General features: G+C 46.7%; 1 protein-coding gene across 3 annotated transcripts; it reads left to right on the forward strand.

Annotated features, from left to right (window-relative positions):
• Positions 1 to 1,315: 1,315 nt before the first annotated feature.
• PFKFB3 (6-phosphofructo-2-kinase/fructose-2,6-biphosphatase 3) lies at positions 1,316 to 24,505 on the forward strand. 3 transcript variants are annotated; one of them, XM_080618455.1, is made up of 16 exons: positions 1,327 to 2,078; positions 3,037 to 3,399; positions 8,492 to 8,617; positions 8,950 to 9,046; positions 9,498 to 9,564; positions 9,689 to 9,763; positions 10,071 to 10,127; positions 12,165 to 12,289; positions 13,088 to 13,295; positions 13,848 to 13,994; positions 14,354 to 14,458; positions 15,402 to 15,531; positions 15,738 to 15,800; positions 15,960 to 16,024; positions 17,478 to 17,648; positions 21,616 to 24,505. In XM_080618455.1, the coding sequence occupies exons 2-16, from the start codon at positions 3,321 to 3,323 to the stop codon at positions 21,643 to 21,645; spliced, it is 1,545 nt and encodes a 514-aa protein (XP_080474581.1). In that variant the 5' UTR covers positions 1,327 to 2,078; positions 3,037 to 3,320; the 3' UTR covers positions 21,646 to 24,505. The 3 variants fall into 3 exon arrangements, with proteins under 3 accessions (XP_080474582.1, XP_080474581.1, XP_080474580.1); XM_080618454.1 differs by having other exon boundaries at positions 1,327 to 3,399; XM_080618456.1 differs by lacking the exon at positions 17,478 to 17,648 and having other exon boundaries at positions 1,316 to 3,399.
• The last annotated feature ends 46,569 nt before the right edge of the window (positions 24,506 to 71,074 follow it).

The raw sequence follows: 71,074 nt of genomic DNA on the forward strand, positions 1-71,074 counted from the left end.
GGATTGGAACTGGGTGAGCTTTAAGGTCCCTTCCAACACCAACTATTCTATGGTTCTATGATTACATTTCTACCTTCATCCCTTTGAATGTATTAAATCCCTGCATTTTCCTGTGATGGGGTAGGTAACCCTCACTCCATGTCTTACCTAGTGCTGCCGGGCTCACCACCCCTTTCGTCATTACTTATAAATAGTAAGGATGCTCCTTCCAGCTGACCTCACTTGGAGCAGCTGGGTGTTCATGCCTTTGAAAACCAGGCCATGTATTTTGGAGTCAAAGCTTTCCGCTCCAGTTATCTGGGAGTTTTTAAGCCAAGAATTACAAGGTGGATCTAATCTGAAGTGACGGTGATCTTCATTCAGGCAGGGTTTTGCTTTCGGGCTCCTTTCCATGTTGTGGGGGTTGTGGTTTCCACAGTGCAATCCTGCAGGAGGAAGGAGGATGCCCAACCTCTGCAGCGTCGCATCGGTTTTATTCCTTCTGCTCATGTTTTAGCTGGAACTGATTTTTTGTTGCCCTCCATGGAAAAATGTACGGGATTTTGGAATAACAAACCCTGTCCTTTCCCAAGCCAGGCTGGACAGGCCTTGACTATGGAAGTGTCCCTGCCCGTGGAAGCGGGTTGGAAATAGATGAGCTTTAAGGTCCCTTCCAACCCAAGCCAGTCTATGATTCCCAAGGATGGATTTTGTCCAGGCAGCACCATTTTGTGACCCCCCATCCCCACCTCTACCAGCGAGAGCATCGCTGCTGATCCCCATCTTCCTGCCTCCATCCCAAACCTCTGTCTCCCTCATAGCAGTTAATTCACTATTTTCTTTTTGCCTGTGAATACTCCTTCCCTGCGTATGAAAGGGAAGGATTGTGCATTTAGTTTTACTCCATCCATCTTGGCTCCATGTAAGGAGAAGGCCAAAAGTATGTTCTTTCTACATCAGGTATAAAAATATAAGCCCTACATAATGAAAAGAGGCAACAACGGGAGACTTTAAGTAGCTGAGATGTTACTCATCAAGATTTAAACTTACAGGCAGGCTTTGCTTTATTAACACTGCTGCTTTGGGTGGTGTTACTGCTGGGCTGAAAGAGGCAGCCTGATTTAAGGGGGGAACATGACTGGGGGCAACTTGGCCATGGGAACAATTAGGCTAATAAAGTAATGAAAATCATTAAAATAATGAAAAGAAGAATAAAAGTAATAAAGGAGTAAGGGAATAGTAAAAGGAATGAGTAACAAAATAATAAAATACGAGTAAGAACTTAATAAAAATTATAATTATTAATATATGCATAAGATTAAAATAATAAAATAAATAAGATTATATAAATAGTAAATAACAGAATAAGGTATTTTATTCTTATGTATAATTTTAGAGGTAATAAAGTGATAAAAGCAAGAAGTAATATAATAGGAAAATTAGTAAAAGAAAGAATAATAAATAATAAAAATAGCAAATAAGCTAATAATAAAAGTAATGAGATAAATTAATAATTTAATAAAATACAAGTGATTAAATAATAGAAATGGTAAATAGTAAAATAATAACACTATTAAAGGAGAAGTAATAAAGTAATAAAAGCATTAAACAGCAAAATAATTAATTGTAGTGAAATCCTATGGATAGTAGGTAATTAATAAAAATAAGCAACAAGTAATAAAATTATGAAAGTAATAAATATTGAAATAATAGCAGATAATGTAATAGAAATAAAAAAAATAACAAATGCCAGGATAACAAGATGTATTTAAACCTAATAATGATAATAATAAATATAATAATAGAATAACACAATGTAATTAATAAGGCAATAAACCCAATAACAACATGGTTAAGGAGACCCCCAGGCAGTCAATAACCAATAGACCCCGCTCGTTGACCCGCCTGGGGGGCGGGGCCAGGCGAGCAGGGGGCGTGGCCTGTGGAACGTTCCCGGCCCCCACGACGTGAGCGACGTGCGGAGACCAGGCCGCTGCGGGGAGGGTGGGGGAGCGCGGCATCCACCGAGGCAATGGTGCCGCTCGGGGTGGTTTCGTTTTGTGACCCCCTTCGTTGAGTTGATGTGATTTAACCCCTGGGTTTGCTTGCTTCTTATTTCTGTTTTAAGGATTTACTTCATTTTTTAAATTTATTGTTAATTTCACCTTTATTTTGCGTTTCATTATTATTTATTCAATTTTACCCTTTATTTTTTTCTTTTAATTTTTATTATATATTATTTGATTTTACCTTTTTAATTTTTATTTTATCCTTATTTAATTTTAATTATTTTTATTTATTTAACTTTTTTTGTTTTCATTCTATATTATTTAATTTTACTTTTTGCTTTATTTCATCATGTTTTTGTTTTACTTTTATTATTGATTTTATTTTACCTTTTGTTTTTATTGGATTTTTTCCTATACTTTTCCCTTTATCTTTTCCTTTTTCTTTTCCCTTTTCCTTATCTTTTTTTTTTAACTTCCATTTCTTTTCCTTTCCCATTCAGTTCCGCCCTTCCCATTTCATTTCACTCCCATCACTCCATCACACCGATTTTAACTTCCCCCCTTTATTTCCACCATCCTTCACCCATCTCCATCCCTTCCAGCACCGCTCCCCGTGTCCCTGTATCGTGCCCTCCCCATTATCACAAAGCCTCCCCGGGCCGCCGGGCGCCTCCTTTGTCCCCGCTGCAGTGCGGGGGGCCGGCGGCAGGCGGCAGCGCGGGACGGAACCAGCCCGGCCGAGGCCCCCCCTTTCCCTTCCTCCTCCTCCCTCCGCCCCGGAGGGCGGGAGCGGTGACCCGGCCTGCCGGGATACAAATAGGAGCCGCCGCCGCTGCCGCCGGTCCATCGTGAGTGGAGCCGGGAAGCGGGAGCAGCAGCAGGAGCCGGCAGGCCCAGCCCTCCTCCGTCTGCTCACGCTGAGATTTTTCTTTTTTTCCCCCCTTTTTAATTTATTTTGACTTTTTTTTTTTTTTTTTTTTTTTTTCAAAAATTAAAGGGGAATCAATTTATTTTTAGCATTTTTAATTATTCTTTTTTTCGCATCCAGACCACGAGCACCGGCCGGACTCGCCGTCGCTTCCCCCGCGGTGCGCGCACCGTTCCTGCCGGCTTTGTGCTCTGAAGCCCCGTCCCTCCTCTTTCTCCTCCTCTTTCTTCTCCTCCTCCTCCGCCGTGCAGCCTTAACGCGACTCCGAGGAGCATCCGAAAGCGCAGCAGCGGCTGGTCCAACCCTCCCCGCAACGAAAACCCTTTCGTTTTTGCTTTCACTGCGCGTTTTTGACCCTTCCCGCACTCGCACCACGCGGAGCGCCCGCTGCCTCCGTGTTAACCATGCCCATGGAGCTGACTCAAAGCCGCATCCAGAAGATTTGGCTCCCCAATGACAACCGCCCGGCGCTGCCCCGCCGCTGTGAGTACGGCACTGAGGGATGGAGGGATACGGGGCGGATGTTGGGAGCAGCGCCCCGGGAGGACTCGATGCAATTGCCCTCTTTTTCACTTTCCCAAAATATCCCCTCCATCTCCTCCAGCATCATCCCCGTGTCCGCATCCCACCCGCTGCCAGCCCGTGACTCACTTCCAGCACGAGGAGATGGAGGAGGGTGCAGGGATCGCGCCGCTGCTTCCCGGGAGCGGGAGGCGTTGAGACACGCGTGTCCCAGTTTCCTCCCCTCTCCATGTCCCACGTCCATCACCATCCCTCCCCTCCTTTCAATCCCTGGGAGGATGGACCACCAGGATACCCCCTCTGCTGGGATTCCCGGTGTCTGACGTCTTGCTATGTGATTTATTAATTTAAGGGGGAAAGCAGGATTAGGTCAATGAATTGAGGGGAAGAAAAAGCCCAGCAGCTGCTTTGCTTCACCACTTTACCCTGTGCTGTGTTTGGGATGAGATGGGGAGACTTGGAATCATAGAATCATGGAACGGGTTGAGTTTTAAGGGTCCTTAAACATCATTTAGTTCCACCCTCCCTGCCGTGGCAATGGGGGAATGCGGTAGGAGGCTTAGGATGAGATAGGCAGGTGGAGGGGAGGGCTAAAAATGCTGGAACCTGTGCAGTGATTTCCCATCTTTTCAAAGCTTCGGAAGCACCTGGAGTGATTCAAACCAACCTTTGCGCTTAAAATAATAGTAAATAGTAATCAATGCTTCGGCATCCCGGTGTTACTAGAAACCAACTCATGAATCATAATCCGGTGCTAAAGCTGAGGAGACAGCTCTTTTAACTCGCCCAGCAGCCAAACTGACAGCCTGCCAGTTGTGCAACTCCAAACAGGAACCCGCAGAGCTGCGGGAGCCAGGACGGAGAAGGTGGCACTTTGCAGCCTGGCGAAGCATGGAAGTGGCTCGGGCGGTTGGGTGAATCAGTCTTTCCGATGCTTTTTTTCCTGAGGGAGGCCTTTGAAACAAAGCCGCTTCAGCCGTTTATTTCCCTTGGCCCGAAAGTTCCCGGTTCCCTCTTTTTGAGGTGTAATAATAATTAAAACTAAATATCCCGGTGGCTGTAGGTCGGGCACGCAGCGATGTTCGCGCATGCTGAGGGAGCTGCGTTCAGCAACAGGCTGAACATCTGGGTTGCCACGGGGCTTTGGTTTTAGCGAGGGGAAATGTCTCCTGGCTTAATGCTTTGCAGATGGAAGAGGGTTGGTTTGATTTTTCACGAGGAGTGACACCTCTAAAAGGAATCCTTTCTATATGCAGAGCCCTATTGGGTTTTTTTGCCACTTTATTCACCTGGTTTCTCGGAGCTCCGAGAGAATTCCCTCATGGTGGAGAAGAAAACTAATGCTGTAATATATTAAGGCATCAAGGGGTTTATTAGTGCTATAATGTGCCTTATAATTATACTTCCTCGGGGTGGGAGCAAGCCATGCCGGGCACTGCTCAATGCGTTCAGTGGGAGCATTGTGGGCTTTTTTAGGGTGGTTATTTTTGGACTCGAAGTAGCTATTTTAAACTCGAGGTGCTGTTAATTCCTTACAAAGCCGGGTGGGAATGGGAGCTGTAACGGACATGCGAGGTCAGCGTGGTCGGCCGGGTGGGGTGGAGGAGGAAGGAGTGGGAGCATCCCTGTGAGCATCCTCAGCAAGCTCCCGCTTGGCTGCTCCCTGCGTGGGGAATAATTAGTCCGATTGTCCGCTTCCTCATCAACGGGAGGCTGGAATGGATGGGAAGCGATGCCTTCATGTGGCCTTTTGACGGCGATCCATTAAATTGCTGTCAAGCTGCACGTCTCTCACGTAGGGGCTGGGAAAGTCAAGTCGTCGCAAGCGGCTGGATGGGCAGGTCCAGAGGAGGGGAGGGGGCTCGGGATGGGGGATGCTGAGCAGGAAAGGGGCTCCCGGAGCCTTTTTCCTTCCCATCGCTCCAGCTCCATGAGGGTAGGAGAAAATACATCAGCAAAGCCACAGCTCGCAGGTCTGGTACCAATTAACACAACGCGTGTTTGTGATGGGAGCTCAGAAGCGGGTTCGCTGTGCGTCCGAGGTGGTGTCCGGGAATTGCAATGGGAAGAAGGTGGAAAAGGGGGGAATGTAAGAGGATGCGGTGTGGGCTTGTGGGAGCGGGAGGTGCGGGGAACTCTTCTTAGAAAGAGACAGTAAAAATATCTGGAGTAACGAGGTGGTTGTTTTATCCAGCCTTCTATAGAAGAGAATTTCCTTCCCTTTTTGTGTTTTGCATTCACCCCGGTGAAGTGCATCAGAGCTGATTTTCTAGCCGATAAAAGGCACAAGTGTCTCAGCTACTTCTGAATATCCTCATTGAGCCTTTCAAAAGCCATCCGTGACCTTGACTTACCTGGATAGATGTCGATAACGAGTAATGAATGTGCATTGAATTCGCTGATAGCTTTCCACCAGTGGTGAAAAGAAATGATGAATTAGGTCTTTGTGAAGTGCTGAGAGCAAAACACTGGTTTCTGTTTCATCCCTGATGCAGTTTCCTGGAGGCTTTTGTGATTTAACTGGGTTTAGGCTCAGATTCCCGATAAGAAGTGGTGTGCTCCATGCCCTTGTGTTTTGGGAAGTGCTTCCCGGGTCTGTAAACAGATGCTGTTGTAGGATCCTAGGGGAACCTGCATCTTTTGTCAGCAAACCGAATTGAGGGGGAGATTCCTCAAATACAGGTGTTAAACTCTCTGGAGTTGGGATGTGTGCCCAGGTGTCTGGAGTTAAAAGGACATGAACAGTACCTAGCAATATCCCTATTGTCCTGGAATGCTGTTATTTTAATGTCCCCATCCTCTTGGCTCTGTTCCTCGAGATCCTTTGTCTGTGGGCAGGTAGGGAAAGGAGGAGTGTCTGTATTCAGGTATTATTCCTTCCCCCTCCCTTTATCTACTAAGTGGGTGTTTTGTTGTGCAGACTCGTATCCATAGGTTGGTTGAGGATGTGAGGCTTTTAGAGAGGAAACCAGTATTTTTCTGGATACACTGCACATGTATCTGGATACATGTTACATAGTCCGTTGGGTGTGTGATCTAGATCTGTCCCTTTATACCCCAGTACCAAGAGAAATCGCTGCTTGCTGCTGGAAGCAGTAGGAGCTGGCTTGGGCTTTTGAAATGTGGCAATGGGGAGGCAGGTCACACAAAGGGAGTGGATGTGAGGGCAGCTGCAACCTGAGGAATGTGGAATATTTAGGGGGAAAATAAAGAAAATATCTTGTTAGATAGTTTTCTCATCTCTTACTTTCTGTATCTGCTTTGGTGACCTAATGATGGGTGGCTCTGCTCTGCCTTGCTGGGTACCAGTGCCAAACCTGTGACCCTGGTTTCTTTAGCTCTTGGATTATTTTTTTCTTGGAAGAGGAGGGAAATTCCACGTGTTTTGCATACTCTCTGGATACCTCTTAATTTGTTTGCCCTTCCCAGGTCTATACTGAGAATAAGATACCCCATCTCCACCCATGGGGAGCCCCTTGCATCCCCAAATCACTGTTGCTCTCTCCTGGTCTCACCTGCGGGAGCTGGGACAAGGCAAGCAGAGCGTTCTACCCAGACCGTAATTAAGCTGCATTTTATGGCTCTGCCACCAGTCACTCACTCCCTGCATTCCTTTCTCATGAGGTCTCCAGGCTCACCGGGTGGATTGGAGGGTGGCTGAGAAATCCCCTGAGGGTCCCATCTATCCCGCCTTTGCTGGGAGGGCTCTTGGCGTGTCACTCGGCATGAAAGGCGGCTGGCTAATCCAAATTCCATTAGGCATCGTTGAGATCTTCCTTTCCCCCTACTTAAAGTGCTTGGCTTTGTGCCTTGGCCTTTCCTGCGTGCAGCACCATGTGAGAAGCAATTCTGCAGGGCAAACCGTGGAGAGGAGCAGGGATGCTGCCACGTGTTTACGTGGTCCATGGGGTGTGTGGTCCAGGTACATTCCATGGCTCTGGGAGCTGGCTGCGGGGGGCTAAATAAATTCCCAAACTGCATTCCTAGACCTGTAACCTCAGCAAATATCTCTAAAGTGAACCAGGAATTTATTTCTTAAAGGATTTAGGGAGGGAGAAGCAGTTTGATCTGTCTGCATGTTGGTCATGCCATTCAGGTGAATTGGAGAGGAGCTTCTTCTCACTTGCCAAGTCATCACTAGGTGATGCTTCTGGATTTATTTCCAGCTGTTTGACGTGGACTGTCTTTACAATAAGAACAAAACCCCCACTAGCTTAAAATGGGCTTATGAGGAAAAGGGGGGAAAGGGAATGAAAAAAGGGGGATAAAAAAGGGGATAAAAGGAAAAGGGGATACTTTTAGGTGCAGGTGGTTTTGTAGTCCTCATGCCCTGCTCTTCTTCAGAAACAACAGTTGGTTGCATTTACATGTGTATCAGCTAAAGAGCCAGCAGAAGTTTCTGAAAGGTGCTTTCTGGGTGAAGACCTTGGTGCAGACCGGGCATTTCAGCATGGCAGCTGTGTTTGAAGTGTGCTGCTACAGAGACTGGACCAAAGTCCGTGGCCATCCTTTAGCGTTTTACAGAATTAGCCGAACCACGGGCATGGGAGGTTTGCTTTGTTTTTGCAAATGAGGAAACTGAGGCACAGGGGTTCTGCTGGGAGTTTAGGGCTGTTGCTGGTTCCTTTCCCACTTTGCAGCTATCAGGATTTTCTCCTTGCTGTGGTTGTCAGGATGTGACTCCTGTCGCTTTTGTTGCGTGCCACCATGGTGAATCTGGGTCAGCATGGCTTAGCTGGGGTAGTTGTCTCACTGGTGGGCAGCTGTGGAGCAGTCCACCATGCTCTGACATATGCTCATTCAGTAGATCCCATTGCAGAAATGACTCAATGGATTCACCTGCTCAAGGTTTTGATTGTCCAGATGTGTGAGAGGGATGCACAGGAGATACTGCAGGGATGATGTGTATGGGGAGTAGAGGCTTTGGATTTTCTATAGCTGCTGAAGGTCTGGGGGGAAGGCTGGGTCAAGAGCCAACTGCCTTGTAGGCTTGATATAAGATGAGCTGGAGGATTAATGGATGCTTATGTTGCTCTTTCTCTCTTCTTTGTAGCCTGTGGGCCACAGCTTGCCAATTCCCCCACCGTGATAGTGATGGTTGGCTTGCCGGCCCGCGGGAAGACCTACATCTCCAAGAAGCTGACTCGCTACCTCAACTGGATTGGTGTTCCAACAAAAGGTGAGGCTTTCACTGGCTGCCTGGGGAAAGCATGAGCTCTGGGCCTCAGGAGTTGCTGTAGGAGCTCAGTGCCTTGAAGAGTGTGAGGTAGTGGGAGCTCTTTCCAAGATCCCATGAGCCTGATATCCACGTCCTCCCATCCCAGTCAGGTTCTCCTTCAATTTGAAGACCAAGGGATGTCCCTCAGCTTTTTGCTGTAAGGATCCCACTTCTTAAGCGGAATCTAAGGATGCCCATTACTAGGAAGTGTTGTCTGCAGGAACTGCACAGCTGAGTGAAGCTGTGCTGATTGACTGCTCCTGGTATTGATGGTTTTTGCCTTTTCCACACAGTTTTCAATGTGGGGGAATATCGCCGTGAAGCAGTGAAGCATTACAGCTCCTATGACTTCTTCCGCCCTGACAATGAGGAGGCCATGAAAGTCAGGAGGTAAGTGTGGGCACTGCGTGCATGCTCGTACTTGGTTCCCAAATGGGTGGTGAAGAGGAAGGCTGGGCTTTAGCTTCAGTTTTCCCTGTCTGCCCAAGGAGGGGCCTGACTTGGGTGCCAAGAGCTGAAAACTGAAGCTGTATGGGCTTGGTAGCTTCAGGGTCACCAGTGCTTCCTCCATCAGTGGTACCTTAAATCTGCCTTCAGGCTCAGTGGTTTAGGATATGAGGTTTGGCCTTTGCTGCTTCATCTACCATTGCCTCTGCTATGAAGACCAGCACACAGCTCAGCACACGTCTCTTGTGGGGTTTTTTAGCAGAGTATGTCTTTCTTCAGTGTTCCTGGGGATGGGGAGGTGCTCCAAAGCCTGCTCTCCTTTGTGGAAGTCTATGCAACTGGCTGCCACAAGCAACTCTGGGAACACCAGGATCATGTGTGTCCTCCTTTGCAGGCAATGTGCCCTGGCTGCTTTGAGGGATGTCAAGCTGTACCTAACGGAGGAGGCTGGCCAGATCGCGGTAAGCTCAGATGTGCTCCATGGGGTTTGACAGCAGTCCTGGTCCTGAAGGCGCTGTGCCCTGAGGGAGGACTCGGTAGGAAATGAGGCACCCTTGGTGCTAATCAAAATCTTTGCTTTTAAAGGTTTTTGATGCCACCAATACCACGCGGGAGAGGAGAGGGATGATCCTAAACTTTGCCAAAGAAAATGGGTTCAAGGTTGGTACCACCGGGCTGCTGCTTGTGTTGCATAGTCCATGTTAGTGTATGGTTGGAGTATCTTCTTTCGCTAATGTATTGTACTCACAATGCTCCTGTGTAAGGGAGGTTTCATTGCTGGGTTTGATTGCAGATGTTAAACTCTAACTTCATTCCCATTACCGAGTTCTGCAGAATGAAAGGATGGGAATGGGGCAGAGGGAGAGCCCTTTGGTCAAACAGGGGGGAGTTTGGGTTGAGCAAGGAGCTAGTTGTATGTTACAAATGTTATTGCTGGCTTTCAGTTGAGCTTCGTTTTGCTTCGCAGGTGTTCTTCATTGAATCTGTCTGCAACGATCCCACTGTAGTTGCCAGCAATGTTAGGGTAAGTGTGGAAGTGTCTTCCTTTTGTTTTCCCTCTCTCTCTCTCTCTGTGTATATATATATATAATATAAGAGCAACCTCACATTTGCAATCCCTGTTCCTCATGGGGCACTTCATCCACCCAATATCTGTTGGAGGGACAACACAGCAGGGCACAAGCATTCCAGGAGGTTCCTGCAATGCGCTCAGGATAAATTCCTTCCTTGAGTGACAGAGGAGCCAGCAAGGATACGTGCTATGCTGGACTTTGTTCCCAACAAGGAGTAGCTGACTGGTGGAGAATGTGAAGCTCAAGCGCAGCCTTGGCTGCGGTGACCATGAAGTGGTGGAGTCCAAGATCCTTAGAGTGGTTAAAAGGGCACGCAGCAAACTTGTTACCCTGGAGCTGAGGAGGAGCAGACTTTCAAGGATCACCTCTTCAAAGCTCAGGAGCGATGCATCCCAACAAAGAGGATGTCAGGCAAAAATGTCAGGAGGCCTACATGGATAAACACGTTGGTCCTTGGGATTGAGTGCGCCCTTAGCAAGTTTGCTAACACCACCAAGCTGTGTGGTGTGGTTGACATGCTAAAGGGAAGGGATGGGATCCCAGGGGACCTGGACAAGCTGTGTAAGTGAGGCTGTGCAAACCTCATGAAGTTCAACAATGCCAAGTGCAAGGTCCTGCCCCTGGGTTGGGGCAATCCCAAGCACAAACACAGGCTGGACATAGACTGGATTGAGAGCAGCCCTGAGGAGAAGGACTTGGAGGTGTTGGTTGATGAGAAGCTCAGCATGACCCAGCAGTGTGCACTTGCAGCCTGGAAAGACAACCCTATGCTAGGACCTCCTTAATGTGGTTAGGGGTTTAAATCCCATTGAAGAGCTGTCAGATTTGGTGTCTTCACCCACGTGCAGCTTCCGAAAATCTACTGGAGTCTGCTTTGAGAAGAATATCAGATCATCTTACCTAAAATCTTGGAGACTACAGTGTAAGGCATTGCTTCCTGGCTCCTTTGGGAGCTGTTGGATCTTTGATTTCCCACCAGCAGAACTCCTTAGCCCGCTAGGCTTGGCTAGGGCAGGTAGACTTTAACTGATCTACCTAGGCATGATTAACTTGTATGAAAGCATCCTTTCCACCACTGGGCTGTGCTCCAGCCTTATCTCCAGTTGCACATCTGAACTTTGTGAGCCGTATTATAGTGTCTGGGAATGCATCGCAAGATACTGAAAGTATGTGAGAAGAGTTTTGTCCTGCCCCTGGGATGGGCTCCACGAAGGGTGCTGGGTTAGGGCTGGAGTATGGCTTTTGGTCTTGCTTGGAGCTGGTGTCCCATGATGCTCTTAGTGCTGAGATTGGTGTGGCAAATATGCTTATCGCCGCTGTGTGTCACTTGGTCGTGTTACCCTGCTAGCTTCAGATTTGCTTGTGAAGTTACTAACGTGTAATGCTGCTGCTCAAACACAAATCTTCAGGAAGAATAACCTGTTAAGAGTATTTCAGCCATAACTTAGCCCATGAGAGTTCTGAATATTCATTCACATTGCCAATTTCTTGCCTCTTTCTAGCAAATAATGCACAGGAAGGGGTTGAATGTTGTTATGTTGCTGCCTCAGGTGATGGACATCCAGGTTAACCTCTAACTCCTGGGAGCTTTATTCACTCAAAAGGCCCAGGATAAGCATCTTGTCTAAACACACACACTTTTAATTCTCAGCTTCAACTGTTTAAACCTGATGCTTTCCTTTAGCCATAAGAAAGCTTAGTTTTCCCACTGTGTTGGGTGGTGAGGTTCTACCCCAGTTCTTGGGGAGAACATGAGTGGACTGATATGCATCTATACCGGTAATACAATGGTTTATACCAGACGTTCTCAATGTGTGCTTAGAGTTTTGGGTCTAGTCTGCTTCTTTTCTCTCTTATGATAAGCAATGACTGTAAGGTGGCTCAGCTGATAGCTGGATGTTGGCAGGACTTTGAAACTGGAGATGAGCATGGCCTGACTTGGAAAGTTTCCTAACCTCTCCTTGTGGTGTGTTTTTCCCTTATTGCAGGAAGTAAAATTGTCCAGCCCTGATTATCGTGACTGTAATTCAACCGATGCTATGGAGGACTTCATGAAGAGGATCAACTGTTACCAGGCCAGCTACCAGCCACTTGACCCTGATGACTATGACCGGTAAGAGATTTTGAATTCTGAACTGGCTTAAATGCCTTTGTTCTCCCAGGAGAGGACTAATGAATTATGGAGCTGTATTTCACTTTGTATTCAATGTATTTCACTCTGTTTTCAAATACGTGGCTGCACTAGAATGATGTATGGCCAAGCCTCACTATGAATTCAGGATTCTTCATTGAAAATGCTGGGTTTTCCCAGCCCTGTGCTGGGGAGTTGGGTGCTGAAACTTTCTCAGGCTCTTCTGGGCTCAAACATGCTGTTTTCAACCTTGTTCTACCAGTTTAAATACAAAGGGTTTGGAAAAACATCTGGGTTTGAGTGTTTCTGAGGTGCTTTTGTCACTGTCCACCTTAAAGGAAGGACTGCTTGGGCAGGCTCAAACCACATGGTTGAGCAAGCCCTGCGGCTTCTGCCTAGCTGTGTGCCCTGGGAGGACCTTTGCTGTCCTGCATGACCGTGCAGGCACTTTTCCACTGCTCACAAATGCATCTGTGTGCCCTGAATGGATTACCCCAGTTCTGCTGAGCCCTGTTCTAGGGGAGGAACATGCTTCCTTCTGTTCGTGTTTAATCCGCTTTACTGCTGCAAGGGAAGATTGGTGATTATACCAGTGTTACTTAGCTCCCCATGAATGGCTGTTACTTGTTGGCTTCCAGTTGAAAATAGCCTGCAGGAAATCCTTTTAGCTGAGTGACTATGTTGACTGAGATACCTCAAAAGGCTGTTTGTCCAAGATGGTGTTTCTTTCTTCCTGTTTTCCTTGCTGGCATCTGCTCATCCTTGCTGTGCTTTCCCTAGGGAGCTTTCTCTCATCAAAGTCATCGACGTTGGCCGGCGGTTCCTGGTTAACAGAGTTCAGGATCACATCCAGAGCAGGATCGTTTACTACCTGATGAATATCCATGTCCAGCCCCGCACCATTTACCTCTGTCGGCATGGTGAAAGCGAGTTCAACCTCAAGGGGAAGATTGGAGGTGACTCAGGCCTCTCCAACAGGGGCAAGAAGGTGAGAGTGAAGGGGGAATATTGCTTTATGGCTTCTAGGAGTGATTTGGCTGTTGATGCTGTGCATTGGCTTAAGTCATCTATCTATAGAGCTGGTTAAATTCAGGTTCAGGAACAACCTCAAAACAAGACATTCCAACCACCAATGCTGCATGTAGTTAGGAGTTAACGGAGGCTACAGAAATCTCTAGGAGAAAAGGGTATGAGTATCTTCATTGAGCTTCTTCAGACCTTGCACTGTCAGGGCAGGATGCAGAAGGACTGCTGCCACCCTTCGGTAGGGATAGCCAGCTCCAAGGATGCTTTCAGATTGCTCACTACTTGATTCTTCAAAGGCATGGTCAAGTGCTTCTAGAATAGTTAATAGCTACCTTGGCTTGCCAGACCATTTTGAAGCCCAGATGGGGTCATTTGAGGTGTGAATATATAAGGAGATATCAATTTAGCTCTATGACAAATAAGCAGGGCTGTGGGTAAAGGGCAGCCAGGCATCTAAGGTGCCCCGTTGGGAAGCTGTGGATCAGGAATCAACCTCTTGTTTTATGTCCCACAGTTTGCACGGGCACTGAACAAGTTTGTTGAGGAGCAGAACCTGAAGGACCTCAAAGTCTGGACCAGCCAGCTAAAGAGGACAATCCAAACAGCAGAAGCTCTTCAGTTGCCTTATGAGCAGTGGAAGGCACTCAATGAAATTGATGCTGTAAGTATCTTTGCATTAGGATCATGCTGGTTGCTGCTTGACAGAGAGTGATAGCATCAGCCTTTTCACTTTTGCCTAAATCTTGCTTTTTGTGTAGAGATTTCTCCTTCTGTTGGAAAGAGTGATACTTCTGCTGCAGTACTTGCAACTTTTCTTCTTATCTTGGCTCTACCTTGTGTAGATGCTTCAAGATTAGCTTGAATGAGCAGATTAGAATGGTTTTTTGCTTGGAACTGCTCTGTAGCTGACCACTCAGAGGGCTGTAGATGTTGCTTTGGAGAAGGTTTTGCATGTTGGGTGTGCTGATGTTTTTTAGCTTGACCATGTCCTTTAACCTCATGGATGTCCTGTTCTGGCAGGGGGTGTGTGAAGAAATGACGTATGAAGAAATCAGGGAGCAGCATCCAGAGGAATTTGCTTTACGTGATCAGGACAAATACTACTACCGCTATCCTTCTGGGGAGGTAGGTCTGCAAGGAGGCCTTCAGAGATATGACTCTTTATCTTACTTTAAACCTGGCCTTCTTGTCCTCATGCTGTCTTCTACATTCAGAGCAGGGGAGTAGCAAGTGTTCCAAGAAACTAGAATCAAGAAAGGTCAGGGCACCTTTTGCATTGAGCTCTTGTGAAATCATGGTATGTGAACATCTCATTGAGACACTTATCACTTAACAAGTAGCCCCACTGAGTTGAGTAGTGGAAGGAGACTCTGGAGGTTTCTAAGTCCAGCTTCCTCCATTACATCCACTCAAAGTGTTGCACTGCCCCAGTTTCCTTTCTCACTTCCAAAGAAACGATTTCTACCTCTGCTCTCAGTATCATTCCCTAAGGGTTGATGCTGATGCGTTCGGGGTGTGACACAATGAGGTGGGAATTGGCAGGCTGGATGATACTTCAGGTTGTGAATGGGGCTTTTTATCCCCATATTAAAGGTCATGCCCACAGGCATTTGGGAAAGATCTTTGGAGATACCATGATGGCCTGTCTAAAAGGAGAATGTTTAGGTGTCTGTGGTTCCTTCTGGCTGCCTTTCAGGTTCTTCATGAAGTCCTTCAAAACCCTGGTTTTTTTTAATGTTGCTTCAGACTTTTAAGAACTTAAAAATCCTGTAGAAAATCAGATTTCAACACGATAGACACTGCTCAAAGCCCCTGTGCAGTTGCTGCTTACCTTAGTTACAGTCCTAGAGGGTTTAGTAAGATGTGAATGGCTTTCTTCTCTGACCCAAAGAAGTAGTCATGTTCCAGAGTAGCCTGAGGAAGAGGACTTGTGTAACTTTGCTTGTTTTTAGCAGTAATTATGTTGATTTGGTCAGAGGCATGAAATCAATAGATGTACCCAGACAAGGACCATTGGTTCTTCGTTCTTGATTCCATGCCGTATCTCCCTTCCTTTCTTCTGCCTCAGTCCTACCAAGATCTGGTGCAGCGCCTAGAGCCGGTCATCATGGAGCTGGAGAGACAAGAGAACGTCCTTGTGATCTGTCACCAGGCTGTCATGCGCTGTCTCCTGGCATACTTCCTTGATAAGAGTGCAGGTGAACTTCCTGTCCTTGGGAAGAGTATTGGTCCTTTTGGAGGAGGGATCATAGAGGGAGCTTTTAGGTGATAAGAGTTGTGTTCAGGTCTGTTAAGGGCCTGAAGCGTGCATCTTTTGGTTTTGGGTGGCCTTAGCTATTGATGAAGCCTAAGCCTGCTTTTGGAGAGGGGATGGGATAACACTCCTGCTTTGCTTTCTCTGCAGATGAAATGCCCTACCTGAAATGTCCCCTTCACACAGTGTTGAAGCTGACCCCGGTGGCCTATGGTAAGAGGGGCTTTATTAACATGCCAAGAGGGGTTCAACTTGTCCCTCTTCCTGAATCCAAGCTACCTCTGGGAGAAGAGATAGGGTCTGGGGTGGAGACATCCTGTGCCTGGTGGGTTTGCTGATGGCCTCTCTGTTTCCTTGTGCTCCCTTCTGCAGGCTGCCGGGTGGAATCCATCTCACTGAACATCGAAGCTGTCAACACCCACAGGGATCGGCCAGAGGTGAGTGTGGCTTTTCCTCAGAGCCATTCCTTGATGTCCCTCTTCTTTCCCCTACAGTGAGCAGCAAAGATGCCCAGGGTGGGTGTGGGGAGGTTGCTCAGCTGGGTACTCAGGAGTGCTGCTCTAGGACCAGAGCATCAGATGGGTTCTTGTTCTGCAAAGATATGGCCTGTTGAGGGTTTTCCAAGGGAAAATGACTATTGCATGTGCCTGCTTCCCGGTGTGTTTGCTCAGATTAAAGCTGGCCCAGGGAAAGCTCCTCCCTGGTCTTTGACTTTCACCTTGTGCGGTCATTCACTCACCTGAGCAGGGAATGGAACCATGGATGGAGAAGGTGACTTCTCCCAGGTCTCCCAGCTGGCTGGCAGAGCTTGGGCTCAACACCTTGCCCAGTATCTCCTGCCTTCATGGGTTTTTTAACTGGCATGCCCACAGCTCTATGAGATTCTGTAGAGTACAGGGTGGTGGTGCTGAGCTGGGGATGGTGTAAAGAGGGGAGACCCTTCATGTGTAGGAAAACTCCTGTAAGTTCAGGTCCATCTGCCATGAGCTCCACCAGGAGCTCAAAGGCCAGAGCAAGGGGATGCAAGCTCAGTGTTAGGGCTGGCCAATAATCCAAAAGGGACCCCATGGACAATGGTAATGCCTATGTCCCCTGGTAATGCCCATGTCCCAGCCACTGGGACATTTCCAACTTGCGCTTAGTGGTGGTGGAGCCCAACTGGATGTTGGGTGGTTGGAGCCGTCCTCTTTTGGCACACATCTCCTTTCCTTCACTTCCCAACCTTGGCAGGCACCATAGGTGGGGAAGCCAGTCCTTCCCCTGCCATGGGGGCCATTGAAGTCCTCCACCACCCTTGTTGGGGATGGCAGGAAGGATGTGGATAGGATGGAGTGAGACACACGTGAAGCGCTTGACTCCCCCTGCTCGGCTGCGCCTCCATTCCACCTCGCTTGAATTAGAGCTTGGCGTGGTGCTGACCATTGCTGGCTGCTCTGCCCTCACTTCCCAATCTTCCTTATCAGCCCAGGCTGGCTTGTCCTGCCTCTTTTTGCTTTCACACCTCTCCCTGCGTTGGAGGGATGAGCTTTGAGGAGGAGACAGACGGGCACCTCTCTGTTGTGCTAAGTCATGCTCTTTTTGGCAGTCTGTATTTACTTTTTTTGAGGAGAAAGCCTGTGTCATTTTTCAGTTCAGGGCCTCTCACTTATTTATTTTCCCCTCCTTTCCTGGGCAATCATGCTGCATTCTTGAACACCTTGTGTCCAGAGCCTTTCGCTGCATCCTGTTGTACATTGACAGTGATTTGTGGGGAAAAGCAGAGGCTGCTTTAAACAAACACAAAAACCAACCTGCTTTTATTTTTTTTTTCCTTTATAACTGTCGCCTTCTTACCTTTTATTTTATTTTATTTTTATTTACTTTCATTTTCTTTGTCTCACTTTAATTTAGGAAGGAAAGAAGGGACCTAACCCGCTCATGAGACGTAATAGCGTTACCCCTCTAGCAAGCCCAGAGCCCACCAAAAAACCTCGCATCAACAGCTTTGAGGAGCATGTGGCTGTTTCTTCCGCCCTGCCAGGCTGTGTTCCTCAGGAAGTGCCCTCGCAGCTGCCGGGACAAGTTAGTTGAACTCTTTTGGTTTGCTTTGTTTTGTTGCTATTCTCGTTGTTTTGTTGTTTGTTGTCCTCCTGTCGCTCCTGAAGCTGGGGACCGGCTTGCGCTTGTTGCAACCTGTGCTGATGCATCTTTCTCCCATGGCTGCTGTCCCTCCCTGCCTTGTGTTGGTGCAGGAACATCCAGTCACTGTTGATTCTCTTGGGTTTTGAGAGTGTCATAAACCACCCCTAAAGCTCCAGGCTGCGTTAATTTGGTGCCTTCGTTATCTGACATTTGTGATGTTGACCTCCTGAGGAACTGTATCTCCAGAGCGGGGCTCTTGCCTTCCCCCTGAATGCACTTGGCTTTGCTGTAGACCTGGGCATTGCAATAAAGCAGATGTTCTTGTGCTTCTCTCAAGAAGGAGCTGACAAAACTCATCTTTGCCTGAAGAGGTCTCTCCCTTTCTGGAATGATGGGCAAAATGTACCGAAAATGAATAGCAGCCTCTTGGCATAGTGAACCCGGTTGCCTTCTGCAGCCTTGGTGAACCCCATGGCTAGCTACTATGATGTTCATGTGTCCTTTCCTCTTTCACCCACCCATGAAGGGATGTAGGAAGAGATACCTCGCTTGCTTCACACTTCTTCAGGAACAACCACCCCCTCCCTGTGCTCTTTAAGGAGCTGCGTTGGTACCAGAGAAGCCCATATACATATATATATATATGTACACAGGACCCCCTTTGCCATGCTGCCCTTCCTGCCAGCTGCCTGTTGGATCTCACTGTCTCACCCAGCCCCTCTTTGCATTATCTGTGTTGTCTTGTGTCCTCTTGGCTAGATCCGGGGCAGGTTAGGAAGGTTGCTGAGTTCCTCCAACCTCTCTGCTTGGTGACTGCTTTGCATGAGCCTTCCCACCCCAAGCACGAAGAGGGGCAGCTTGGGGCTTTGCTTGGGCTGGTTGAGTCTTGCACCAAACCCTTTGCCAGCTTTGGGTTTGGAAGCTCTTGCTGTTGGTATGCTCCTTGCTCCGTCTGGTGTCATCTGCCTGGTCTCTTGCGCGGCGTTACTGACACCTCTCTCTCTGTTTTCTCTGTCTCTCTGCAGCCTTTACTAGGGAAGGCATGCCTGTAAGTACCTTCTTGCATCTTATTCCTCCTTTTACCCCTTTTTCCATGTTTCTTGCCATGCCACCACTTGTTTTGTTGTTGCTGTGAAACCTGGCCAAGGCATGGGCTTCTTGAAGTTAGTGTTTCTGTATGTGGGATTTGTATGCATCTTAAGGAAAGATAAAGAGGGAGATGATGGGTGCTGCTTTGTCCAACCCCTAGGTATTCTAGCTTGATTAAATGTCTTAATTTTGTTGAGAAATAAAGCAAATTATCATTTGCCCTTTATTGACAATGTCTAAATTCCCTACCTCCTCCTTGGATAGTCACAGGATGGGAGATGCTGTTGGGTTTTCCTGGAGTTCTCTATGTGATAGCATGGTGTACTGTAGGAGATAGAATCATTGGGAAGGACAGGCCTCCTGGGTCTAAGTTGTGTCCATGAATGGCCTGAGAAGGTTCTGACCTCAGCCCCCAACAGGGTTTTATCACTGGCATCAGAGTGTGTTTTCTGGAGCTGGACTGATCCTGGGTCCTGGCATCTGCAGTTCTGCAAGCCTGGGTTTTGGGAACAGTGAGTCTGGATGCCTTGGACAGAGTAGATGCAAGGATATTGTTGTCTTCTATCTCTTAAGAAAGCAAGGTGCCTTGAGCATTTAATGTGCTAATTATGAATGATGTAAGACTTTGACAGTTTGACTTCGTGCTGTTAGGTCTTTGTGTAATAGGGATAGATTTGAAGCTTTTAGACTTCATTAATTCTATGTGATCAGGCTTAGAGCAGAAGTTATTGAGCTGTGCTCAAATGTCTTCTCAAAGACCAGGGAGACTTTGGGGCTGAGCTGAGGCTGGGGCAGTGCCCGGGGATCTTTTTGCCCTCTATAGACCAGATCAAATCAGTCTATGGCCATCCCTGTCCTGGTTCATTTTGTGGGCTGAAGATAGAGGGATCTGCTACAACATGGCCAGCCCAGAACTCAGCCCTGCTTACACATAACCACTGGTGAACCTCATGTTTCTTCCTCTTTTGGAGTAAACAGCTTTGAGAAGCAGGATGTTAGGAAGCTCACCCTTGGTGGATGGATTGGAGAAGGCCATCATGCTCATAATCCTGGGCAAATGTAGAGGCTGAGTTGCTCAGCATGGCCTGCATTCCTATGCTCCTTCCCTTGCTGCTCATGGGCACAAAAGCCAGTGATGAAGTGTTTGGTTGTGGGTTGTTTTGAAAGCATTTTTGTTTCCTTATCCATCCCTCCACCCACCCTTTTCCCATCCATATTGTAGTGAATAGCAGTGCATGCCCCAGTGCTGGCTGGGACACTGAAAACACGCTCCAATGCTGAGTCTAGGAGATGGCCACATCAGGGTTTGCTACACCAGGAGCTCTGCTGGAGCAGGCAGAGATGGTTGCCTCCATCTGCTAGTGTGTGACTCACAGGCTGCCATTGAGGGACTCATGAAGACACCCTAAGCTAAGGGCTTGGTGGCATTGCCGCTGCTGATACTTCTTGGAGGCTGTTGTCTTGTACACATGACCCTCCCTCACTGTGTCCCACCACAACATGTATGGGGTCAGGGGAGGTGGAAGGTACCTCCTTCTCATTTTGTACCATGGGACTTGGTTGGCAGTGGGTGCTTTGTTGTATCAGCCCTCACTGCTGGGGTCTTGCCCCCCATCCAGGAGGACCAGGGAACACTGGAGAGGCTGGGGACATGGTTGTGTACCTTGGAGTCCTCCTGGCTGGGGGATTGAGCTGATCTGGGGCCGTGGGACTACTTGGCATGATGACTTCTGTTCCTTTTGCTTGGTTTGTGATCCAAAGTGCACTTTTTGACAACGAGCTGATCCCCTCCCTTCTTCTTCCCTTCACTTTTCATGCTTAAAGAAGACCCGTTTGTCACTTTCTCAAAGTTTTCTCTTTACTAATATTTCCAAGGTAAATGGCTGTGGTGCATGTGGCTTCTCCCAACCTTCCTCCTGTCTCCTTAGATAACAGCTCAGCCTGCTCTGCCTCATAGCCTAGTTATATTCCTGGTGCTTGTAAGAGGCAGTTTAAGTAGTAAAAGCAAAAGAAGTTGAGAAACCTTCCTAGCTGCTTCCTAGTCCTTTTCTTCCTGCCCTGTTTCATGTAGTTGTGTGAACTGGGAAGTGTCCTTGTTGTGACCATCTCCCCTTGGGTTTTTCCTCCAGCCACTGCCCTGGGGGCTGGTCCTGCTTGTGTTTAGTTGGTTGTCTCAGGTTTTGTGGTCCCCACGGCATGCTGGTGGGTGCCCACTGTCACCACTCTGCACTAGGGTTGTGTCCAAAGCAGCTCTAGAGCCTGTGAAAGCTCCTGGAGTGTCATTGGGTGCTGCTGCCGTAGTGTCTGGTCCCCATGCTGGCTGCTCAGTAAGGCTGGTGGGATCAGCCTCTTCTTGACAGTGGCAAGGATGGATAAATGGTAACCTCCACCTTGGCAGGCAGAGGGTTGACACTGCCCACCCTCAATGGGAGCAAGAGAGATGTTTAATTGGGCTCCTTAACACTGGTGGTCTCCATCAGCTTGCCTTGCATGGTCCAAAGAGCAGCTTCAAAAGTGCAGACCAGACAGGGTGGGAGGGTTGCCTGGGGTTTTAGCTCAGTTTTTAGGGATTTCTCTGTCGAACTCACACGCTGTAGTTAAACCCAAGTGATGCTTGAGGGGTGTTGGGTAGCAAGTCAGTGCATCCCCCTCATCTCTCCTTGGGTGGACAATGTCCTCTCCTCTGTGATGGATGCCTTCGTAGTGACCCGTGCCGTGGCTTTCTGTTCCTCCCCTTTGTCCCCTTGTTGATATCTATGTAGAAGATGGGTCTGACCCAAGCACCACCCCAACCACTGTTCTTCCCTTCTCATTTCAGAACATGAACACGCCGCAGAAGCTGTCGTGACTCCGTTGGCGCTGTGGCAATGCCACTGGCGACGCCACCAGCTTCCCATCCCATCGCCATGCCCAAAGCTTGCTTAATAACCAGTCTCCTCCGTCTGCAGCGAGGTCGACCCTCGTCTGTTTCTACCCGTGCCCGTTCATCTGCAAACCGCTCTGCTGAAGGAGGGGAGAGATGCAGAAGAGTGGAGGAGAGGAGCTGGGCATCCCGGGGTCACCACCAGATCTTTAGGCTGCAGCATTTGCTCTCCTCTCCAGCGCCCTGTTAGATCCTAGCAAGCTGTAAAGTGCTTCCTAGCGCACAGGAGTTTAATTTCCTTCTGCAAGCAGTTTTGATCTTTTGTAGAGACGATTGGTACCCATCCTTCTCGGGGTGGGGTGTGTATATATGTGGATGGTGCGGGGTTAACAGAGAGATGGGGGGGAAGGGGAGGGAATAAATGGGTTTTGCAGTTTTTTATTATTATTATTATAATAATTATTATTAATTCCTTTTCAAGAAGTTGTTTAGCCAAGCTACAGCCTGTCGCACACCAAGCCTGGCTCACCCAGGCCTGTGAGCACTAGGGAGGCAGTTGTATGAAGTCCTTCACAGTGAGAACTTTTGGGTTTAACAAGGAAAAAAGACCCCAAAATATCTTTTGTTTTATTCAATACACCTTAAAGGGGTTTGCAGAGAATGTACATCTGCTTCTAAAACCGGCTGTGAGCTGCCAGTATCGTAGGGGAAGCCACACCAGTGGTGGTTTGGATGATGCTTTCATCTTGGGGAGCACCATGGAATGGTCTGAGTTAAAGCATGTGTTGATATGGGAGGGAAACTGAGCACTGATTGAGGTGCTGTGCTGGTACTTCATCTCCTCTTTGCTCTTCCTTAGAGGAAAGCGGAGATTTGGGGCGGTTTAGGGGTCAATCCCTGTGTCATTGCAGGTGGACAGGCTGAGCTATAGATGCATGTTGCAGACACAGGTCCTATGGAAGTGGCCAGAGGTCTGGCTGGGATGCAGAAAGGCCTCTGTGGCTGCAGAAAGCCATGAGAAGGGACAGTTTTGTCTGTGTTGTCTCTTACTTTTACACATATACATGCACACACGTGTGTACATGTGTATACCTAGAAACCGCTTGGGTTTTGCACTTTATTTGTGGCAGGAGCATAACTATTTTAGTTTTTATCAAATTGTGCCCCTTAACAGGGGAAGCCTGAATACAGGCAGCTTCTTTATTTTGCATGCTGGAAAGCTGGGACTACAAAACTAGTTACAGCATTCGAGGTGTGTGTGTGTGTGTGTGTGTTTGGGGGCGAGGTCTTGACTTGGACTCCATCAGCCAGCTCCCAGTGGTTTGATATGCAAGATCCCTTCTTGGCAGCCTGTCCCAGGCTGTGAGACAGCAGTTATATGGCAATTAACCACTATTGCTTTGTGCAAAATCTGTGGATTTTGAATATTAACTTCTTTTTTTTTTAGGGTTTTGGGTTGTTTTGGTTTCTTTCCTCACTGCTATATGCACCGTCTTCATCCTCATCATGCTTTTTTGGCTGCACGGCTGAGGTGGAAACAGGAGGTGGGGGCAGCCAAGCCTTCCTGCAGTTCCCATAGCTTTCCTCAGCCCTTTATGTAGGAAACAACATCCCTACAGCCAGGAGCAGAGAGGTCTGGGGAGAAATGATGTATTTTTTTGGCATGTGTATGTGTTTTGGGGGGGTTTGGTCTGTTCTTTCTTTGGGAAAAGGTGAACCACAGTGCCTAGAGCTTCAGCCTCATGCTTGAAGCAGCACCAACAGCAGGAGGGGATCAGGGCCACGCTCAGTCTATATCCCACTGGAGGAGATGGTCTCCAGTGCCCTGCCTGTGTGAGCTTGTGCATATGTGCATTATATTCCTGTACAGACGCAACAAAGAACGCTTCCCCCCCCACCTTGCCCTTTTTAGTTTAATAACCACATTAAAAGCAGCCATCTCCCTGTGTGAGCAGTTGACATCTGCCCTTTTGATTTCTCTGCCTTTGAAAGCGAGAGAGAGAGAAAAATGAATGTTTTTGGAAGGCAAATTGCCTTTTTTTTTCGGCCTCCTTCCTCGGGAGTCTTATCTTTCTCCTCCTGCTATGACAAGATAAGCCGGCAAATGCAAACATGATGTCTGGCTGCCCTGTGATCAATCCTGTACACGTGTAATTCTGCAGATGTTTTGGCGTGTATTTGTTTGTGTGTGTATTTATATATATATATAAAAATATATATATATATAAAGAAATCAAACAGCAAAAACTGTTGACCTTAAACTTTCTCCCTTTGGGAATAATAGAAGTCTCCATAGGTCTACAAAAAGATGAAATTACAATCGGGTGGTTTTTTTCAGCCAAGGGGAAAATTGGTCTTTGAGCAGCAGAAAGGTCCCTTCATACTGGAGGGGTTGGTAGGAGGTGGGATGGTGTCAGCCCCCTCCCATCGCACTGCCCCCCGAAACTCACAGCCCATTGCTTATGGTTAATGGAGCCAAGGACGAGGCAGCGACGGTGGATGGGGAAAAGGGACTCGTCAAACCACACCGAGGATTTCTTTCCCCCCCCCCCCAATTTTTTTGTTTCTTGGTTTTATTTTCCTTTGTGATACTTGAATTTATTTTTTTAACTTTTTTTGATAGCAAAGCACTCTTTATTTATTTAATGTATACTGCAAAGCTTGGAGAGAAGCGGGTAGTTCCTTTGGGGGGGGAGGATTGATTTGTGGTATGTTAACAGTTCTGTATATATGTCTGGAATAATTGCCTGATATAAAGCTGTGCCACCTTAAAAACAGGGTATGCCTTTCAGAAATTTGTATATTTTGCAGTTGCTGGACCAATAAAGTATCTTGTTGAAATACAGGGCATGACCTGGTTCTTCCTTGTGTTGAGAATTACACTCTCAGGCCTATCTTGGGCAGAGAAGAGATTCAGAGCAGCCCTGCAGAGAAGGACTTGGGGGTGTTGGTCGATGAGAAAATGAACATGAGCCGGCTGCAGTGTGCGCTCACAGCCCAGAAAGCAACCGTATCCTGGGCTGCATCAAGAGGAGCGTGACCAGCAGGTCGAAGGAGGTGATCCTGCCCCTCTACTCTGCTCTCGTGAGACCTCACTTGGAGCATTGTGTGCAGTTCTGGTGTCCTCAACATAAAAAGGACATGGAACTGTTGGAACAAGTCCAGAGGAGGCCACGAGGATGATCAGGGGCTGGAGCACCTCCCGCATGCAGACAGGCTGAGAAAGTTGGGGCTGTTCAGCCTGGAGAAGAGAAGCTGCATGGAGACCTCAGAGCAGCTTCCAGTGTCTGAAGGGGGCCTACAAGGATGCTGGGGATGGACTCTTCATCAGGGACTGTAGTGACGGGACAAGGGGTAACGGGTTCAAACTGAAACAGGGGAAGTTTAGATTGGATCTAAGGAAGAAATTCTTTACTGAGAGGGTGGTGAGGCACTGGAATGGGTTGCCCAGGGAGGTTGTGAATGCTCCATCCTTGGCGGTGTTCAAGGCCAGGTTGGATGAGGCCTTGGGTGGCATGGTTTAGTGTGAGGTGTCCTTGCCCATGGCAGGGGGGTTGGAACTGGATGATCTTAAGGTCCTTTCCAACCCTGACTATTCTATGATTCTATGATCTTGCGTGTAGCTTGTGCCATCCAGTTCTGCCTCACACCTATGTTCCTGTGCCACATAAATCCCTCCTGCCCCTGAGTGGGTTTTCTGGGTTCCATTGCTTGATCCTTTCTTTCTGACCATGTTACAGGAGTTTTAAGGTTTTTGTTATGGTGAATGAGGAGCTCATCTGTTAAGGTTGTCATTCCTCCAACCAGTTATTAACACCTACTTAGCAAATACTCAAGCTCTACTCGTTGAGTATACAGGTGATGTCCTGCCTAGATCTTCATCTAGGCAGCAAGTTAGGTAAGACCAGCCATTTATTCAGGTGTAGTACAGTTCCTAAAACCAAATACCTGCTATATGAAGCCTAAGGGCTGGACAAGAACTGTCCTCTTGAGATCAGGGCTGTCTTTGCCCTGAAGGCAGGAAAACAGATGCCTCCTGCAAGCAACATTAAAATTCCCTGCAAAGTTGGTTGTTACCCTTTTTCTTTCCTGGATTCAGAGAGAAAAGATAAGGGAGGAACAGGGAAAGACGTGACTTGGTAGCGATGCTCCATGGCACATCATGGGTCTATGCTCCCCATGCAGTAGGATGCTCATCCCCCTCAAGCAGTTGTGCATCTGAAAGCTTGTTGGGAGCAAAAGGGGCAAAGAGGTGTGGACCACTGTGCACTGGAGCTCAGCTCTGTGCTTAGGCACTGCTGGCCGATGTACAACCCTTGCTCTCATCTTCCCTGGGCTTTCTGAGCAGGTTCAGCCTTGCTTTGGGCTTGCTGTGGTGCAGCCGGGATGCTCAGGGACCATCTGCCTTCTGTCTCCTGATTGCTCTTTGCAACAGGGACCCTCACGGGAGAGGGGAGGTGTCTCTGACTTTAACCTTGAGGCATCTGCACTAAATTCTTCCTAGGTGGACATGCAGATAGGGGAGACTTCAGGGCAATGCCCACCCCTGCAAGCACCCTGAGGGCAGGGAAGGCCTGTGCTCCAGAAACCACAAGATTATTACTGTTTTTCAATTCTTTTTCTTTTCAATCTCCAGCAACCCATCCGTCTCCTTGACCTAAACCTTATTTCAGGGCATGGAGCATAGCCTTGCACTCGCCTTGCAGGGAATCTCACAAGGGTGCTGGGGCTTTGATAGTGCCACCAGGCAGAGTGGGCTGAGATTCCGTGTAGCCATAACAGCAGCACTGCTCCTCTGCCTTCCCTGGGCTGTTCTGAGGCCGTGATAACCTTGTCCTTGTCAAGGAAGCGCAGGGGAAGGTTTTGCCTCCCAGAGCATGGCTGTGGGCAACGCTGCCAAGGATGCTCTGTGGGAGAACAGCCCCTTCAAAAAGCCTTTATTCCCTTTGAATCCTGTGCTCAGCTCTGGGCCCCTCACTACAAGAGAGACATTGAGGTGCTGGAGCGGGGCCAGAGAAGGGCAACGGAGCTGGTGCAGGGCCTGGAGCACAGTGTGATGGGGAAGGGCTGAGGGACCTGGGGGGTTCAGTCTGGAGAAGAGAAGGCTCAGGGGGGACCTGATGGCTCCCTACAAGTGCCTGAGAGGAGGATGGAGCCAGGAGGGGCTGGGCTCTGCTCCCAAGGAACAAGGGATGGGACAAGAGGAAATGGCCTCAAGCTGCACCAGGGCAGGTTTGAATGGAGCTGAGGAACAATTCCTGCCCCAGAGGGTGCTCAGGCATTGGCACAGGCTGCCCAGGGCAGGGCTGCAGTCACCGTCCCTGCAAGTGTTCACACACTATGGAGAGGAGGCCTCAGTGCCATGGGTTAGTGGTGGCCTTGGCAGTGCTGGGGAACGGTTGGACTGGATGAGCTTGAAGGGCTTTTCCAACCCAAATGATTCTTCCTACATGTTCAGACGTGATGGGGCTTGTACCATGCCATTCATGCAGGAGATCCATGCAAAGGAAGAGGTCCATGTATGGGCCAGTTCCATCCCAGGCAGCATCCTTTTCTTCCATGTGAAGCATCACATTTGTAGCATCACATTTATAGCATCACAGAGAGACGTTCCTCTAGACAAGGTGGCTTTAAAGGTTATGCTTAACAACGGGAACATTTCCTTACTCCCAGTCAAGTCCCTTTCTTGTTTTAGAAGGATAAATCATCCCCCACCTCACTACTAGCAAACCAGACCAGAGAACTTGTGATTGCTAGAAAACAATAAAGGACAGACCAGTCACGCTGGCTGACTCAGCTGTGATTGATGGCTCAGGAATGTGTCTGATATGTGCAAGTGCCAGAGATTAAATAAAGCATGGGCAAACCTTTCCAGTGCATCATGTTGGATGAAGAGCAGCTCACCTGCTTCCGGCTGGGGAGAGAGGGACTGCCATCACACCATGGGATTGCAGGGGGGTTCTTTAGTTTTTCTTTATTTGTATTCCACTTACAAGAGTCAATACAAAGAAATGGGTATTCTGGGGGTTGCTTTGCAAGGGGAAGCAGATTCCTGGTTGTGGCTCTAATGGAAATTGTTGTGAGGATAAAGTTCTTCCCTGTGAGGGTGCTGAGGCGCTGGCACAGGGTGCCCAGAGAAGCTGTGGCTGCCCCATCCCTGGCAGTGTTCAAGGCCAGGTTGGACACAGGGGCTTGGAGCAAGCTGCTCCAGTGGAAGGGGTCCCTGCCCGTGGCAGGGGTTGGAACTGGGTGAGCTTTAAGGTCCCTTCCAACCCAAACCAGTCCGGGATTTGCAACAACTCCATGTATCTAAATGCATTTGTGCAGGTTTCTTACAAGTGTGTCCCAGGAAGTCATATATGTCTACTGAAATATGGAAAATCTGTTCTGCAGCTGTGCACAGACCTGTGTAAATCAGCATCTCGCTGCTCCACACCTAAACTTTGGAAAGTGTCTGGTCCCTTTACCATCCCCACAGTAGGCTCAGAGCTTCGTTTGTGGGTAAGGGAAGGCTGCACGGACATGAATATTTGACCCTTGCATTTGCCTTGCTTGTGTGTGCATCCATATCTTCTCTCCAGGGTGTGAAAGAGCCTCTTCCCATAAATGGTCAGGCTCAGTGTGGGTTTGAGGATGCAAGCTTGCTCTCAGCAAGTTCATGCCTCCAATAAAGCCTTCCTGCTGCAGAGTCTAAGCCCTTCTCCTCCCACCTTACCCCTTCCCATTGAAGAGTCCCCTTGCTCTGGCACCACTCATCTCTGCCAGCCTCCCCTTTCAAGTAGACAAGGGTCCAGCACTGATCCCGTCCTTCAAGGCCATACCTCAAATCCTGTGTTCAGTTCTGGGCCCTGTGTTCAATATCAGAGATATTGAGTTTTCTTTAAAGGAGTCACCACTAGCTGCTGGCTCCCCTTCTTCCCACCTGCCCATAATGGCATTGAGAGCCTCTTCTAGCCCTGGCCATGCATGCCTTGGCTTAGATGGAAAAACCTACCAGGCTGAATTCCTGCTCTTTCCACAAACCACACAGACTTAGAGTGGCTTTTGAAAACCTCTCTGAATTTAGAAGAGGTCATGTAAAAGAGGGTTCATCTAGAAGGAAAGAACACCTAGAAGGTAAGAACAGTAGCCATGCCACTAGCAACAGCCATCCAGTCCTTAGCTGGAACTGCTCAGATGCTCCTAAGCCCTGTGAGTTGGTCCTGCTGGAGAAACCTCCCTCTGTAGCCCCACTGCTACCCTCTTGATGTTTCAGAGCGTCCTCCCGGTCCTGCTCCCACCCTGTGCAGCAATGAGGAGCAGCCACCAGAGCTGTTTAGGAACACTTCCGCCCTTGAGGTTAGAAATAGCTGGGGCAGTGGCTTATACCTTGTGACAGCCCCTTGCAACTTCCTGGCTATATACAGAGGTTTTTCTTGCACGCAACAGGTCACTTGAGAAATCAGATCTTGTCATTTTCCCAGCCATGTGCTTTTCCCTTCTAGTATCTTTTCTCCTGGAGTACGATCTGGCCTCTGATTGCAGAGCTGCTGTTCTATGCAGCCATGGAAGGACTCAGGAGAGACCTCAAAGGTTTGGTCACTCGGCTTCTGTGACCTGTGACCACACAGGAGTGGTTCTGGGAAGGAGCTGGTTGGAAAAAGTGAATTGAAACTGAATCTAGTTGTCAGCAGCGCAAGAAGGAATTACAGTATGAGGATGGAAGAATAGCGATGAGTCAATACCAGAATGGTTGACACTCCCCTGAAATTCATGTAGTGTCTACATCCACAAAGTTGGCTCCATGTCTCATGTTCCCCCTGAAAGTGCCCCACTGCATCTTGTTGATGCTTTGTCCTGCTCTGTGGTCCACCCCCAGGACCTGTGCCTGGTCATAAGGGAAACCAGTCCTTACTGTCACTGGGGCCAGGCTGGGCTTTGTGCCCTGGGAAACCCTCACTGTAAGGTTTGCTCCATGCTTTCCTTGTGGTCTGATGGACCAGTCAACATGTGTCAACATGAGGCAGAGCAACAGAACACAAAGGAATTGGTTAATGGTGTACTGAGTGTTGTCAGGCCTCAGATCTCCTGGTAGGCTCTTCCCTCATGAGCCACCACTTGAGGTCCCAGCAGCTCCAACCCAGCTAATGATGGGCTAAATACCTTGAGAAGTCTCCTTGAATATTATCTCCCACAGTCCTAGGGAAGATCTAATTTGCCATGTGATAAGAACATGACAAGGTTACTGAGGCTGGTGAGCTTCATGACAAGCCAGACAAAACCCAACCAACACATAATGTTCACCCAACTTGTTGGCAAAGTGACAATATAAGTTCTTGCTGATCAAAGAAGACTCAGAGCTAACAGGATCTCATGGTGATGAGACAATGGCCAGGATAACACACGCTTTGTGAATTGCTTCTCCTTCTAGTACAAGGTACTTGCATTCACTCCTAGTCAGACACCCAGCAAACGTTATTTGGTCTCTACTGCTACAAGAGGCATCCGAGTGCTCTTCGTACTGAAATCAGTGTTGGCAAAACTTTGTAGCAGTTGGTGGCCTGGTGCATAGAGAAGTGGGTGGCAGCAGAGGTTGTGACCAAAAAGCACGGCTGAATTGGAGCTAGGAAGAGAAACAGTAATTAAGGCCTAACGAATAATTACCATGGTGGAGGGCAGCTCAAGGGTGAGCAGAGCTCCAAATCCAGAGATTTCTAGCTGCAGCTCAAACCCCACAATTAAGCTGTGATTTTGGTCATTACGAGGAGGTATTTCCAGAGCTGGGTCTTGCCTTTTGCTGTCTTTATCCACCAGCTGGATAAAGACAACTGACACAGCATCAGCAGAAAGAAAACCCAGCATTTTGATAAATGTCATCCAAACCAGACTTGCGTTAGCCTACGTTGGATGCCTCCACCAAAGCTGAATGCCAACCTGTGGGCAGAGCTGCCTTTTCGTGATGAAGAGAGAAGGATGCTTTCTGGCTAGTGGGCGATTTAGGAGAGGTAGGTAGTATCTAAATATACCAATCATCATAGAATCATAGAATGGTTTGGGTTGGAAGGAACCTTAAAGCTCATCCAGCTCCAACCCCTGTCATGGGCAGGGACACCTTCCACTAGAGCAGCTTGCTCCAAGCCCCGTACAACCTGGCCTTGAACACTGCCAGGAATGAGGCATGTCCTTTCTTGGGAGCAGGATTCCCACCATACGGCAGCATGGAGAAACAAATGTCACCACACATCTCTGGTTCTTGGTCCACCTCTACCCACTCATTACTCCAGGGCACTGATACACTTGTAAGAAAGGAGGGGAAGGAAGCTGTAGCTCTTATATGAATAGCTGGTCACCCCATCCACTCTGTGCTGCAAGCATGCTGTCCTCAGAGATGTGTCTACAGGTAGATCACACCATTGACCTAGATTTCAAGGTGCTGGCACAAGTGTTAATGTCTGATTTCCTTCCTGTCTTTCCCACTGGTGATGCTGCAAGGACTTTGACCTTGTTCCATGGCTGCTCTTTTCCCTTCCAGGCAGTATTAATGTCACCCGCTCGGATGGGTGACACCACCCTACCAACCAAGCACACTGACTTACTCACTCTTCCTTCTGCCCAGCTTTTACTCAGCTGTAGACAAGTGGCAGACGTGCTCTCTTGCCATGCATCCACCTTACTCTTCCCAATTGCTTCATCCTCCAGCATTCACTAGGCACTGGCGAATGCACTAGGTCTTCTTGCCCAGTATATTCAACGCAATGTGTAGGCATCTCCCAAGCCTGTCCTCCTTGTGCAGTACCCCAAGGCCAGCTTTAATCCTTTGACAGACTACAGACACCCTGCTCATTAACCCACTCTAATTGCTCAGCCACCACCAGCAGCTCCCTCTGCACAGTTTCTGCTGTGTGGGTACAAGATGTCAGGGGTTTTGGGTTTGCACTGGTGGCTTTAACCTACTGGAGAAAGGTGAGAGAAAAGACCCGAGAGTAATCCTCAGAACAGGTTCCTAGAGGAGGAGGTTGCCCTTTCTATCTGAGATTAACCCATCTATGGTGTCAGAGTCATTGCCATAAAATCCCAAAGCCTTTCCAGCTACCCCAGCTACCACTTTATCTTTTTACTATTTTCTCCAAGCTTTTCCTAAAAGGATATAATCCATTTGGGCACATTCTCCACGACATCTTTGCACCATTACAGGCCCCAATGGTATGGATAAACCCACTTTTAGAAGCTACTTGGGAAAGGGAAATGATTTTCTTATTTGACTATAAATTACTCAGCGGTGACTGAGTGCTGTATAAACGTGGCATAATAAAATAACAAAGCACTAATATTCACCCTAATAAATTTGTAATAATGACTGAGATACTTTTTCAGGCTTGCTAAACCAGTGTGCAGGTTTATAAGGGAGCATTTTTATGTGTGGCCATTGCACAGAGGCTTCTTCTGGCACAGTTTTGCACGTCTGCGTCTGTTGAGGAGGTGAGAGTGGTCTATCTGCATCCCATTCATAAAACCACTTCCAAGAGTCAGCAAACCTTAAGAGAGACGGGACAGGGAAGCAAGTGAATTTAAGTCAGAAGAGTTGTAATACAGTGTTTGCAAGATGCATGATTAAAGCTGGCTGAAAACCAAGGCTTTTGGTTCACCAGGGATGTTCTCTTCTAAATGTAAATGAAAATGAAAGTATCTTCCTGTCCAAATGAGATGTAAAACCAATGTTTTTCCTAATTTCCAAAGCTCCTTTTGACCCCATGAATAGACACGTCATTTTTCCTGTTTTGCTGAAGGCTTTTTAAGTAAAGTGTTGGCTTTTTTTGACAAAACATTCCTTTGTTATAGAATACTGTACTAGATTGACTTGTAGTGATGCCGGAGGAAGAAGCAGCACTGATGAGAGACTGGGGGATGGCCCTTCACCACTCATGAAATGGGGTTTTCATTGCTTAAACTTGCACAGGGCTGGATGCCCACCTCATCCACAAAACAGGTCACCTTCAGGCACCTCCTGGAAGACCCAGCAGAGAGCAGCTATGGGCTCAGGGATGCAGATAGGACTCAGTGTGATGTCTCTGGCATCTCGCCGTCATCCCTCGAAATGGTCTTGGAGCTCTATGGCCAGCAATGCCAGGGACCAAGGCTGGAGGGCCAGGCTCAAACAAAAAGCCCATCTCCCTGTCCTCAGAGGTTTTGATGCAGGTATTAATCACCTTCCTATCTGCTAAGCTGCTCTGAGCATGCAGCTTAGCATGGGGTGACACCACAGTGTTGGGCAGCCAGACTTCTGCTCATGGGCTGCTGTTGCAATAGATTGGTTGTGTGTCTGACCTTGCAATGTGAGTTTTGCAGCTTCTTTGGGAGCTTTTTATGGGTTTATTTATCCCACACATGTCAGTGCTAAGCATGGCACAACATTTCCCTTTCTGGTTGCACTGGTGGGGTTTTGTGCTGGTCTGGGAAAGATGATTTGGCTTCATGGCTTGCATTTGGCATGGACATGGGTGTTGCAAAGCATGATGTTTGTCAAGAACAGGCAGGACCCCACACAACCATAATGTCCAGCCCATCAACTGGGATGTGGGGTATCCATGTGAGATAACAGTACGTATGTCTATGCATCTTAAGGTCCTTTCCAACCCTAATTATTCTATGATCTCTTGTAGGTTATGGATCAAAGTCATAGAATTATAGAACCACAGAATATCTCAAGTTGGAAGGGACCCAGAAGGATCATCGAGTTCAACTCTCTGTTCCCCTCTGAACTACCTAAAGCTAAATCATCACTGCAAAACCGATAACAATAGATAAATACTGTCCAGGAAGTCAGCATTTGGAGTGCAAACAAGCACAAGTAAATTGGCCATCTGCTTCAAAAGGGGAGGCATTTGCCCCTGTGCAAAGGTCAGATGAAATACTAAGCAGCTGCCACATCCCTCTATTGTTTCGGAGCAGTGATTTGAGATAAGCAGCTGCAGGACCCATTGCTAGAAGCAACCACCTAGACCACAACTATGGTCTGGGTCCAGTTGTATAGGAGGATGTTCAAAGCCAGGCTGCGTGGGAGATCCACGCTGCTTCACAACCACTTTGCATGCTTCAGTACACAAATGCCAGAGATCAAGATACCTTTGAATGAGTAAACGTTTGCTGCAATGATTTAGGAATAAGCCCACTGAAGGAAACACGATAAATAATTATTGCAGAATCAGGCCTGCTCTCCAGATATGTTTTAGACAGATCCTGTTAGCTGCAGCATCGCCACTTTGGGTTATCATCACCTCCTCTTGCAGCACATGAGACAAAGCACAACACTGAAGCATCCAGCTGCAAAACCGATCTATTCCAGGGTGGAAATCCAGTAGCATCTTCGCTCAAATAATTAACCAAGGGACCAAAGCAAATGTGCATGAAGAGCAAATTAAATCATTGTGGATTGGTCATGCCAGCAAGAGAATAAAACTGTCACGGAGGTAGTTTCCTATGCTGGCTGGGATTATTTATAGTTGGGCTCTCTGTAGAGCTTATTTGACCAGGCATGGAGCGTGGCAGGGGTTGTGGTTACTGAGAGAAATCAGCAGAGTTTAGGTAGGGCTGGGAACACACAGAGCAGAGTCAGGCAGGATTCTTATGGGTGAGCTTTTTTTCTAGCTGAAAGCCTTGGTTTGTCAGAAATTGAAGCTTTCTGCAGCAACATGCGAGGCTGTGTTTGTATTTGCAAGCCAGCAGGGTCAGGGCAAGGGCTGTGACTGTCAGTGGTATTTTGGTGTATTCCCTGGTGTGGTGCTGGCCTTGGCTAACTGGGGCTGTGGCTGATGGGTGCAGGGGCAGCAGGGCTCAGGGATGGCTCCTGGGTCATAGAATCATAGAATCCCAGACTGGTTTGGGTTGGAAGGGACCTTAAAGCTCATCCAGCTCCAACCCCTGCCACGGGCAGGGACACCTTCCACTAGAGCAGCTTGCTCCAAGCCCCTGTGTCCAACCTGGCCTTGAACACTGCCAGGGATGGGGCAGTCACAGCTTCTCTGGGCACCCTGTGCCAGTGCCTCAGCACCCTCACAGGGAAGAGCTTCTGCCTAAGAGCTCATCTCAGTCTCCCCTCTGGCAGGTTAAAGCCATTCCCCTTGGCCTGTCCCTACAGGCCCTTGTCCCAAGCCCCTCTCCAGGTTTCCTGCAGCCCCTTTAGGCACTGGAGCTGCTCTGAGGTCTCCCCTTCAGGAGCCTTCTCTTCTCCAGGCTGCCCCAGCCCAGCTCTCTCAGCCTGGCTCCAGAGCAGAGCTGCTCCAACCCTTGGAGCATCTTCCTGGTCTCCTCTGGATGCAGTTGCACTATACCCACTGCCCAGCTTAGGTACATGCATAAGTTGGGGAGGCAGAATTCTCCTGTCCCAAGGGACTCTTCTACGATAAATCAGAGTGCTCAAATTGGCTCCTTATTTGAGGCAAACTGAGCAAAACCTTGACTGCAGATGCAGTCTGTGGACTGCAAGATTATGTGGTTTATACATAATGGGATCTGTGAACACAGCTGAGGGCAGCAGTCTCTTGTCAAGAGGCCAAGGTCTCTCCATGATGGATGAAATGGGTAAGACTGGGAGCAGCTGGGCGAGAAGCAGAGAGGCGGCCATGTGAGTGTGATGCACACCATGGCTGTGCAATCTCCATTCTCCAAAAGCAGCCCCCAAAAGGGCACGATTGAGGGAATTGTATCGCTGGAGATTGGCTGTTGTGTTCATCTCTGAGCCTGTATGTGTATAAATCACCCCAGAGCAGGTCTGCCCCTCGATGGATGGAAAAGTTGTATTATTATATGAATCATTACTACCATTATTGTTGTCTTCATTACTATTAATATTATTATGCCTAAGAGTGGTGCATGCTCATCTGTGTATATTGGGTCAGAGAAGGATCCAGGCTGCACAGTGGATTCAGTATTGCTCTGTTGGAGCCCAAACCCTGCATTTGGTTTCTTTGGCCAGGAGGGGTCTGGGAAAACAAGAGGTAAATCACCTCATTTCTCATGCTCTGCGATCCCCAGGCATCCTTCACTGTCCCTGGAAGGATGCATTTCTGTTATAGCCTTTAGCAAGACTCACCTGCCTGAGCCTCCAGTAGTCTGGGTGACCAATGAATCTGAATGGGGAAGACACCAAAACTCAGGATTTGGATTATGAAGCCCGTTCTTTTTTCAAACACAACATCTGCCAAAAGAAAGCCAAGGTGGAAACACATCCTACCTGATGCCAACATCCCCGTTTTTCCCCCATGGTCCCAGTTATGGATTTCCTGCAGTCCTGAGAACTGGCATTAATCAATCCTGAGCAAACAGCATTCCCACAGGGCACATCAACCTCATGCTCTCAACTGCACTTTGGTCACTACCTTCTAGTTTAGGATCAGTTGGGGTTGGGGAATTGATGCAAAGATGATGTCTAATGAGGCAGTCAATGGATCAGTGAAGTCATAAAACACAAGAGAACCTGTAACTGGTTTCCAAACTGGATATTTACTCTGTCTTTAGCTTCTTAACATTGCATTTATTAGTGCTGATGCTTTGATTTACAACCTGTGCCTTGCCTGACTGGTGCTGCAGCTGGTAAAAGTTTGCAACTTAATTGTGCATTGCCTAATTCTCCACCAGGTTGGAAGCCTGATGCCCTAAGCAGTGAGATTGTTGGCTTTCAGGTGCATTTTGTCTATTTTTTCCTATTAAAGCCTATAGAAAGCATGCAGGTTTGGCTTCTCCTTTGCAGGAAAAACTCTGAGGGGAGACAGAGGCTTTGAATACAGTGGTATTTAAAGCTGTGGGTAGTTAGTTTCTACCAGTAAATACAGTCCTTGCACATGTGGTGAGTGGAAGAAATGACTGAGATTTGCATCTTTGTCTGGCTTGGAGGAGAGAAGCAGCACAGCTGCTCAAACTGTGAGCATGGGCTAAGAGGGGAGGCAATGGGAGGATGTCACCACGTATCACAGATAGACATTTCCAGTAACCAGTGCATGCTGCATGGCTTAGGCAAAGCTCATGCTTAATTTACCACCAGACAGATGTTAGATAGCTCACCCGTTGCTTGGTCACAGGGCTTGAAGTCTCCTTTTACTTCTTTGCTGTTGCCCCAACAGAAGCAATCAGAAGTGCTAATCTTATGATCTGTCTCTAAGGATGATCTCCTGGAGAGGTTTCTTACAGTTAATTCACTTAAACTGATGGTCTGGCTGAACTTCTGTCTTGGCCCTGTATGTCTGAGGACCTGGATTTGTTCCTGCCAGTGCCCCACATCTAAATTGCATGAGATGCTTTGGGTTACCCACAACAGGACTCCTGGTACAGCTTCTTCTGGCTTTGCTCAGCAGATGGATGTTCAGAGGTGCCAAACAGGCTGACATTCCTAGCATCCCCAAAGACACCAGTGCCTTTGGAAACTCAAGTCCTCAAGTCAGTAAATTACAGACCCATTAAACCATGAGGGCAATACCCAGAGGCTGACCAAGGCGCAACCATTATTGCACATGGCCTTGCGTGGATATGGAGCTGCAAATAGGCCTTTGCCATGCTGAATTAACAATCCAGATGGGTTTATGCAGAGCCCAGATTCTGTGCTCTGGGAATGCAGTGTGGGTGGAAGGGGAGGAGATGAGGAACCCACCCATACCCACCGTTTAGGTGCATTGATCTAACAAATTCCTTGTTAGCTAGTGTTTGCTTTAGAACATGCTGGTGTTCATTAGTTATGTAAAGCTGCTTGATTATGAAAATCAAGTCTCAGATCAGCCAAACTAACCTGTCATGAAGTCCACAAACAAACAAACAAGTGTTTAGAGGTTTAGAGAGATGCAAAACCCACCCTCTGCTTGGAGCGCCTGAGCTGGGAGAAAGGGCACGGTTGCTAGTCCGGAACTGTGCATCAAGTCCTATCTGATCTCCCAGACAACACACTGGCTCCTTGCCTCCTCCTTCTCTTGCCCAAGGGATGTTTTGACTCTAGCACTGCGCAAAGAGAAAGGCATATGTGACCTAAATCAGGTTTTACTTCTGCTTCCATCCCTCCAGCTTGAGTAAACAGCAGAGGATGTGACTGAGAGCACATACAGTTGGTGCCTCATCAACGCCTCTTCTCTGCTCCAGGTTTTCTTCTCCCCTCCCCAGAGGTGAGTTTGACTCACTCTGTATTTAGAGAGATGCTTCCCCTTTCCCCACACTGCTCATTAAACCTCCCTGATCAGCCCATCCCCACCTCTGCAGCTTGTCTTGTTCACCAAGTAGCTTTGTCTGAACCTTCCTCCCGAGCCAAACCCCACCGGTGGGCTGGGAAAGGATGGGAAAAGCCCCAGATTCTGACAAAAACACAAAAGAGGGCTCACTTGATCAGCCTGAGTGCCAGCCCCACCCTGGGGTGTGGAATAAACACTGGCAAGTATTTATTCATCACTCAGCATCCAAATATTTGTTTCTCTTTGTCACAAGGGCACACACTCATATTCATGCTGCTTGTCAGGTGCTTTCCTTCCCAGTGAACCTGGGCATACTTTTGTCTGCTAAGGCAGGGGAGAAAAGAGATTCTGACTGCTTTATATGTTATAAACACACTAGGATTCCTAGCAATTTGATGTCTAGATGCACAAGGATATTTAGTTTTGATCTTCCAACTAAACACTCCTCATCACCTCACATTCATCTATCCATTTATATTCATGCACTTCCAAATGTTTGCATAAATACGTGTGTGCAGCACATGTATTTGCTGGAAATGATAATCTGGATGCCTTGGCATTAATAATGCATAAGGCTGATGTTTGCAGAAGTGAAGATGTGGCACATGATGCCATTTAAATCTTTGCATACACACATACACATCTTTTCTCCATCTGTCTAGTTATGAACATGCCGGTATATAGGTGTGCTTAAAACCAGTATGTTCTTATATGGGAATGTGAATGAATTAAGTTAGCACACAGTCATAGTCAATATCATCAGAACTATTTAATTCAAAGTCATATGCCTGTTGCATTTAAATCCATGTGAATCCGATGCATGCATTAATTCTGAGCACCTTGATGCAACTACCAAGAGAATGAAACGTCCTTTTCCGACTAAGAAGTTCCTGGTTGACCCTATGACCACTAAAGTGCTTCACCCACTGACAGACTGCATTAGGTTGCAGGTAAAATGTGGATCTGTGTCACCTGGGAGGAAAGCTTTCAGTAACGATGAGCACGCACAACATGTGATAACTACCCTTTGATCTGTCCCAGGTTTATGGGCATTAGGAGAATGTCTTTAGGGCATGTGAGTTTGAAATGGTGACCATGGCGATTAGATAAGGGTGTTTAGTAAGAAACTTGGTTTCCTGCCTAAAATGGTCATGATGACCTGCGATGTGATGAATAAGAATGGATGGGCTGCTAAAGGTTGTATCTTTAAGGGTTTAAAAGGGAGGGGATTTTTCGGCTAATCTGAGTAATTTATGGAGCTGGCATTTCATCCAAAAGTGATTTTCCATTGCCCTGGTGAGAATTTGAACTGGCAACTTGGAGAAGCATTAAAACAACACAGGGATTCTTGTTCTGGCCCAAGTCTGGCTGCCCCTGTGCTCACAGGTGATTAAGGACATGTTTTATCTTTATCAGTGACAATCTACTTTTATAGTCTTTGTGACAGTAATTTGCTAAGTAGACACAAGACTTTACTGAGATGTCACTGCAGCACCTGCAACATGCTTCAGTGCCCACATTGCAGCTTAACTGCAAGAGAAAGGTAGGTGATGCTCAGCTCCCAGTGAAAGCAAAGCTTCAGACACCAGTGACAAAGTGTCCATGTGCTGTTGACTCATTGACTGGAAAGGGAGCTGGAGTCAGGCAGCTCTGGAGATCTTCTCTGCTTTCTGTGTTTTAAGATGGATAGAAGGCACAACTCATCTTAGTCACACCAGAAAGTGGTTTAATATAACACATAGAATCATAGAATTGTTTAGGTTGGAACAGACCTTGATGATCTTAAAGTCCAACTGTTAACCCAGCACTGCCAAGTCCACCACTAAACCATGTCTCTAAGGGCCTAATCTGCACGTCTTTTAAATCCCTCCTGGGGTGATGCCTCAACCACTTCCCTGCGGAGGCTGTTCCAGTGCATGACAACCCTTCTGATGAAGAAATTTTTCCTAATATCCAATCTAAACCTCCCCTGGAGCAGCTTGAGGCCCACTTGAAGTCATCCTTTTATTGTTTATTGCTGTGGGCTCTTAATGTGCTCTTCTTCCACAGGCATACTTACCCACAGTATCACAGTATCACAGTATCACAGTATGTTAGAGATTGGAAGGGACCTCAAAAGATCATCTAGTCCAATTCCCCTGCCAGAGCAGGAACACCTAGATAAGGTTACAAACCACCAGTAAAATAGACATAGAGTCTTAGAATCATAGAATAGTTGGGGTTGGAAAGGACCTTAAGATCATCCATTTCCAACACCCTGCCATGGGCAGAGACACCTCACACTAAACCATGTAACCCAAGGCTCTGTCCAGCCTGGCCTTGAACGTTGCCAGGGATGGAGCTTTTACTGCTTCTTTGGGCAACCTGTGCCAGTGCCTCACCATTCTCACAGGGAAGAACTTCTTCCTTATATTTGACCTGAACTTCCCCTGTTTCAGTTTGAACCCATCACCCCTTGTCCTAACACATAAATTTGCATTTTCCAGCCAAGAAACCTTTGTGGCCCCAGACCAAAGCCATCACAGGGTATGGTGCTCCTCCAGCCATATGGCGTGTACATCACCAGTCACATAGCAGGCCAAAAGAATACCTTCCTCTCCCTTTTTCCTGGAGCCATCAGAGCAGTCAAGGAAGTCTGGGAGGTCAAGGTAGGTTTTTCAGCCAGGTGTGTCAAGTTCTATTGAAGATATGGTGTGTTCTATCAGATAAGAAGAGGTATGATGGCTTCTGACCTGAAATCCCATGGCACAGGCTGTCACAAGTTCCAAGAGGTCTCATGGTAACAGTGTCAGTCAGTGTGCTGGAGCTGACCCACAGCACTTCTATAATTGGAGACACACCTCTGAAGCTATAAATGTAATTGCCTCTTGAGAGATTACTGAGATCAGAGAAAGAAGGCCATCCGCTGCCTGCGACTGTGCTCAACCCTCTAAATAGACTGTTAATGACGTCTATTGAGAAGACATTATATGTGGCTGTTGTCCAGAAACTGGGCTCTTCTGTAGTCCATAGATTACTGCTCTTTAACCATCAGTCAGACCCTCTTACCATCATCCCACTTCTGATAAAGGTATCTCTGAACTTAGCATAAGTCAACACCTGTTCTGCACTGAAAGCGGGCCAGCTTTCAGTGACGAGGTCTTCCGGTGTTCTTCTATGGTGGTTTTGCTGTAGGAACGGAACAGAGCGGGGCAAGTCTTTTGGGGAACCCCTATAACGCGGCTGGGGGTTGACCAAGGCTCTTTGACAGCCTTTAAGGTCTTCAGCGCCATCTACTGCCACGCTAAATCTTGGCTCCCTTGTCGTCCCTCCAGGAATGCGTTTAGAGGATACTTTCAGACTTTCATGGGGATAATTAGTAGCTGTATCTATTGCCCTGCTGTTCGTATGGGCTGAGTACAAGTTACAAGTCATGCTAGTGTCTAGAAGCAAAAAAAAGTGGTGCTATTTTCCTTACAAATTCATGCAAAGGCCAAGAAAAAGTTATATGGCAACAAGCAAAAGCCAGGCAAGAAACAATAATTGGGAGCTACAATGATGTTCTTTCTGATCAGCTTCTGCCTATAGGATGTTCTCCACTGTCAGTGTAAAGTTATAAAGTGAAGGTTAAGTAGACCATTCAGTGAAGGTCAGAGGGAAGAGAGATAAAGTAGTTATCATTATGGGTTCATCAACTCATCAGTTATCAGATACTAAACATCTCTCATGTGAAGCATCAAAGAAATGTTAGGTGAACCTGTGATAGGAAAGGTGAGGCTGAAGCAGATCTGTCTCTATACTGCAGCGGGTTCAGAGAAGGGCACTGGAGCTGGTGCAGGGCCTGGAGCCCAAGTGTGATGGGGAAGGGCTGAGGGACCTGGGGGGTTCAGTCTGGAGAAGAGAAGGCTCAGGGGGGACCTGATGGCTCCCTACAAGTGCCTGAGAGGAGGATGGAGCCAGGAGGGGCTGGGCTCTGCTCCCAAGGAACAAGGGATGGGACAAGAGGAACCGGCCTCAAGCTGCACCAGGGCAGGTTTAGATGGAGCTGAGGAACAATTCCTGCCCCAGAGGGTGCTCAGGCATTGGCACAGGCTGCCCAGGGCAGGGCTGCAGTCACCGTCCCTGCAAGTGTTCACACACTGTGGAGACGAGGCCTCAGTGCCATGGGTTAGTGGTGGCCTTGGCAGTGCTGGGGAATGGTTGGACCAGATGAGCTTGAAGGGCTTTTCCAACCCAAATGGTTCTATGATTCAGTGGTTCTATGTCATGTTCTAATTTCAATCAACTTGAAGCAAATCAGCTGAAATCAGTTAAGTTGCACTGAATCTACAGTCCCTGTATTAAGTGCAAAACTTGGTTCTTTGTGCATTTGCCAGGTAGAAGAACATCAAGTTTAAATAGCTCTTCCAGGCTTAGGAAAGATCTAACCTATGGAGCAGGATAGCAAGTCATCTCTGATGTGTCTCAGGATTTCATCTATGTGAGAAAAGCCTTGACAACCAGCCACAAAACCACCTCTTCCGCTATTTAGGAGCTGGTGTCATTCTAAGGTGTTTTATGGGGTATGTTCCTCCCTCTCAGGTGTTAAGAGTGGTTCAAAAGACACAAGCTTCTCTCTACCTGTTCAGGAACCTACTAATTTTACAAAATGAAGACCCAAAATCGAGTCTGTTCAACTTCTTCTCTAGATGCAGCCAAAGGCTATGCAGAAGCTTCAGCTTTTGAGGAACTTTAAACCTGAAAGCAGGGGAGATTTTGGATGAGGAACTGAAAGCTGGAGATTGAGTCTATTAAAAACCAGTTTGCTTAGTACTCATCTAGGAGTGTGTGTGGTCTGCGAGTTAAATACAACCTCAGGACCTCTTGCATGTTCTCCTGGTGAGGGTTTGATCAGCCTGATCCATCAGGAAAGCAGTAGATATTAGAAACAATTGGGAGGTTCCCATTAACGAAGGTTTAGAATGTAGCCTAGCATAATTGCAACCTAAATGCTTCTGCTAAGCTCCAGCTGGTGTTGATTCATCACCAGCCTTCTGCTGCAGATGGCTGGGTAAATTAGGAGTCTTGTGTATAGCAACCTGTATGCTTTTTCCAAGAAAAACAAACAAAAAACCTCACTGTGGTTTCTGCAGGAATGAGACTCAGTTGGAACGTTGGCTTTGTTCCTCTACTGAAAGGCAGTCTCATTGACCATGTCTACAAAGGGCACAAATAATACAGACTTCTCTTGACCAAAGATACTCTCTTAAAACCTATGATTTCCACCAAATGCTTAGCAACATCCCTTCTAGCTAATATGCTTGTGTTCCTCCTCCTGGCATGCTGGCTGGCAAGAGAAGGGTACATTTGTGCAAACACCCCCAAATTCCTACTGAGCATCACCCAGGTCTCCAGCTGGGAAATTTGACATGCAAAATGTGACCCTGATAGAATCATAGAACTGTTTAGGTTGGACAAGACCTTAAAGATCATCAAGTCCAACTGTTAATCCAGCACTGCCAAGGCAACCACGAGACCATGTCCCTAAGTGACACATCTACACTCCTTCTAAATACCTCCAGAGGTGGTGACTGCAGCCCTGCCCTGGGCAGCCTGTTCCAATGCCTGAGCACCCTTTGGGGAAGGAATTGTTCCTCAGCTCCATCTAAACCTGCCCTGGTGCATTTTGAGGCCTTTTCCTTTTGTCCCATCCCTTGTTCCTTGGGAGCAGAGACCAGCTTCCTCTTGCTTCCATCCTCCTGTCAAGCAGTTGTAGGAAGCGATAAGGTTCCCCCTTATCTCCAGGCTGAACCACCCCAGTTCTCTCAGGTATTCCTTATGAAACTTGTTCTTTAGACACTTCACCATCTCCATTGCACTTCTTTGGACAGGCTTCAAAGTGTTTGATCACTTGCTGAATGCCTGAGGGATGACGTGTTGCAATCAACCTTCCTGGGACAGCTTGTAGGCATGTGATAAGCCTAACACGTGTTCTCACCCACCTTTGGTGTCCTGGTGTACATCTCTCTTTGGCACTCCTGCACTGTTGCGCCTTGGCATGCAGAGAGCTGTGTTTCAGGAGTACATGGTACCCTTACAGGATATCTCTTATCCTGGATATACCTATGACTGAAAAGGACAGGCCTGGGATTGTATGATTTTGATTTCCCAGCACTTCAATTTACCTAGATGCAAAATGGTGATAAGGAGTTATTGGAGAAATTTGTAAACTGCATCATGCCTTGCTTATGTAGGAGTTAATTATCCTAATTATTATATCCTTTTTACTACCAGTGATTTAGCACAAAGGAATCTACCCGAGGGATAAGAAACGTTTTATAGTGCTCAATCATCAGGACTTGGAGAGGAGATGTCTGAGCTCTGTTCCTGAATCTGTGACTGTGACTTCTCTAAGACCTTGGCCAGGACCCTTAAACATCTCTTTGGCTCCATTACACGTACATAAAGCAGAATAATACTGAGCACTCTGCAGAAAGGATGATTTCCTCACTGTCTGTAAGATGACTACAGAAGACTTAAGTGCCAAGGAATGCAAAATTGCTTATAATTTTCCTCTTTGTGGCTTCAATTTGTGGTCTCACATCCATGCTGGGCTCTGGAGGGGCCTGTGATAGCATGTTTATTTGGCTTATGACAACCAACATGAATAAAGGCATTCATGCCTCTGGTAGCACATGCTCCAAAATCAGGTGAGAAAAAACTTGGGCAACTTTGCCCTTTTCTAAACACAGTGATGGAGATTTTTAAAGCTCCACATGTTGATAGGCTCTAGTTTACCGGACAACTGACTCTTTCTTCATGAGTAGTCATAGCAATTCAGTTCAGCTGATGTGGTCTCCTGGTCTGAGCTAGGAGTGCCTGTCATGTTGACTCTACCCATGGGTGCTTTCCACAGGGCATTTCTCCCTTTAGGAGTTGCTTCTCTTTTACTAACACAGCTTGAGTTAGTCAGACTGCAGCTTCTGACCACCTTCCCAGAGACACTGCTATTTTCAGACTTATGGAGATAAGTATTTCCAAGTAATGAGTTAAAAAACAGCTAAAATTTCTCCTGTGGGAGAAAGGGGACATGATTAATCCATTTTCATTCACCACAGGTTCATCTCTTGTACCTGCCCTTCATCCTTTGCTGTCAGTGGTGCTTTAGCAATTTATCTATCTTCTATCTACCTACCTACCCACCTACCTACCTATCATCTATCTATCTATCTATCTATCTCTCTCTCTCTCTCTCTTTATCTATCTATCTATCTATCTATCTATCTATCTATCTATCTATCTTCCTTTCTATTTTCTTTTTTCAGGTTCTTGTGCATGTGTAGAAGAACTATAAAAGTAACAAAAGAGCTTGCAGGACAAGACTTTGACTCAGTTTGCCATGTGTCTTTCACCCTGGCTTCAATGATGAGTCGAAGCAGGATTGCCTTTTCATCCCAACTTACACAGGGATCCTACAAAGACGTGACCATTTGCAGCACTGTGAGGAATGCCATTGAAATCACAGGGAATAACAACAAATCACAAGCATGAAGCAAAGTCATCAAAACCAGGGAGTTTCCATTTTTCTCACCACTCACTGATGTTTAGAGCATGCTAATGTGGTGACGCTTGAAACAACAGTGAACAAAAACAGGTGTGATGTTAACTTGGCCAGAGCCTCCCAGGATTTCTAAAGCACATTAAAATCCTTGGATGAAACAGATTGAAAGGGCAAGAATATAATTACTATCAGTTTAAATTCTGCCTTCCAGGCACGTGAAGTAGCAAGATCTCAAGGTCAGGGCAAAAGAGAGCTGCATGCCACATACAGCAGTAGAATTTGATCCTCAGTGCTGGGTGATCTGTTCATTAGAGGGGGGACTTTGTACCACCTTTGACAGCCCTTCTAGTCACAAGTTGCTTAAAATAATTGAAAATGGAGTTTTAAAGCAAGAAGATAACTTGTCAGCCTGGGATGGAAAACCTGTGATTTCATTTCAAGCAGTTCTCAAAGACAAAAGGCACAAGAACACTGTTCTCAGTGACTTAATATCCTGGTGTGGAAGCTGACTTTGGTGGCTGCTGGAATAATGTTAATCTTTACTCTCCTCTTTCAGGCATAATAGCAAATTATTATGGTTTTTTTTTTTTTTTTTTTTTTTTTTTTTTTTTTTTTTGTTTGTTTTGTTTTGTTTTTCTTTTTCCTTTTTTTTTTTTGGTGTCTCTATTTTTTTGGTTTTGCCTTTTACTTATCCATCCATGCTGGGAATTTACACATATAAAACCAGAGTAAAACTGCATTTGACAAACAAGAAGCAAAAGTACTCAGTCCTGATTAATGCTTTAGTGTGAGGTGTCCCTGCACATGGCAGAGGGGTTGGAACTGGATGATCTTAAGGTCCTTTCCAACCCAAACCATTCTACGATCTATGGTCAAGGAGGAAAGGTTCAGTCCAGGCTGCATGTGAGAGCTCATTGCATGGGCTTGAGGACTACAAAAGCATGGATAAATCCGGGGTGCCGTTAGCCATGAATTGCTCCAATTCCACACTGCAGTTTCTTTTGCCTGCAGCAAATCTATAATTAATAAATAACATAATAAATAATATACTATAATTATAAAATATATAAATAATAACTAAATAAAATAATAAAAGAGAAAAAAGCTACTCTATTTTGGCAAGGAGCACCACAGGGTCCTTTCCAGCAGTTGCAGTGGGGCATTTCCACACCTGTATTCACCTGCTAAGTGAAGCCCAGGACATCCATGCACTGGTCACTGTCCCAGACCGGTTCTGCACACTGAGCACTGTGGAGAGCACAGGGAGGGCTGGTGTGAGCAATTACTGCACAATGGTCAGTGCGACATTCCCAGGAGAAGCAGAAAGAAGAAAGGCAGTCCCAGCTTACAGCAAGTCTTTCTTGAGCCCTCATTCACAAGGCTCATCAGAACCATTGACTAGAAATACTTAATCTTCAGTAGGAATGGTGATATGAAATGAAATGAAAAGGCTGTTTGTTCTGGCTCTTCCCCTTGAGCATTGAACAAGACCCTACAGGTGAAAATAAGGTTGTTTGGGCACAGGCACCTCCCTGGTGAAGGCACTGTCAACCTGAGCTGAAAAGTGAGAGGTTGCAAAGCCCAGAGCTCCCTTCTCATCTACATTGACCTCCATGGAATTGGTCCAGCTCCCCATGCTTTGTGAAATCTGGGGCTGAAGTTCAAGATAGTAGGAAGAGAGAACTCCTCCCCTGGAGATAACCAACACATGGAAGGATAATGCCTCTACCTGGATCTTGTGCACCTTGTGTCTGCTACAAGAAGTCTTGTGTGAACCTCTGAGATATTTAGTGTGAGGTGTCCCTGCCCATGGCAGGGGGGCTGGAACTGGGTGATCTTAAGGTCATTTCCAACCCAAACCATTCTGTGATTCTATGATTCTATGAAAACCCTGGTGTGACTGTACAGCAATATCAAGATGTTCCTCCCATGGGCCTGCTGTTCCCCTGGGCCCAGCAGAGCTCAGGAAGGAGGCTTTTCCTTCCCAATAGCTCCCTTGGCGAGAACACATTGGGAACAGAGCAGATTTTAACCTTGTAAAACCATTAAGCTTCCCTTCCCTAAGCCCTACCGGGTGGGCACATTGATGGATAAAGCCCATGTTCTTCCTGAGAAGGAACCTGCCAGCTAGAGCAATTCAGTTCCAGTGGGAGACCTCTTCAAGGATCACACTGGGTCACTAGGACTTCCAGCCCTGTAAAGCAGGGGGAAGACTGGAGAAAGTAAATGGGGGATGCATGCGGTGTGGATCCTGCAGCCTGATGGTGTTATTTACGGTATTATTATGTTATTCATGTTATTTATGGTAAGGCACTGGCACAGGTTGCCCAAAGAAGTGGTGAATGCTCTATCCCTATACGGGAAAGACAGCTCTTGAATGAGTTGAATGGGAACCAAAGTTTTTGTGACGCTGATGGCGGGTACTAATCAGAAACACTAACTGATGATACAGATCCCTGATGCCCTGGAGGAAAACACCTCCCAGTCCCAGGAATACCATGAGAAGAAGTAGCTTCTTCTTGGTATTTACAGACTAGTTTTGCTGGCTCCAGAGAGAAGGGAGCACCCTCAGGGACACTGATGAGTCTTTGCTTTTCTTCTGAGAACGAGATATTCACCACACAGGTGTGCAGTGTTCATAGTTCCCTTGCAGTGTGACCTGAACCAAACCTTGACATTGCTGTTCAGAGAGTGCCCTGACAATTTCAGTCATTTTAATGTCGTTTTTAAGGTATAAGGAAGAGAGATTTGAACTTTTAGTCATTTTAATGTAGTTTTTAAGGTTTAAAGAAGAGAGATCTGATCACTGATCGTGTCACCTTTTTCACCCTTCCTCAAGATTTTTTTCCACCCTTTAAACTCCAAAATGTTGTGTCTTTAAAGGCTCAGACTTCTTTTTCCAAGAGAAACACCCACGTTGAGGCCTCTCTTCTGCAGCCAAACACTGAATAACCAACACACCCAGCAGGAAAATGACATCTGTCCCTGAGGACATACAATATGGATATGACTACTTTTGAGGACACAAAGAGTTTCTTATCCAGCACATCAAACAGCTTGATTCACCCTATGGTGTTCCATGCAGAACTGGCTTTAGAGTTGCTCCATACAGCACAGCTCAGGCAAAACCCTATTTCTTTGACAGCAGTGGTTCCATTAGTGATCCCCAGATAACCCGCATCTGACTATAGAAAAGCATAGTTTAAACATCCAAGGGTTTCCTGCGCTGTGCGTTGCTGTCCTGTTTCCTTGTGACCTTCACCCTTATGCTGGGAGAACGCTGCTGTTGGGGCTGCAGCAACTTTGACTCAGTCTTTTTAAAGCAAAGCTGTGTGTATCCGCGGATATCCTCCATTGCCAGGGACATATTTTCCATCACCAAACATGCCATGGACAGACTCCTGCTGCTTTCAGGGTTTTGAAAGTTCTTTGGACAAAGGCACTGGGAGAGCATTCAGGAAAAATGTGGCTGTGTGTTTATCTTGTCATATTTTCCCTTAGGTCAGAGCTGTCAACCGTAATACTGGGCTTCGTGGCCATAGTGTAGGCATTTTTATGTTGTTTTGTACAAAAATATGACACACGTGTTTGCATTCTCTGGTTCTAGACTACAGTGCACAAGATGAGCACAAGAGTGGGATGAGACGGGGTCAACCCAATGCCATCCTTGAAATTAAGGGAGACAAATGTGTATGAACACGATGAGCATGAAAGCAGGATCAGACTGATGGTCCCCACTGAGCATCATTGACCATCCCTAACTCATCCAGCAGTGACTGTGCAGAATATCATAGATAGCAGACTGGTTTGGGTTGGAAAACGGACCTTAAAGCTCATCCAGTTCCAACCCCCTGCCACAGGCAGGGACACCTTCCACTAGAGCAGCTTGCTCCAAGCCCTGTCCAACTTGGACTTGAACACTGCCTGGGATGGAGCAATTCATAGGGACCTGCAGTATGATAAGCTATTGGAGCTGAAGGGATTGTATCCACATTAGGCACTGGAAAGGATAAATCAGGAGAGCTGAGAGCTTGGGACAGAGGGCAGGTTTCCCTTAGCATGCACTGAAGAGGTATTTTTTTTGCCTTCAAGAAACGTGGTGAGCACCAGAGTGATGAATTCTAACCTGCATCCATGAGCAGAACAGCATCGCCTTACGACAGACAACGCATATTTCTAACCCATGGCCAGACCTGGTCAATAAACCTGCCCGGAGCAGCACCAGCCCTGGAGGAAAAGTCAGCAAACTCCCTGCTCTGAAAGCTTAATATCAACCAAAATCTCCCATCCAAACACTGGGCTAGATTTCCCCACTTGGACCTGCCTGCTTTGATCCCTCAACCCCAAATTCCCCTTTATAAACCAAGAAAAAGCTAAGTATTAAGAAAGTGACCCTTTGTGTTTGCATGAGAGCAATATTTCTACCTTTTATGAGCAGGGTGGCAGTTTTCACAGAGAAATAACTCTAGACAGAGTTATTAAAAGATTAAAAAACACACCCAGAAAGGGAAAAAAATGACACTCAGGCTGAAAAAACAAATATCCTTACCAGAACTTGGGTGTTTCTCATAACATCTTGCTTATGTTATGAAGTCTTTTTTAAAGGATGAGGTAGACTCAATTACTTAGTTGAAATTCACATGACTTGCTGATAAACCAGATGAAAAGTCCCCTGCCATTGGGCTGTATAGCACTGCAGGAATCTCTGCAGCTCTGCCATCTAGGTTCCTGTACTCATGGGAGAGGCATTGGTTTGCTTGTGTTCTCAATGGGCTTGTGCCTTGTTCTCGTGACAGCTCATAATTCATCCCCCGTGTGGGTGTGTGTGTGTTGCCTGTGGCATGGCAGGTCCTGGGGCTCGTGATTCCCAGTGGTGCTGCGTCACGGCCCCAGCTATCACTTGCAATGGGCAGGTGATCACCTTGCACTGGAAGGAGAAGGTGATGAGGGTACAAGTGGCTCTATTGAAATCTGGCTGAAAAAGTGAGATTTCAGGGTAGTGAGGCTGAAAACCATGGAAATGAAAACAAACAAATACATAAAAATCTTTGAAACTGCAGAAAAGCTGTGATTTCAAGTGAATCTCAGAGGAAACTTCCAATATCTGAAGGGGGCATACAAGGATGCTGGAGAGGGACTCTTCATCAGGGACTGTAGTGACAGGACAAGGGGTAATGGGTTCAAACTTAAATAGGGGAGATTTAGGTTAGATGTAAGGAAGAAGTTCTTCCCTGTGAGGGTGCTGAGGTGCTGGCACAGGGTACCCAGGGAAGTTGTGGCTGCCCCATCCCTGGCAGTGTTCAAGGCCAGGTTGGACACAGGGCTTGGAGCAAGCTGCTCCAGTGGAAGGGGTCCCTGCCTGTGGCAGGGGTTGGAACTGGATGAGCTTTAAGGTCCCTTCCAACACAAACCAGGCTGGGATCCTGTGATTCTGTGTGACTGAGAATCTGCAAAAGGATGGAGGATTTTAGACAACCTGTGTTTGGGCTGCTGCAAGTTTGCTATGCTAAGACCTGCTGTAAACAGCATTGATACTAACACACTGCATCAGTGCTGGCTTCACCTTGCTTCTATAGGATGAGAGAAATGCTTCTTTTTAGAGGAAGAAGTGAACAACATCAAGCAGGGAAATCAGATGTGTTTATACAGTTACTAACGCTTGCCTGAGCCTGCAGATACTAGGCAAAGTCTCAAATACCTTTACTGTTTCTTTTTCTTCTTTTTATATAAGCCACGGAGCCTCATGGAGATGAATTCACTTTCAGAGGTGACTTCAGGACAGGAAATAACCTTCAAGTTCTGCTGGACTTTTGCCTTGTGTCTGTACCAGGTGTTTTCACAGCACTGTTTACCTTATACATTCTTACTGCCTCTTTACATACCCAGAGCAATACAAACCATGATGTTTTACTTTCTGTCCTTTGGTCATTAAAGTCATACCTATTCCTTACAGCAGATGTGCTGCAGCTCAGGTCCAAATATGGATTTAGAGGAAACTCAACATCCTGGCTCTAAAATAAGCCCAACAACCCTCCCCTCCTTCCCTGTAATTACAGTTGGACATGATGACTGAGTGGTATTTATTCATTTCAGTGCTTGGAGCTGATGGCATCCCAGAGCCAGGGTCTGGGAAATCACTGAGTCACATGGAGATGCACAGCCAGGAAAGCCAGCCAAAGAAGAATAAGTCAATGTTAAAGTGAAAGACATTGGGTGCTGGTGGCCGCTTCCTGGATGGAGCTGGGGGAAGCTGGTCGGTGCTAAGAGTGAATGTTAAACGCCAGGGTTCAGCTCCGTTAACAGATTAAGGCAGAATGCCTCCCTTTTGCGATTGCCTAAGGATGTAAAGGAGGAGAGAGATGACAGGCTCAAGTATGACCCACGGCTCTGGAATGTAAACTGTCCTCTTTTCCACAGCTCCAGCTAATTGAAAAAGCAATCAGGGCCTCTGCAGGGGGATGGTGGGGGGGGGAAGCGTGACCCATTTCCATCTCTGTGAATTTCCTGCCAGATGCAATATATGGGTGAGGATTGGTTGGCGCTGAGGGCTTTGACATCCTAGTGACTTCTGAGGCTCAGGACTTGCGCTGTGAGGGTGCTTGTACTTGCTTTTTCTTCCTCATTTTTACCCAGTTTATTGGTGGGAGGGGTTTTGTCATTAGATAAGTGAAAGAAAGAGGGAAATCTTAGGGGGAAGAAGAGAAACCCACGAGGCCTTGCTGCTCTGCACTGAGTATAAATTCAGGCTGTGCTGCCTGCATTCCAGATGACTTGATGGGGTGCCTGACACCACAAGGGACTAAGGCAGACCATGACTTCTGAACAAGTAGAAACCCCCCAAAACTAAACCAGACCAACAACAAAACCTCCATTTCTTGTTTGTTTTGCTTTCAAATTTTCTCCTATTTGAAATGCCAGGTTTTCCTCATGACATCCTCTTAGTTGCAGCTATGCAGGGGTTTGTATAGACAGGCAGAGGACCGGGTAAACGGAGATCTGGATCAGTGAAGAGAAAACATCTGTCTGGTGATTTCAATTGAAGCTGGCATGTTTTTGTCTGATCTGCTGAAGACACTCAAGTTTCACTTCGTTGTGGGAGCTTTGCCTTCGGTCTGAGCTTGCTGTCACTTGCAGCATCAACTGTTTTTTGATAGGATGCTTTTGCTTGCCTGTGCTGACACATAGGAAAGTTTAATGTTGTTTTTAGCCCTGGCTGAGGGTGTGAGCATTGGAAGGGCCCAGGGCTTTGTTTTTGACACCGGCTGTACAGGGGGAAGGACGCATTTCACTTTCCTCTCTTTTCTATGTGGCAGCACATTGCAGCCCGCAGCAAGGAGGAAGCTGCTGTTTAAAGCTTCCTTTCAGGTGCTTCCTTTTGCAGCGTGACTCATTTTGTATTAATCTTTGCCACATGATTTGTCTTTTTTTGCCTCTCTTTGGTCTGAAATAAAAAGCTCTTTACCCTTAACAAACATCTTTTGCCCTTTTGGGATATACGCATGAAGCATAAAGAGGTGGGGTGGTACAAGTGTAAGATGAATGTCCCAATGAGATAATCCTATGCCAGAAATGATGAACTTTTTCTCCAGTTTCCTGAAGTCATTGAGAGAAGTTTTTCATAACCTCCAACCATTCAGAAACCCCAAACTTCATGCCGTGATTTGGTGAAAATTCTTGATTGCATTTCTTCTAGGGTGAACTTTCTGATGGTTAGAGTACAACTGTATCGAGATGCTCAGTGACAGCATCTTTCCTATTGCAATTATCTGTGTTCCACAGATCCCAAAGGCAAGCAGTTACTTCTAAAGTCAGGAATCGCCTCGAGAGAGACACCATGCCAATGCAAAGACCCTGAGACCACATCCATGGGGGCCTATAGGCCCTGGTGGTGCTGTGGACACATGCTCCTTACAGCAAAGAGGTCATGCAGAGGAGAATGGTGCCTTGTCCTCTCTTGTTCTTGGCTTCAGACTTAAAATTAGGGATTTATGTTGTTCCTTGGGTGAATTCACAAAACTCTCTTTGCCTTCCAGAAACAGAGATGCCCTGACTGTCATTTTAGCAGTGCAGGGCTTGGAGGAATGGGAGATCTTCACCTTGAGGGCTACAGACTGCCTTCTCTTTCCCTTCCAATTGAAGAAACCACATCCCAGTGGACTCAGGCTGTGGGACACTCTGGCCTCCTTAATGAAGCTGTTGGACCTTCACAGCTGCAGGTTGGGCAGAGAAGAGATTCAGAGCAGCCCTGCAGAGAAAGACTTGGGGGTGTTGGTCGATGAGAAATGAAGACAGGCTGAGAAAGTTGGAGCTGTTCAGCCTGGAGAAGAGAAGGCTGCGTGGAGACCTCAGAGCAGCTTCCAGTATCTGAAGGGGGCCTACAAGGATGCTGGGGAGGGACTCTTCATCAGGGACTGTAGTGACAGGACAAGGGGTAACGGGTTCAAACTGAAACAGGGGAAGTTTAGATTGGATCTAAGGAAGAAATTCTTTACTGAGAGGGTGGTGAGGCACTGGAATGGGTTGCCCAGGGAGGTTGTGAATGCTCCCTCCTTGGCGGTGTTCAAGGCCAGGTTGGATGAGGCCTTGGGTGCCATGGTTTAGTGTGGGGTGTCCCTGCCCATGGCAGGAGGGTTGGAACTGGATGATCTTAAGGTCCTTTCCAACCCTAACTATTCTATGATTCTATGATTCTATGACCTTATGTCAAATGCAAAACCTGTCCAAGAAGCTGAGGTAATGTTTAGTTAATGTGCTGTAGCTCCACAGATCCATAGTTACCCTGATCCAGTGGTGCCTAAGCCATGCATTAAATCCTTTTTCCCAATTAGCATGGTTATACCTAAGCTGCATGTCACCTAGACTGAAGACATGGTTGATACTGCAAATGCCAACCAGAGCCACAGAAAGACTTGGCAATGAATTGCAGGATTACAAAATGCAGACACCGGGATTTTGGTGCATCTATAGAATGGTACCTTCAGTGTTCAGTGGTAGTCACAGGACTGGGAACCTAGTGGCACAGGGCCCACTTCACTGTTTGACATCCCACTGGACAGGTTAAGAAAACAAACCTCATCCCAGAGTTTTCACAATCCCAAAGGCAAATGTGCACCCAGCGGGATGCAAAACCCTGGATTTAAATGGGTTTAGGCAGTCTGTAACTGCAGTCACTGTTATCAGACGCTGTTCCCTTTTCTGCTGCCCTTCCTCCTATCACATGTGGCTCCTTCTTCAATTGACTCCTACAGTCTAGACAACCTGCCCTTCCACAAGGTCCAAAGTGAGCAGAGACAGCTGCATCTCACATGTGCTGCATCTCACGTGCTTTTCTGTTCAGCCTCATATATTTGCTTTTTTCTATCATAGGTCCTTGCCTTTTGTCCTTGTTTTACTCCTTTGAACTCCTTCTCACCCCTGATGAGGTCTTATCTCTGCCTCACGCCAGCTTCTGATCCACTCTGGGAAGTCTGCTCCTGTAACGACTGACTCTGGATAAGGCAGTGAAGGTTGGAGTTATATCTTGTAAGGACATGTGGAAATAAAAACTTCGGATAAAATAGGGACAATTTAGGTGTTTGCAATTTCTTTTCTTTTTGGCTAACTTTGGAGCAATCTTTGGCTTCTTTTAGAACACCATGAAAACAAGGCGAAGTGCTGATTCTCTGCAATTCATCATACTTGATGTAATGAAAGTGATTGACTTGAAATCACTCCCAAAGGGCTTTGTTCCCCAAAAAAGCTGGGATCAAAAGCTTTGTTAGAGTAATTCCTTCCAGACTCAGATTAATGCTATTTACAAGATGGTTAATGATTAAAGGACAAGTTTAGCATTAAGCTCCCTGGCTCATTACTGACATGTGACTTCAGGCTGCTCCGATACCTTGGCCACCCTGCAATCCCAGACTTATCTTTCATTGCTGTAGCCCATGGGAGTTAGTAGCAGCATTTCTGGTTTCTCTGTTTAAGAGGGAGATCCTAAACACGTGGCTCACCATGTATTGCTACGTGGTGGGAAGGTGAAACCAGGACTTGACTGGTATGGTGATCAGAACATCTAAAAGGATCAGTCACCAGTAAGGGCTCAGTAGTGTTTTTATTTAGCCCACAGGACATGTAGATACCTTACCATGTGATATTAAAGGTAAAATCAACATCTATACAATTGTGTTCTATGTAAAAACAGATTAAAACCAAAGCACCACCAGGTCTTCAGGCCATTAAGTGGTGATACATCATGTGCTGATCTTCTGCACTGACCCCAGTTTAACGTCTTTTGAGCTTTTCCCCCTTGTTTGTTTCTATTATGGATGTGTCAGTTACCCAGTTGCAGTGCCTGTTTGAAGGAGGTGTTTGGGTGAAGACATACCACGCAGGGAACAGAGAGTCCTGATGGAGGAATTAAGTTGAGGTGGAGGTATGCTGTAGCTTTATTACTGAAGCAAAGGCTGTGTGGATGGGAAAGGTTAAGAAATGAGAGCAGATGTGTAATCCTGCCATGGCTGGAAGGGAAGGATGAGAAAGGCAAATTTGGTGCAGAAGGGAAGTGTAAGTAAGTGAGTAAGTAAGTAAGTGTAAGTGGAAACCAAAGAGTCAGAAGAAAATGCATACTATCTGCGGTGTTTTGGGTGAAGAAGTATGGGGGAGCAGGGAGAATGAATGATGGAGCTCACATTACTTTTGTTCTGATGTGTAGGACTTACGTCTGCTTACAAAGTTGGTTTAAGTTAAAAGTATGGTTTAGGTTATCTGTAGACCTCCCTTTGCATACTTAGTGTTGCTGTCCTCATGTGAGTCTGAGCTCCTAAATACCCATTGGAGATCTAGAGCAGCTTTCAGCTACCGAGGTGTAAATCCCTGTTGCCACCTTAGCCATTATGATATATCTGGTCTTCAGCAGCAAGTGGTCTTCATCACTTCTCCCAGGTGGCAAATGACAGGATGAGATGAAATGGCCCCAAGTTGTTCCAGGGGAGGTTTAGATTTGATATTAGGAAAAATTTATTCACTGAAAGGGTTGTCAAGCATTTGAACAGGCTGCCCAGGGAAGTGGTGGAGTCACCATTCCTGGAGGCATGTACAAGACCTGTAGACATGGCCCTTAGTGACATGGTTTAGTGGTGGACTTGGTAGTGCTGGGTCAGTGGTTGGACTTGGTGACCTTAAAGGTCTTTTCCAACCTGAACCATTCCATGATTCTATGATTCAATGATTCTATGTCCTCTGTGGTCTTGCAGCACATCTATTGGTTTGGGGCAAACGTTTTGGATACCCTTGGAAATTGCAATTGTTTCTTGACCCAAAGGTTTAAGCAACTCCATCCTGCCCTTTGTATATTCAATGGGATCCAGAAAGCTAATTCCATTCACAAGTACCTAGGACCACTTGAGCTGTACCATGTGTGGTTTCCCCATTTCTTCAGCTGTTCCTGGTCTCCCACAGGTGCTGTGTCATATCTGCAAGCGCTTTGCAGATGTTCAGCCATCCAAGGGTGCCTCAAATGGCACTAGATGCTTGTATACTATTGAAACAACCAACCTAATCAAGCTGCTGAATTCGGTCCCAGCCAACTCTATAAGGCAGAGAGGACCATAAGTAGGTTGTGTCTACTTGGAAGAGCTGATTAGTGGGATCTTGATTGAGGGAGACTTGAGTCAGCAGGAGAATGTAACTATTAGAGCAGAAGGGCAAGAGCGAAGTTCTGTGACAGTAAAACAAGTTGGTCTCTGCACTTGTCCTTTGCTTCCTTCCTTCCTTCCTCATTTGAATTGTTTCCTGTTTCAAGCACTGGAGCTGGTAGCACTGTGGACAATGCAGACAAGGGGGCAGTTTGAGTATACATTTTGTGTTGCAATTACAAGCTTCCTTCCTACTAGCCTAATAGGAAGTCAAATGAGGACACAGTGCAGAAAACACATCAATGCATGGACACCTTCCTCACTTACGAAGAGACATTCTTACTGTTTAACAGCTGCGAAAAGCTCTCGAGGGTTGCACTAATGTGTAAGTTATAGATGTGATACTTAGAGACAGATATGTTATGCAATGGCTATCATTTGAAGGCTGTGAAATAAGTCCTGCTGGGCAGAAAAGTTGAAATCTCAGGCTTGAAGGACACAGAAATGTGAAGCAGTGATGAGTTTGGGTAAGTTTATAGTTTGCAATGTATCCTGCCCTGTCTGGGAGCTGGGCTTTCCCACCACTGAAAGGCATTATGCAGCATCAAAATTAAATGAATATCATACCTCTTTGAGAACATGCAGGTGAAGATGTCAGCACAGCTTGTGGGACATGCTCCTGGCAAGGCTTTCTGCCTTACTTTTTCACCCACCAATTCCAGCTGAATTGCCCAAAGATATTTAGGGTTGGAGGTGGCATTGTCTCACACCACTTAGAATCATGGAATGGTGTGAGTGGGAAGGACCTTAAAGCTCATCCAGCTCCAACCCCTGCCACGGGCAGGGACACCTTCTACTGGAGCAGCTTGCTCCAAGCCCCTGTGTCCAACCTGGCCTTGAACACTGCCAGGGATGGGGCAGCCACAGCTTCTCTGGGCACCCTGTGCCAGCGCCTCAGCACCCTCACAGGGAAGAGCTTCTGCCTAAGAGCTCATCTCAGTCTCCCCTCGGGCAGGTTAAAGCCGTTCCCCTTGGCCTGTCCCTACAGGCCCTTGTCCAAAGCCCCTCTTCATGTTTCCTGCAGCCCCTTTAGGCACTGGAGCTGCTCTAAGGTCTCCCCTTCAGGAGCCTTCTCTTCTCCAGGCTGTACCAGCCCAGCCCTCTTAGCCTGTCTTCAGGACCTTGATTCATGTGCTCAGAACTGCCCCAGGTACCAGACATCCATGTGGAGCTGGCAGATATGACCCATAATCTACAACACAAGAAAGCTGCCCTTGGGATTGGCAGCTGGGGGCCAGACAGGAGCATTGAGATGGAGTACTCCCTTATTCAAGAGATTTCCACACCAGAAGGGTGGTAAAAGTGGGAATCTAAGGGTTGGATCCACAGAGCTAATGAGGTGTGGGACCTTCATTAGAACTCAGGTACCAGAGGCTTTTATGAAGGTTTTATCTGACTCACCTTCACCTAGGGAGAATTGGTTGCTCTGGCTAAAGCTGAGAGACTGAAAATGTGCTGAAAGCCCCGGAGATGGCCAACAGATTAGAAACGCAGTGTGAGAAGGCAACGTCTGCTCTGAATTGCTGTGCATGGGGCTTGAACATCGTCAGCTTTGAAGAATGAGGATCCTGACCTCTCCTTAAGCACTCCATGAATTAAAAAAGGGGGGAAAAAGAAAGCTACAGCTCTAATTTGATAAAATAAAGCTCCTTTCCCACTCTTTTTCCCCTCCTACCTAAACTGCTTTCCTTATTCTTTCGTTTTCCCAGCCTTTTCAATGCAGCAGCTGAGAGTCATTTTTATATTGACCTGTTTCCACCAACAGTACCTTACTTCCAGTAAAATCACAGCACATTCCCTTTGTTTTCAGGCTCACAGACAATCACATTTCTCTCTTCACTGCCCTTCAATAGCAGGCAGCTTATAATGGATTTCTGTATGAGGACCATACCCCCTACCCACTAATTGAAATTCAATGCACAGAGTCACATCAGTGCAGTGGGATGGTGGAGAATATCAATGCACAAAGCCAGGAAGGGGAATGGGCAGAGAACTTCCACATTTTCAGAGCCTTGCAGCAAATGCAACTGGGACTTTCTTGTGCATCAAAGCAGCGTAATAGGGTTATGTTCTCCAAACCTTCTTCTGAGGGTCCCAAAATGTTCATGAGATGGACATCTCCACTAGGTTCAAGAGTGAGGCTGGGCTCAGCGGCTTAGATCAATCGAATGTTGGAAACATCACTATTTTACTTTAGGTTAGTGGTGGTCTTGGCAGTCCTGGGGTAGTGGTTGGACTTGATGATCTTAAAGGTCTTTTCCAATCCAGCTGATTCTAGGATTCAACCTATGGTTATGGGAAAAAGGGCAACCTTCAGCCAGCAGCTGGACTTCACCAGCTCCTATGCTGGACCACAGGATCAAATACTGGGATGCACAATTTCACTTCATGGTTACAGGCCTGGATTGATGGTCGAGCGTACTGGGCCTTGTTCCCAGCTATGCCTTCTGGATGACTACAGGCATCTCAGCTCACCTCCCTGTGCCACGCTTTTCTCACTTATGAAATAGCTCATTTTCCTTTGAAGGGTCATTTGGGACCCTACTGAAAAACAGTCACAAGAACAAATGAGCCCATTTATTTTATGCTATTTTTTTAATAGTAAGACTCAATGTAAGAAAGAAGATGAAATACTTTTAAGACTCATCAGGAAAGGCTGCAGTGGATGGTTGGGATTTAGCTCAGAGGTTGGGGACATGATTCAGTTTCCCAGCAGAGGTGCCCAATGCCATACGTGAGGTCCTACAGTACCTCCCAGCCTCTAGATGCCCCTCCAAAAAGGGAATAAGTTTCATGAAGGTCTTATGTCTTATCTTTTTATGCTGCTTAGATGTTTCAGGTAAGCCAAAACACCTCAATTTGCTCTAGGCGCCTCCCTTTGGCAGAGCTCTGTCTCCATTGACTGTAACAGAAGGTTGGATGTCCACCTCACAGGGAGACACCTGTACATAGAGCAGTATCCGTTGCTTAAACAGAGGCATCTGTTGTCAGCTGAGATATTCCCACATGGGGAGAGTAGATAAGAGAGAGGACTATGAGAGATCCATGCACCTGGGGAGCAGCTGGAGAACTGTGGGGCGAAAAAAATGACACACAATGCTTATATTTAGTCAATTGAGTCCTGTCTCTGTGTTTTTACGCAGTCAGGGTCTCCCATACACCCTGGTACTTGGGTGGCCTAGAAAACAGATGCCTATCATAATATCATATCTAAAAGCACAAATTATCCTGCTATTTAGAGTCTGTGATTGGCATGAAGTCAAGCCCCTATTCTCCTATGAGCATCTCTGAGGATATCAGGCCAACCACCTTAGCTGGATCTTGCCTTGAAAGCTTGATTTTAAGAGATGGGTTCTCCTGAGTCAGGCGGCCCAGGCACTGGCTTCTGTAACCAAACTCCCCTTCCACCAAGCTCCAGTCCAGAACAAACTAGGTATCCGCTCTTCTGAACTAGGAAGACTGAGTTTAGGGAGATCATCTTGCAGGTTCTGGTGCAAGTCACTTCATCTCACTGTGCCTCAGAAGGGGATGGCAATACCTCTTTCTTTCCACCTCTTGTCTACTGGGAGATAAAACTCTTTGGTAAGAGGAGTTATCTCTCAGATGGGTGATTTGGGTTGCATTTAACATAGGTTTCTTGCGTACCCTGAAGTCAACTCTGCTTGTACACATAGGGCAACCTTGCTGTTACTAAAAAGGAGTATTTTTTAACAGTGTTGTTTATTTTTGTCCTGGGAGAAGGGACAATATTTGCAGACAGCCCTTGCTAAAAGGAGATCTGATCTCAGGCACAGTCTCCAACCAGAACTATAATTCCAGTGGTGATAACAATAATAAACATGGCACTAACCATGCCCAAATATAGCACTTGGCACTGGTTTTCCTGTTCAAATACCAGTTCCTGTGACTGTCAGTCTTTGCACGCTTCCAGACTCTGTCATTTGGAAATGGCAGCCGCTTCCAACAACGCCTTTTGTCCAGAAGAGATTATTTCCAATAGACTGCACTGCAAACTGCGATGCTGCACTTTGTCCCCCAAGGTAGAGATGGGGACAGCATGTGAGTCATGCCTCTCATATGATCCTGCAAAAGGAATTTATCGTTGCTGCAGGCTTCAGCTGTACACATGAATTCCATCTTGTGTTTTCCCCTTTTGTACAAAAAGAAATCCACTTTCATGAGTTCCTCTTTTGGATTTAGATGTTCTCAATGATCTGCTTTCCCCATTTTGCTTGCAAACCTTTCTTCAACCTTGCTCCATCTCTTCCACCCACCAGGACAGGAACCAGCCTCCAAAAGTCATAGAACCATAGACTGGTTTGGGTTGGAAAAGACCTTAAGATCATCCAGTTCCAACCCCCTGCCATGGGCAGGGACACCTCACCCTAGACATTGTCACCCAAGGATCTGTTCAATCTGGCCTGCTCAAATTGCATTTCTCCTGAACGATGTGGCTTCCTCAGTTCCCAGAAGGTACCAAGGCTGCTGGATGTGGGGCTGCATTGCAACTGGATGAAACAAGAACTGTAGGCCTAGAGGAATGCCGTTGTTTTCTTCCCAAATATTTTATAACCAGACTGAAATATTAGCATTTCCAGAATAGCTATCCCTTCCCTAACACATGTCTCTGGAAAGACCTTGTTTTGGTGTTTCTCATCCAAAGGAAACATTATCAAATTCCTGAATTTAATAAATTTTCTGTTTGTTTGGGGTTTTATGGTTGGATTTTTATTTTTGGTTGAGGTTTTTTGTTGGGTGGGATATTTTTCCATCACAATTAATCTGAATCTTTCTGAGCTGTCAGAGACCATCTGTGTTTGGGATTAACTATATCAGGTTCCCATCTAACCCTGGCCAGGCGCTGCATTCACTTCTCTCTGTGGATGAACATGGACATGGTGGGAATCAAGGTCTAGGGTGTACTATGGAAAATGTTGTCCATACTGGAAGGTTGCCTCAGAGCTGAAGTAAAAAGGTCCAAGACACTGGAAAGGACTGTTATGAAGTCCCTGTGTAATCATAGAACAGTTTGGATTGGAAAGGGCCTTAAGATCATCCAGTTCCAACCCCCCTGTAATGAAAACAGGCAGAGTATGAGGTCAGTGTGACCCCAGCAAAATGCTTCCTTTCTGCTGAACAAAACAAATCAAATGGATCCAAGTAAATTTAAATGGAAATGAAGTTGTTTGTTTTCGTTTTTCCCAAGGGAAGAAAAGCAAAACTCTGTCCATGCGTGGGCATTCGAATTCATAGGCAAATGAGAGAAACTTTCGGTTACACAGAAACTGTGTTTATAGGAAGGAGTAAACAATCCCTAAGCTCGTGCGGTGATGGGATTGCTCAGATATGCTTGCTTTCATGAGCATTCAAGAGAAATTAATGAAAATTACGGATAAATGTCAGGAAAGCCTCTTTATGCAGCAAGAAGAGAGGATTTTCAGCTTCACTTGCAACAAGGAAGGCGATAAAGAGGAATAAACCAACATCCACAGTCTTCTAGATGGACAGGAAAGTGGGGGTTTGAGAACAGCAGTAAAGAGGGAGGGTCTAAAAGAAGAGGTTGAAGGAAGAAATGGGAGGGTATAAACCCAAAGGCAACACCACTCTCTCCTGGTTCAGATAGGAACTTTCAGCTCTTCTTCCCCACCATGCTGTGACTTGTCCGGTGTAGCTCACACTGACAGCATGGTTACACAGACCCTGGAGATACACTTGCACAGACCTTTGACAAACCTAGAAAGCCTTCTTAAATACTGCAACTGTTTGGCAACCAGCACCATCCAGCCTTGCCTGGATGTGCTCAGCAGATGTTTGCTGGGAAACATCCCATAGATAATAAGGCCTTGGCACGCTGGTGTTGAGGGGAGCTCACATCTTAGGCTGGATCCGTAGATCCCACACTCAAGACTGACCCAAGACAGGAGCTGCTGTGGCCAGACTCAAAGAAACACTAAGAAGAAGTTGTGCCTGGAAAAGCCCTCCTGCAGTCTGCCATCACCCACTATGGGCTGGATGGAGGTGATTCGTATCTTCCTAAGACTCACAGCTGTGAGCTCCCCTTGGTGTTATGACGCTGGAGTGCTTTAACTTGCTACAAGGCAAAAGGAAAGATCAATACTTTATCAGCCACAACCAGTACACTTATGACTGCCAGGATTTATAGCCTCCCTTATCAACCTGCTAATTCCTTGGTGCCTAAAACCAATGGGCACAATTCTGTGATTGCAACTACCCCATCTCTCACTTAGATGAAGGAAAGGCAAAGGTTTCTTTTTTATTGTTATAACTGATATCCTGGGTGATGGGTGGAATGGGTCAGGCTCTTTGCACATCAGCACTGAAATAAGACATTGCTTCACAGATAAATGTAGAAAGTGTGACCTTTCCAAACAGCCTCTGGAGTGCTGTTTTCAAATAATCACAGACAGCTTTGCAGGCCAGAGAGGAACATCATGATAATTTAATCTGGCCTTCACGCCTATCAGAAGAGAAATTATTTCCCCCTGTGTCCTCTGTACTGCAGCAAGGTCTTTTGGTCAGCTCTCTTTGGGGTTGCAATTGAACCTATGCTCTAGAAGAGGGAAACTCTTCTTTCTTCCCAGGCATGGAGGGATCAGAGAGATTTGAAGGTATTTCCTGGTCTTTGACCTGGTATGTTCCCCTTCTTAGGAGGTGAGAAGGCATTCTCAGCCTTGGAAAGGGAAGTAGAGGGCCAGAGGTTTGCTCTTCCTTCTTTTGTAATCCCACTGCATCCAAGTAGTTTGTGTCCCTACCCAAGACAAGGGATCTCCACTGAAAAGCCAATGCTGACCATGCATCAACCTGTTGGTTGCACTTACAAGGGAAGGCTGTTTCCTTATATGCTGTCCTTGCTGAGAGAGGCCAAGGGATGGTGGAAAGCTGGCTGGAGGCAAAGGCAGATTGGATCTCCCTACGGAGATCTACGGAGCATTGGGAATCTAACAGAGAAGTGCTTGAAACCCAGCTATCTTGCCCCCAGCTCCTTCCTTCCAGCCATCCAGTGCTCCCAGTGAACACCTGACCCTCCTGCAGTGCCTAGGAAACCATGCTCTTGGAAATGATGTAGAAACTGTAGGGACAGCAGTTGTGTGACCTGTCTTCCTTAGACAACGGTGTTTAGGCAGCTGAACTGCACTCTTGATGTTTACTGCTCTGATGTCCTCTCCAAGCTAACCACTGACAATTCTCCTCTTAATCCCTGGAAAACACCAGGCACTTGGAATTGTGATTTGTTCACCCTATTTAGGTTAAATAACCTACAATCTGAACACAGCTGTTTCTCAGCATTGACAATGGAAACAACCAGCTCAGATGCTGGTTAAAGCTGTCTGTGTTTGACCTGCTGAGTTCCATCCCTACACCTTTAATCAAGCCAGATGTTTTCCTCTGAAGTGGTCCAGCTCATGCAGGACAGCAGGGCTGAGTCACTAGACAGTCAAGCTGACCCTCCCTTGGGCTCCAACCTTTGCATCTGTGAATAATCACTGCTGAGCGTCAAAACCATGCTCTTAATGAGATTCAGAGTGGTTTGCTTGTCTCAGATCTCAAAGGCCAACTGTCACAGTGCATTACATCCAGCCTGGGCTGAAGTTAGACTCGATATTTGCGGATCTGAGTGATACACACCAGCGGTGTGTGTCACGCGAGATCTCCTGCAATGTCAGAGGGTAGTATGTAAATCATAGAGTCATGGAATTATAGTATCATGGAATGCTTTGGGTTGAAAGGACCTCAAAGCTCATCCAGTTCCAACCCCTGCCACGCACAGGGACACCTTCCACTGGAGCAGCTTGCTCCAAGCCCCTGTGTCCAACCTGGCCTTGAACACTGCCAGGGATGGGGCAGCCACAGCTTCTCTGGGCACCCTGTGCCAGCGCCTCAGCACCCTCACAGGGAAGAGCTTCTGCCTAAGAGCTCATCTCAATCTCCCCTATTTAAGTTTGAACCCATTACCCCTTGTCCTATTGCTACATTCCCTGATGAACATGTATAAATGTGTAGATACGTACATATTTATAGATGCAAAGGGGGAAAATCTCAAATTCTAAGTTTCTTACCTCCTTTTTTCATGTGTGTTTGTATATGTGGTCGTTTTATTTCTAGTGTCAGCTTTTCTGCATAGGGAAAGTCTTTGAAAAAGCCTCTTCTCATCTCATACACGCTGTGGGATGTTTGATGCTGACTTTGTCCATAATCATGACTAGTGCAGGCTCCAGCAAAGGCTGCTGGATTTATCAGCCCCTTGCATGACATCCTGGATCTGACAGTACCTGATGTTACATACTTCAGCTTAAGATTAAGCAAAAACCTGTTATCTCCTTCCCTCACCTATCCCCTTTTGCCCCCTTCCGTTGGCCACTCCAGATGGGTTCAGGTCCCACACTCTGCTCCGGATGTGACTCTGTGCAAGCAGATCAACTGCGTTGCCTTTTGTTCCCCCAGCAAAATATAACACTTTAAATTATCCCATCTCAAAACTTGTTTATCACCACTGCAGGCACGTTTCCAGTTACCGCAGGCTGCGATTCCCACTGCCTTGTCTTGTTGTATTGTGTTGGTTTTATTTATTCATCTTACGAGGTGGGAATGGTTATTCCTCTGCATAAGAAGCCACTGTCAGGAGGAACAAAATCTGAAAGCTCAAGAGGTATTCGGGTGAATTGCTTCTCTGGATTTTAGCCAGGAAACCTGGAAGCTCTTCCAGGAAGTGCTGGATGACTGGTTTGCTGAGACTCAAAGAAATCTCTGTTAGAGTAAGATATGGAGCTGTTACAATGACAGCAGCGAAGGCAAAGATAGGAAAATGATATTTGAAGAGGCAGAAAAGAGAAAGAAGGTTTTTTTCCTGCTAATTTTATTTCCCAGGCTGCTAAAGCTCTGCTTTACATTAAGTTTAACTTTCACTTTCAGAGGCCGCTGAGGACATGCATTTTCAGCTGAAAAACAGGCGGTTGCTCTCTGAGACAGACTTCCCCTTTGGGGCTGCCAAATCTCAATGCAGCTCTCCGCGTTGTCCTCGCTTAACCTCTCCCAGAGCCAAAGTATCCCGATAACTGGCTGCTTCGTGCCCATTAGCTTGCTAAGACACATCAGGCAAATTAGTTCCAGTGAATTTAAACAGAACCCTCCTGTGGCTCTCAGACAGCTGGTGAAGTCTCCCAGTTTGCTGGAAAGAAAGTGGGAAAGGTAAATAAGATAACTCAAAAGTCCTCTCCGTGCGTGTGAGTGCAGCTCCACAGTGTGGAGGTTCCGCAACCAGGAGGCCCTTGTTGCCCTTAAGGAGCACACCCCAGCAGTATGTTCTCACCATGCTGACCTGGCATGTGCTGAGATGTCCCAGAACACATCTGGGTTTCTGTGCTATGCCCAAGAGCTTTCTCCTGAGTGTTTTAGCCAGGCACTGATGAATTAGCACATCACTGGAAGCATTTTCTTCTCATCGTATCAAGGATGGTGAGGGAAGGAGCTAGAAGGTGATGTAAAATGGCTCCTTCTGGAGAAGAGCAGGCCAGGCTTTTCCATGGCATTTTAACAGCAATCCTAAATACCTCTAGGGCCACAGAGTCATCGAATCATAGAATGGTTTGGGTCAGAAAGGACCTTAAGATCATCCAGTTCTAACCCCCTCCGACCACACTATCAGGCAGAAACGGGTTGGCTCCCTGATTCCAAGTGCACTACTTGCTGACATGCTTCTTCACATCCCTTCATCCTAAGTAATGGATCAGAGGATGATTTTCCTCTGAAGCACTTTGCACCCTGCTGACAAACAGGGCTGTGCATAAGCTAAGCTTTCTTATCACTGCCATTATCAATGTTAATACATGTACAATCATGACATGAGGTTTTCAGAGAATGACTTATCAGCATGTGGCATCTCTTTGGTAGATCCAAGTGCTAAACCCCAGTTTTGCTGTATCTACATGTTGCACAGGGAGTAGGAAGACAAATGCAGGAATCCCCTCAAAGCTTATAGGAAAGTGCTAGCGCAAATCCCAGATCCCAATCAGCCTTTGTCTCCTACATATAAATAAATTAAACCTCCTGAAAAACACATAGAGGTACATGGACACATCCACACATATATATATATATATGCACGCGCCACACTCATATATGTGTATGTATGTATATCTATGAGATATCTGGAAGTGAAAGATGTATATGGTAGGATATATGATAGCCTATAAGAAACTATGGTAATATATTTAACTTTTCATCTATCTGTAAGGCCAGATTCATCTTTTAAGCCTTAGTGCAGTAGATTTAGCTTCAATGCACTGGATGCTTAATGAAACTTGCATTTGTGTGAAAGCCTCCTGGAGGCTGACCTGGTGTGACCCCAGGCATCATCCAGCACACACATCTCATTGAGTACCTTTTTAAGGAAGAAGAGGCATTGCACTGAGATTTAAAATGAGGACCTGCCACCAATAAGCATCAGTTCTATGTTTTTCTAGCAGATGCTGCAATATTGACAGCTTCCTCAGCAGAGGGTAGACGGCAAGTACAGAATGGCATGTGTGCACTCTTAGTGGTCCTTGGGCAGAGCGAGCTGTTTCAGACATCATAAAATGGAAGAGATATGTTATAACCAACACAGATAAGGTGGGAGAGCATTCCCAGGCCTTTGGCACTGCTCCAGCAAAAAGCCACGTGCTGTTTGGGTTTGGGATCCTCCACAAGGACTGAGTTATCACAGCAGCTGAGGAGAACAGACACCGTTGTCAATGAGGACAGCAAAACCAAGCATGTCATAGGTGGTCCAGCTCCTCCAACACCTTGAGCTGTGATTGCAGTGGTCAATTACACCACACTTCTCCCTTGGTTTTGCTTGGTTTGCTGTCTCCTCAGAGGCCACCACCTGCCCCAGGGACAGAAACCCTGGCAGGGTTGGCCAAGTTGCTTCACTAACCCAACATCTCTTAGTGAAATGAAGCTGTGATGGTGCCATCTGCCACAGATGGGCGTAAATATGTTTTCACTCCTAACGCAGGATCAGCTCCCTCCTAGGGATGCTCTATGGGAGTGTCACACTGTGAACGTTAACTTCTGCCCATCCATCTGCTGGTCTAACATTGACCGAGTTACCCAGTCTCAGAATAAACTGTGCTGGGCTTTGTCCTTTTGAGAGCCAGCATTTTCACCATATAACACTGTGGCAGAAACTAAAAGTCCAAGCAGATGGTCTAAAGCAGACTACAGATAGCTCTGCCTCTTCCCTCAGTTCTGCTCTGATTTAATTTCCTCCTGTCTTCTCTAACCCTCTGACTCATTGATGCCATCACCTACAATGGAACCACCCTACCTCACAGTTTTCTGGAGCTGCCATGGCTTGGAGAAAAGAAGCAACATTGGATCTTATTCCCCTTGTTTTCCAAGTGTGCCCTGACAAGGACAAGGCCTGGTTGGACAGGGCTTGGAGCAACCTGCTCTAGTGGAAGGTGTCCCTGCCTGTGGCAGGGAGTTGGAACTGGACGATCTTTAAGGTCCCTTCCAATCCAGACCAGTCTGCGATTGTATGATAACCACCACACAGCGAGTTCTGGAACAGCTTCTTAGCTCAGGGAGTAGGGAAGTTGCCCCATGCACACACCAGCTTTTAAAAGGATGCTCTATGAGCTTAAGGTGGGGATTGGATTATGGGGTGACTGTGGAATGGTCCCTGGAAGACCTCTATAACCCTGTGTTTCTGGAGACATTGAATTTAGGGGTTTAATTGGGTGAAGGCAGGAGCTCAGTGGGTGTAAATCAGGAAAACTGGTTGTTTGGGAATGCTGGGGCCAGGATGCAGCCTGAATGGGTTAAATCCATCCAACAGGAACTGGTAGTTACTGGACATCTTCCTTTGCTTCTGTTTCCCAGCTGCTTTCATAAGGGTTTGTTGCTGTCTGAGTCTGCCCTAGCCTGACTGTCTGCAGCAAAGTCAACAGTACTGAGCAGGCTCCATTGAAGGGAATCACAGGCTCTGTAATACCTGCCCTGGACAAGGTGGGGTGACATCCCCTCCTGCCTTTGCTCTCCAGCTCTGGACTTGGATAAGTGACCCAGAGTGGCCGTCACATAGCTATGATGAAGCCCCTGATTTCATTTTTTAATGCATGAGGGTGCTTTGGGTGATTTCACAGTGTTTTGTTAATTTTATTCCCCTTCTTGCAGACGGATAACAGAAAAAACCCCAATGAATTGTGTGGGTTTTGCCTAGTTCTGAATAGAACTACTGTGGATCTCACAAGATGTACATAACATAATCAGACTCATGGGGTCCTTTCTAGCACATGCCTGAAGCCAAAAGCAGACAAAATTTGTATAGCAGGGTCTGATTTGTGGTCTGGCTTGACAAATATTCATAGCGGTGTGAAAAATCTTCTGGAGATGCACCACGGAGCATTGCATCCCCTGTCATCTTCCTCACTTCTTGCTCCCTCCTAAATTAGATTAGTGGTTTCAGCTCCAGGCTGGTTTTTCTTGCTTCAGTTAAATCTCAGGGATCAAGCTGAAGATGTTTCACTCATGGCAGATTGGCACTTGTTATCTAAGGGTCCAGCAACACCGACCATGATTGAGTTTAGACCAAGCTATGCGCTGGAATAAATCAGTGCGATGGATTAAAAGGGTTGTTGCTGGGCTGTTTCACACTGGAGCAGTTTTACTCTCAGCAGGGTTAATAACAGGCAATTTTCTGATGGGCCCATTCAGTTCTGCCTCCATTAAATGTAAGACCTTTGCCCTTTGCTTCCCTTAAAACCTGCAGTACCTTTCTGTGGCTCCAAATGCCAGGGGTGACAGAAGACAATCCCACTCAGTTTTATTTGCTTCATGTGCATCCAGAAGCCATGCAGAAGGCTGGATGCAGCGCATAGGTATCCGAGGATAGGGGAAGAGGAGAAGGCAAAGGAAAGGTATGTTTATAGAGAAATATAGGATCATAGAATGGTTTGGGTTGCAAAGGACCTTAAGATCATCCAGTTCCAACCCCCTGCCATGGGCATGGATCCCTCACACTAGACCATGTTACCCAAGACCTTGAACACAGCCAGGGATAGAGCACTTATCACTTCTTTAGGTAACCTGTGCCAGAACCTCAGCACCCTCACAGTAAAGAACTTTATCCTTATATCTAACCTGAACTTCCCTTGTTTAAGTCTGAACCTGAGTGGAAGAAACTAATGCAAAGACAAATATTTCATGCACACATAAGGCATCATTACTGCCACAAGTAAGATCCTAAAGGATGTCAGTTATATCTGACCATTTTCTTTTTCTTTTGTCTAAACAACAAAGGTTGCACTATTTCATTATGCTTTAAAACAAAGACGGAACAAGGCAGCGATCGGTCTCTCAGGCAATCATGTACTCTAACAACAGCAATAGTGGCTGAAAATGTTTCCCTGAGGGAAACACAGGGAACGTAGGGAGCAGGTAGAGATAAAAGAAGAGTGAAGCTCTTTCCTGACAGCTTGCTTTCCTTATGTGACTAACACTGTGTCTCTCCATTGACTGCTTTCCTGTAGAACTGGGGAAATGACTTACAGCCAAATGTTGTCTTTGCAAGGCCTGGTTCCCTTGTTTGTGTAGGTAAATAATAACATTGCCAAGGTTTTATCTGGTGTTTTCAGTCCTTGACCTCAAAAATCTTTACAAAGCAAGGGCAGGGCAGGGTGAGAAGCCAGATCCTCATTTTGCAGATGGGAAAAAAAGAAGCATGTAGAAGTAAAATGTCTTCTGAAGTTCATCCTGGAGATCCTCTGCAGCTGATGAAACCTCAGCCTTGCTCCTGCTGCTCTAGCTATAGTACTTCGAGCAAAGATGTGTATTTTAAAGCATCTGAAGAGACTGAGTCATCCAAATCCCTCTGACCTGTCTGAACTCTTGATGTTCTGAATCTCTCTTCCAGCTAAATGTCTGAGTTTGTTTAAGAGAGAAGAAATTTTACGCCCGAAGGAACACTGACCTGATGAAAGACATAGACTCATTTGGAAGTTTAATCTTAAAGCCAGTTAGGGGCACACACA

This window comes from Psittacula echo (assembly GCF_963264785.1).
Source record: "Psittacula echo genome assembly, chromosome: 1".
Taxonomy (NCBI): Eukaryota; Metazoa; Chordata; class Aves; order Psittaciformes; family Psittacidae; genus Psittacula; species Psittacula echo.

Coding starts and splice junctions, on each gene's coding strand:
- PFKFB3 (XM_080618454.1), top strand. CDS start 3,321: ATGCCCATGGAGCTGACTCAAAGCCGCATCCAGAAGATTTGGCTCCCC. Junction 12,290..13,087: donor GACCCTGATGACTATGACCG/GTAAGAGATTTT, acceptor TGCTTTCCCTAG/GGAGCTTTCTCTCATCAAAG. Junction 14,459..15,401: donor ACCGCTATCCTTCTGGGGAG/GTAGGTCTGCAA, acceptor CTTCTGCCTCAG/TCCTACCAAGATCTGGTGCA.